Genomic DNA, 72,089 nt, shown 5'->3' on the forward strand with positions numbered 1-72,089 from the left:
AATCAAGAATGTGAGAGCACACTAGAAGAAAGAAAGAAGGCATTTCAAAACTACAATTGCAACAAATCAGGAGAAACACAGAAGACATTTTTCGAAGTTTGAATACAAGCATCTAAGATAAGACAAAAACGGAAATACTGTACGTCAACGATCAACCGAGTCATTTGAAGACGATTTTAAAAATTACAACACACACGATTTTTACAAGACCTTCGCGAACCAAATTAAAGGAATTTCTCCATAGAAACTTTTGCTTTCGGAAACAATATGGTAAACTAGCCTTAACAAATGAAGAAAATTGCCAGGAAGTAGCTACGTAATTTTCACAGCTTTTAAACTGTCCAGAACCTACACAGAGATTCCAGAAAATAAAGCCGGAAATCACACTAGAAAATTCGTCACCACCAACACAAGAAGAAGTTTATTCACACACTAAAAAAACTTAAAAACTGCAAAGCAACAGGGGAGGAGGGAATTGTAGCTGAACATTTGAAAAAAAATTTGGCCCGAATTCACTCAACGAAATTACACAAATAATTCAAAACATTTGGCAAATCGAAAAGCACCCGGATGACTGGAAGATTGCTCTAATCCATCCTTTACATAAAAAAGGTGACAAATCAGATATAAATAATTATAGAGGGTATTTTCTTGTATATGTCACCTACAAAATTTTATCAGCATGACTCTTGCAAAGAACACAAAACCAATTAGAACCCAAATTAGCTGAATATCAAGCAGGATTCACACCAAATAGGTCATGCCCCGAACACATTTTCAACCTCTAAACCATACTGTAAACGCGAGCTCTCCGATGAAAACCCCTCGTATGCATATTTCTAGATTTCAAAAAGGCTTACGATTCGATCTACAGGCCATCAATGTTCCAAATTCTAGAACAGAGGGGACTAGACCCTAAAACTCGAAAACTTACGAAATAAAACACAGACTGGCACGAAATCTAAAGTGAAAATTATGAGGGAAATGCCAGAACCCTTCGACATTCAAACAGGCATGGGACAATGTGATGGACTCTCTCTTATTCTCTTCAACGTCGTTCTATACAAGGTTGTGGAATAATAGGAGAAGGAACTCAAGAAATGTGAGATTTGGAAACCAAGCCGACTGGGTTTTCCAAAAGATAACCTCTGCATGCCATACCTCGATTTTGCAGATGATCTGGAGCTACTAACAGAGGGTGAGGAGGCTGCCGTTAAAAAGCTTGAGATATTTAAATAAAGTGCAGAAAGGGTAGGACTACAGATATCGTTCGAGAAAACTAAATTCTACAACGGTAATTCTACAAGAAAAAGTCCGTGTCAAAACAAACGAAAATTTGGCATTACAATACTTTACACAAGTGAAACATTCACACTCGACAGAAAGCAAAACTTGAAGAAATCAAAAAAGAAGAGAGAATGATAGTAGTACGAAAAATGTATGTTCTAAAACAATAGGTGCTGAGTCAGTATTTTTCCGCGAGGTCATTGGTCCCTAGTTGATTAGTAAGGCTATGTCGATCCTGGAATTAGGTAATTGAACCCTAGTTGAGTCGTAAGGCTATGTAGGTTCTAAACCATTGAACACGTGGTGTGGTAAACACGTGTGTTAACCTAACCTTGGCCACGAACGGTAATCTTAACACACAGATGCTTTTTGTCGTCTCCGCCTTGGAGTAGTGATGGAGCTGTGGCATAATAAGCGCGGGCGATTTAAAAATGCATGTTTATCATTACATAACCGAAAGCGCAGGCCTTCTCCTGAGCTGTGACATTACAGTGTGACAAATGACTACCAGATTCCGCCACAGACATATCAGTGCGATCTCGCGGCGACTTCATGAGTTGCGGTAATCAAAAGACTATCAGATCCCGCTAGAGACATAACAGTGTATTTTTGCCGCGACTTCGTGAGTTACTGTAAACAAATGACTATTAGATACCGCTAGATACATAAACAGGGGGAATAGCTAGTGCGCATGTGCGCATGTACATCAGCTTGAGGTACATTCTGACGGCGAGTTTGCAAGTCACTGTAATACGCATTACTCACGCATTCACAGGTTATTTTATCCGTCTCCCCCTTGGTGTAGTTGATGGATCCGTGACGTAATACGCGCGGGCAGTTTAAACATGCATGCTTATCTTTACATAAACGAAGGCCCAGGACTTATCCTGACAGAGCTGTTACGTCACAGCGTGGGTGATTTGAAATGCGGGCTGCTGGCTAAGGGTGCATGATGTTCTAACCTAACGTGTGTCCATTCGTTGTCCCGTTTCTCTACGGTGTCGGGTTTGTGGTGAGATGAATCTTTTAAGATGGATTTTATAACAGGATGCCCTTCCTGACGTCAACTTCATCAGGAAAGACAATAAGATGAAATGAATGACATGATATATGATAGTAGGAAGGGAGAGGGTAAAAGCTGGTAGTGGCACGTAGCCTTCTCCTGTCGAATAGCATCGAGAGGTCTGCTCAAGGTTTTACGTTTCGATCCGACGGACGAATAACCATCTACAGCGTTATATGCCCTCACTCCATATGAGTACTAGCTATTCCCCCCTGTTTATGTCTCTAGCGGGTTCTAATAGTCATTTGTTTACAGTAACTCACGAAGTAGCGGCGAGCGTGCACTATTATGTCTCTAGCGGGATCTGATATTCTTTTGATTGCAGTAACTCACAAAGTCACCGCAAGAGCCCACTGATATGTTTGTAGCGGAATCTGATAGCTATTTGTCGAGCTGTAATGTCACAGCTCTGTCAGGAGAAGACCTGCGCGTTCGGTTATGTGAAGATAAGCATGCATTTATTTTTTTTCTAGGGGCTTTACGTCGCACCGACACAGATAGGTCTTATGGCGACGATGGGATAGGAAAGGCCTAGGAGTTGGAAGGAAGCGGCCGTGGCCTTAATTAAGGTACAGCCCCAGCATTCGCCTGGTGTGAAAATGGGAAACCACGGAAAACCATTTTCAGGGCTGCCGATAGTGGGATTCGAACCTACTATCTCCCGGATGCAAGCTCACAGCCGAGCGCCTCTACGCGCACGGCCAGCTCGCCCGGTGCATGCATTTTTAAATCGCCCGCGCTTATTATGCCACAGCTCCATCACTACTCCAAGGCGGAGACGACAAAAAGCATCTGTGAGTTAAGATTACCGTTCGTGGCCAAGGTTAGGTTAACACACGTGTTTACCACACCTACAAGTCACCTCACTAGTTCGGCTCCTCCAAGGGGAACTCGTCTGAGGTTAGGTTGGCGTTCCTTGTAGCGAGGTTAGTTTAACACGTCATAACCTCAACTACCAGTCACCTAACCGATTTGACTTCTCCAATCGTCTTAACCTCACCTGCAGGTCACCTAACCGATTAGTGGCTTCTCCATGGGCGCCCGATCGCCTCGGCTCCTCCAAAGGGGTCCGTGAGCTTTAAGATTTGGCTCCTTCAAGGGAGGCCCGTCCGATTAGGCTCCTCCAAAGTGGCTTGTGAGGTTAGCATTGCCCTCGTACGTAAGAATATGATATCATAACCTCACCTAGAGGTCAAAGACACTCCAGGTTGGTCAGTGAGGTTAGCATTACCATCGTGAGTATGCGTATGATGTCATAACCTCACCTCGGGGTCAGAAAGAATCCCAGATCATTCCCTGACCAATTAGGCGCATCCAATGGAGTCTGTGAGGTTAGGCTTGCTCTCGTACGCAAGGTTATGACGTTATTCCGCTTTCAATTCTCTGGAACCTACATAGCCTTACTACCTTACTAGGGCTCAATGACCTAATTCCAGGGGTCAATGACCTCGTGGGAAAATGCTGACTCAGCACCCATTATTTTAGAACATACATTGCTCATACTACTGGTGGCTGTACGGTCTACTCCACTACCGTAGCACGAATATTCTACATACTGTAAATGTATCATGAGGGAAGTAATTGAAAACTGGAAGGATGACATTATATGGTGGCAGGAAAACGAACAATCTCATACTCACTGTTAAACGCAACAGACGAACATGAACCACCATGCTGAGGCCACCTGACACCACAATAATTGCCGACCACGATGTTGTCAATCCCTTCGAGTACCTGGAATCTGTTGTCACTGATAGCGGATACCGTGAGTCTGAGATCCGTAGATGCATTGCGATGGCTAGGAATTCACCAGCAAACCATACTCACCTTTGGAATTACACCTCTATAACTACTAAGACGTAACTCACCCTTGCTAGAACTTTGATCTCTGCTATTGCGACCTAAGTAGCGAAAAGGTGGACGATGAAGATGGATGATTGCGGGAGAATTGACGCTCTGTGCTATAGTACATTACTCCGAATTCCTTGGATGTCAAACCGAACTGATGAATTAATCCTGAAGTACGTTGCTATCAGAGCAAGATTATCGACCCTTATCAGTCAAAGACAACACGGGTATTTTGCCAGGAATCCAGAGTTGTAGGTCAAAATCCCAGAGGATGTATACCACTGCGGTGGATGGATCAGATAAAGAAAATGAGTGGAATGAGCCTACAGCAAGCCCATGCCCGAAACAGGGACTCACGGAACTAGACAGTCACCAGGATTACAACATGACCACTACAACCTTACTTATAGTTGACCTGAAAGAGATTGCTCCATAAATTCCAACGCTACTCAGTCTTAAGGCTCACATTCAAACACTCAAGTACACTAAGAGTGTGGGCTGAATATCAGAAAAGGGAAGTGCGCACACTGGTGTATGACTTACATTCAAAAGTGATCATGAATACTTCAACATTTTAGAGATTATTTTTTTCTGTTCAAGTGAAATGTATGAACACATTTTCAGTGGCACAGAATGCAATGTAACAAACATTAATCTATCAAACGACACTTGGAAATTGTGTGCGAGAACGCTGGTACAGTACAGGTAACTTAATTTAATGATTTGGCCACCTCTGTACGAGCAGACAGTGTTTCAAGTATGAATGCAATGTTTAGAAAACTCTTCCTCTTTGAGACTTTCTTGCGCTTGAAGAGGACAGAGTGCAGTATTTTATATTAGTTTGCTGAAGAAAACAGTACAAGAACGTGTCGGTGGATTTGAACTTAAAAAGAAAAACCAGTACGGTAATACTCAATTCCATCACATGGCGAGGAAAGGCTTCTGAAAGTTTTCCTTATGAATACTGTAATGATATATTGCCATTACATAGCCGCATATTTCTTCCAGAACCATCAAATCTCTGAACATACATTAGGTTCCAGATTTTGTTTCAGAAAACTCATGTATTTATGCAGAGACTATGGGAATTTATGTTTTTCATTACCATACTCGAGATCCATTTGGTAGAATTAGAACTTTTAGTATCGGTGAGGTATAGATTTCTCTTCGCGAAACACTCGATGAAAGTGATGTAGGATATTTGGTTGTATGCATATAAAAGTATTCTTGTCTTCTGCAAGACATAAGGCAAGCGGCTTAAAAGGCAGTTGAATAAAGTTTAAGAAGCATAAATTCTATACGCAATGCTACAGCAGCTAAATCCTCAAAATGAACTCTCTGCGTATAGAAAAAGTAACTCGGATAATAATAGTATTTTATTGGAACTAACGATGTAAATTACACACGTTCTCAGAATAAACAACACCCCTTTGCTGCCTCTATTCTCAGCTATTGTGAGGTATCCCATTGTATTCTACTGCTGGCGAAAAATGAAAAATATATAGGCACAATGTTTTTATATTGTTTCAAAACAACTTCACAATGATATAATAAAAAATGCTTTTTCTTCGTTTAATTCCAAGATAAAAGGCGAGTGGAAAAATGTATTCCATGTTTGACTGTCAGCGGTTTTCTACACAGTATTGTTGTTATTATTTGGAGTGCGGTAACTCTGTTTTCAAATTACTGACATTCCTTTATAAATACGTTATTCAAACCGTAAACTAGCATTTTTGTTGCTGAATATTCTCTAAACGACTATCAGTATAACGATGGAAAATAAATGAATAATTAGCCCAACAATTTTACTCCTCGTTTGGTGGACTGAGTGTCCACACACAGACAATCACTACTGATCTGCTTTTAGGGCAGTCACCCAGGTGGCAGATTCCCTATCTGTTGTTTTCTTAGCCTTTCCTTAAATGATTTCAAAGAAATTGTAAATTTATTGAACATCTCCCTGGGTAAGTTATTCCCTTCCTATAAACGAATATCTTCCCCTAATTGCCCTCTTGAATTCCAACTTTATCTTCATATTGTAATCTTTCCTACTTTTAAAGACACCAATTAAACTTATTCGTCTACTAATGTCATTCCACGCCATCACTCCACTGACAGCTCGGAAAATACCACTCAGTCGAGCAGCTCGTCTTCTTTCTCCCAAGTCTTTGCAGGCCAAAATTTGCAACTTTGTAACGCTACTCTTTTGTGGAAAATCACCCAGAACAAATCGAGCTGCTTTTCTTTGGATTGTTTCCAGTTCTTGAATCAAGTAATCCTGGTGAGGATCCCGTACACTGGAACCATACACTATTTGGGGTCTTAATTTACATCTTTACTGCAAGCCCTAAATACCCTTATAACCATGTGCAGTCCGACTCGTTGGCTGAATGGTCAGCGTACTGGCCTTCGGTTCAGAGGGTCGCGGGGTCGATTCCCGGCCGGGTCGAGGATTTTAACCTTAATTGGTTAATTCCATTGGCTCGGGGGCTGTGCTGTCCCCAACATCCCTGCAACTCACACACCACACATAACACTATCCTCCACCACAATAACACGCAGTTACCTACACATGGCAGAAGCCGCCCACCCTCATCGGAGGGTCTGCCTTACAAGGGCTGCACCCGGCTAGAAATAGCCACACGAAATTAAAAATTAAACCATGTGCAGAGATCTAAGCAAATTTATTTACAATCCCATTTATGTGATTACCCCAATTAAGATCTTTCCTTATATTAACACCTGGGTACTTACAGTGATCCCCATGAGGAACTTTCACCCCATAAATGCAGTAATGAAAACTGAGAGGACATTTCCTCCTTATATTCGTAGAAAAGAGCCTCCGTGGCTCAGACGGCAGCGCGCCGGCCTCTCACCGCTGGATACCGTGGTTCAAATCCCGGTCACTCCATGTGAGATTTGTGCTGGACAAAGCGGAAGCGGGACGGGTTTCTCTCCGAGTATTCCGGTTTTCCCTGTCATCTTTCATTCCAGCAATACTCTCTATTCTCATTTCACAGCATCTGTCAGTCATTAATAAATTACTTTGGGAGTGGTGACCCCATCGTACTAATTGCCTATATCTGCTTCATTTATTACATCCCTGACCGGTCAGTGACTGGAAAACAGGTTGTAGGTTTTCATTCCTAGAAAAGTAGCTGGTTTCAAAGAACTTAAACCAAAAAACCAAACCCCATGGCACTACAGCCCATGAAGGGCCTTGGTCTACCAAGGGACCTCTGCTCAGCCCGAAGGCTTGCAGATTACGAGGTGTCGTGTGGTCAGCACGACGAATCCTCTCGGCCGTTATTCTTGGCTTTCTAGACCGGGGCCGCCATCTCACCGTCAGATAGCTCCCCAATTCTAATCACGTAGGCTGAGTGGACCTCGAACCAGCCCTCAGGTCCAGGTAAAAATCCCTGAACTGGCCGGGAATCGAACTCGGAGTCTCCGGGTAAGAGGCAGGCACATTACCCCTACACCACGGGGCCGGCTTCAAAGAACTTAGTGTTAATTAATAATGTACCGGGCGGTACACCTCCACTCCGCTAATTTAAAATGTGCGCCTGTTGAAACTCCTCTGCTGGAGGAAGTCTGAACTTTATCTACGCTATTAATTCTCTATTTTCTCAGAAGATGTCACCACGTGGAAAATTTTGAGTTTTTGAACTGTGTCATTTGTGATGTGTTTTTGTTTCGCTTGAAGTAAGAAGTGTGAACTTTCTCTTCTAGAGGACACTACTGAAGATCAACAATAGTGCAACCTAGTGCGAAGTCAAAGAACTATTTTGTTGGAGAAATTTTTATTTCAAATGTTTGGTCTTTGCTAAATTTTTTTTTTTTTTCAGTCTTTGGTTAAGTTGGCTGTATACCCCTCTCTTTCCCCTTGTTTTGCATTTAACCAATCCTGAATTTCTTTGAGTTATTTCCGACCAATCCGATGTATCTTCCCCCAACTTGGATATGTTTCTGTACCCGAGCCAATAAAAAGTTTGTGGGAGGGTGTTTTCATTCCCCTAACGCCTAGAACCTTCCGCGAGAGGATATAAACTGCTGATTTTAGGGTCTCCGGGCCACTTCTGTTCCATCTTTCAGTGTATAAAGTACATAGCAGGAGGCGGGAAGCGCCTCTTTCCTCGGCAGCGGTCATCAATAAGGTAATGGCCGATTAATAAATTCTTTCTTTGCTAGCTCAGCAGTTTAACTCTCGGGGCGGGTGCGAAGCGTTCCTCCATGTAACCTTTTCCTAAAATGTAACGATCTTTTCTTCTATTCTCTTTTAGGCTGCATATTGGGATAGAGAGTGCTAACCCTCTCGAGCTCCCACTCACATTGTCTTGAGGTGAACTTATTTTCTCAACCTATTCTTCGTTAATGTAAAACAAATTGTTCTTTTCTTAAGTCACCTCTTTAGCATGGGATTAGCCCTTGTATTAACGGCCTAGTGCCAAGTAGGTCTTAATCAAAGTGTATTAGGAGTGCAAGTTCGCCTCCTCTCAAATTGTTATTTTAGAGGTCATTTAATTAACCTGCTTTTCATTTAATAGACCTCAGTAGATTGGGTATTTTACCCCTGTGTCTATGTCCAGTGAGGACAACTTGAAGGTGGAGTTTGGTGTGGCCTGGGAGAGGCTTAAATTTTGAGAGCGAGTGGCTCTTTTGAAAATTCAGGGTTGTATGCCTCGTGGAGGTTTTTCAGTGTAATTTGGAGCAAGGGCTCCTAGGTATGAATGGGGTTTTCTCCCCCTCTGTTAAAACTTGTGTTTGGGGTAAAACTGAGCTGATTGCCCAAGCATTGTGAAGTCAGGGCGCGAAGCCCAAATTCTGTAAATATTGTAACTAACCCCTTTTGATTTGCTATTTTGTACCTGCCATGCTTGTTATTTCTTTGTTTTTGAAAAGAAAATATAACCTTGTTAAATTTTAAATTAATTTTACATTGCACTATAATTTCGTAGCTTGAAACCCATTCACACCCGCACCTTCTTTCACCTCTACCTACCACGGAAAAACTCCGTAACAAATAATATTGTAGAAAAATCTTAAGATATGTTAGTTTCTGTCAATTGCTTCTATTGTTGAAATGTATGATTGCAACATAAAAACCCTATAATCACGAAATTAGCATATAAAACACACATTCCTTACGAATTAGTTGTGAAAATGTAGAAACATTCATTAAAGTGAAATGAAAATTTTAATTTCAGTAATCCTCTGAGTCATCTGGAAACAGCAATCATACAGCCAAACATGTTCTTGTTACACCTTCTTTGTACAATCCCACAGATTCCACGTATCTTTCCTTCTTTATTTATTCGAATCAGAAGTACAATAGAATAATACTAAGTTACATTTAGAAGAAACAAACTAACAAGTATATACAAGTAAAAGGTCTTCAACAGTTTATGCCATACGGATGTCACATCGATTCGGCCCAAAATTTGGCCACTGCAAGGGCATTTGGATTGGCCAACACGAAGTCTTCCATTGTGCAGTTTGATGGACACTGGGGGCAGCATAGCAGGTGTTCGGTTGTCTGAAGTTCACCACAGTCACAAAAGGCCGTACTAGATTCCACGTATATTAGCCTTAATTGCATCATTTTGGAATCAGTTACACGTGGAATTCCTTTCACGAATATGTATATCTGGTTGCAATAGTTACACAGGGCAGCTGGTGGGAGAACTAAACTATTACTGTTATGCAGAACAAAGTCGACTGGACCAGGACTGCGATACACGGATTATTACTTGAGCAGTCACAGGACTAGAAATTGACGAAGAAGAAGAAGAAGGTATATATGTTATTATAACAGATTAAATCAGTGAATAAATTAATTCTATAATATTGAATAAGAAGAATGATGAAGAGTCCAAAGACGGAATTAATACACCTTAATATTGTAGTACGTATGGAGTCTCCGTGGCTCAGACGGCAGCGCGTCGGCCTCTCACCGCTGGATACCGTGGTTCAAATCCCGATCACTTCATGTGAGATTTGTGCTGGACGAAGCGGAGGCCGGACAGGTTTTTCTCCGGGTACTCCGGTTTTCCCTGTCATCTTTCATTCCAGCAACACTCTCCATTCTCATTTCATAACATCTATCAGTCATTAATAAATCACCTTGGGAGTGGCGACCCCATTGTCCTAATAGCCTATATGTGCTTCATTCATTACATCCCTGACACGGTCAAAGACTGGAAAACCTGTTGTAGGTTTTCGTTTTCCATTGTAGTACGTACAACACGAAGAATACAGTATAAACATGAATTTATCCAGTTTTAATGGTGATGAGGTTGGGCTGTCAGAATGTGAACTGCCAATGAATATTATTGTTACGGAGTTTTCCGTGGTAGTTAGAGGTGAAAGAAGGTGCGGGGGGTGAACAGGTCTCAGGCTACGAAATTAAAGTGAATTTAAAATTTAACAAGGTTATATTTTCTTAGCAAAAACAAGAAATAACAATAATGGCAGGTACAGAGTAGCAAAACCACTAATCGAGAATGTACAATTACAGGATTTGGGGCTCCGAGAGCCAGACACACAATTCTTGAGCAATTAGCCCAACTTTACGATATACAGAATTCAACAAAGGGGCAGAAGACCCCAATCAAGCCCAGGAGCACTTGCTCCCAATTACATCATAAAGCCTCCTCGAGGCGCGCAGAAACAAACTTCAAAAGAGCGATCTGCTCTCAAAGGTTAAGCCTATCAAAGGCCACACCAAACTCCACCTTCAAGTTTTCCTCTAATGACATAAACACAGGGGTAAAGATACCCAACCTACTGAGGCCTATTAAGTGAGAAAATTAATTACCTGGCCTCTAAAATACCAATTTGAGAGGAGGCGAACTTGCGCTCCTAATACACTTTGTTTAAAACCTACTTGGCACTAGGCCGTTAATGCAAGGGCTAATCCCATACTAAAGAGGTGACTTTTAGAAGGAAACAATTTACATTACGTTAAGGAAGAAGCTTAAAAGATAGAATAAATACAAAGATTCTTTACATTTTAGGGAAAGTTACAGGGTGGAAAAGCTTCGGACCCGCCCCGAGAGTTAAACTGCTGAGCTAGCAAGAAAAGAAGTTATTAATCGGCCATTACCTGGTTGTTGAACTGCTGCCCGAAGAAAGAGGCGCTACCCGCCCCCTGCTATGTACTTTACACACTGAAAGATGGTACTGAAGTGGCCCGGAGACCCTAAAATCAGCACTTTATATACTCTCGCAGAAAGTTCGAGGCGTTTCAGGAAGGAAAACACCCGCCCACAAACATTTTATTGGTGGATAAAGAAAACCCCTACACAAGATGAAGAAGAAACACATTATTGGTGGAAAATTAATTAAAGAAATTCGGGATTGGATAAATTCAAAACAAGGGGAAAGAACGGGTTAATATTGCCAACTTAAATAATGACTGAAAGAAATTTAGCAAAGAACAAACTTTTGAAATTAAATTTTCTCCAAAAAAAAAAAAAAACAGTTCTTTCACTTCGCACTAGGGTGCGCCGTTGTAGTTCTTCAGTAGTGTCCTCTAGAAGAGAATGTTCACACTTCTTACTACAAGCAAAACAAAAATACGTCGAAAACAACACAGTTCAGAAACTTCAAAATCGCCAAGTAGTGACATCTTCAGGATAACTTGAAAATTAACACATAAGACAAAGTTCAGACTTCTTCCAGTAGGGGAGTTTCAACTGGCGCAAGGTTTGAATTAGCGGCGTGGAGGTGTACCGCCCGGTACAATTATCTAACCTCCTTATATTCGTAGAAAAAGGTAGCTGGTTTCAAACTGCTGCTCACAGCCTATTTAGACTAAGAGAGATAATTACTATCCTCTCTGTGTTCCATCTTGATCTGCTAGTCTGAAATGTATTTTGCTTTTCCCAATTTATCCACCTTACACATCAGACAACGTCTCTGTACGACGTGCTACAGTCTCTCTGTCCAAGTTGCTGGTGTTCCTCTATGGCCGTTTCACATGAACACGTGAGATTCTTACTGCCTGTCGACATTCAACTTTCACAGAATGATGAGTGCTGATATGTCCATGACGTTGCGCTGTCAAATTGCTCTAGATTCCATACCACACTACAGTGTTAATCATTTCTTCAGTATTGCCCTATGTACACACTTTGTGTAATTAGACGACGTTTCACAACTTCTGAGAGGTATTCCTGGTATTAGTGAATACGGTGGTGATACATATTGTTTGAATGGGAAGCACAATTAGGCACTATCACCTATTTTAATGAACAGAATTGTATTTCAATCATAACTTTGCTATTTTGCATTTCTTACTGTAAACTGGATGAACATAATTTGGCCTGTTGCTGTTTTGATTCCGAATAAAATAATGAAAAAATAATACTTCAAACTTAATTCCCTATTTTCTATAGGTTTTACAAATATAGTGCATATCTGTAGAACTGTCCTTGGAAAATGTTTGAAGCATTTTAGTTCATAAATGACGTAATATTACTTTTTATTCTCTGTAATTAGATCCAAAATCTGTCACAGTTTTCATGGACAATTGTGAATATTTTCTACTTATGCTTGAAATGTTAGTGTAATCCACTGAATAGTTCAATTCTCATAGAAAGGCTATCATAGGTTCCTTTAAGGTAGTAATCTGCGCGCCGTCAGCTTGCATTCCGGAGGTAGTGTGTTGGAACTCCATTGTCGGCAGTCCTGGAGATGGCTTTCCGTGGTTTCCCATTTTTGCACCAGGCAAACGCTGGAGTGGTACCGTAATCAAGGCAATGATTGAGTCCTTCCCACTCCTATCCCTTTCCTGTCCTATAGTCTCCATAAGACCTATCTCTTCCGTTGCGACGTAAAGCAAATTGGAAATTATTATTATTACTCACTATTATTTTTATTATAATAATATGTGCGTTCTTCTCCAATTCGAAGTAGTAGGACTTCTACCCGATCTACAGTTATTCTACAGACTTCACTCAACCGAAGGCAACCAGTATAATACATTAGTTTCACAGTACGGTTATTCCTAAGCTTCACTTTCTTAGTTACCTTTCGTCGGTCAGTCAGAAAAGGTCGTGAGTTATTATAACCCTAACTACATTTTCCATTATATTTGGCGCAGTTGAAATCCACCCGCAGAGCGGAACATTCGAAGTCCAGTTCGTCACAACTTCATTAGTGGTAGGCGGGGCGCTGTACACACAGAGTAACAAAGACAGGTGCGACTATTGTCACCTTCTGTGAGGTGTTTGTGAGTCTCTCCATTGATGCGTGCCAACAATAACAGTCTCAACATTGTGACAGGCTCCAGTCGTTACAGCAAGGCTGGGCGCCCTCACAATGCCAGCCTGTTTCGATCTTGGCAAGTTATAAAACAAGTATAGAAGCCTGCCATACATAGTAGGAGCTATCTTATACTGTACGCGAGGACAATACAAGTTTCCATTGTAATGAGGGGCTAGAGTTAGCATATGAATAAAATGGACAAAAGGAAAGGAGGAGAGGGGGGAAGGACTCTCTCTGTGTGTATCAGAACTAACTCTTTTCTTTGCCCGTCGTAAAGGAGAAAGGAGGTGGAGGCAGGGGAGGATTATTGTTCTCAAATGTATAGCGCTTTGTGAGGCTTCTATTCAGACTCGGAGAGGTCCAGGCATTACAACAGCAGCGCGGATCTTGCGCAATTCTGCAGAAGGACAATGCAGCATCAAGACTGCATGTAAAGGCAGGCAGGCTGGCTGGCAGGGGTGGTGGAGTGAGGAAGGGGTTAGTGAAGGAGCAGGTACAGTGAGGGTGCACACACACCCCAGGGTTTGGCGCGTGCCACTGAGGCACACCGCACCTGTTTAGGCTAACACTGTTGACCTCCTACAAGAGCCCACACACACATTGAGGATCCAGTAAAAGTCTCAGCGACCTAGCGGACAGAAATCAATTCAGTTGATCGTTTCAAGCAGCCATCTCCACACAAGAACTTCCTTCTCTTGTTCTAAATTTATTAATTACAGTATTTAATAGCTTCGCATCTACACGTGTTAACTCTCCTGGCCTTTTTCCGTTTGACTTGCAACTTGGGAGCGTGGATCAGCTAAGGGCACCGTGGTCCCACCCTAAGCTACCAAGTTGAGAGCCAGTGGGGCTCCTTTTTAGTCGCCTCTTGCGACAGGCAGGGGATACCGTGGGTGTTATTCTACCGCCCCCACCCACAGGAGGAGTTGGCCAAAGGATAGGATAGATGAAAGTGAGGAGCCTGACATAAGTAGGTGGAGCAATGTCAGGACTCGGTTAAGGGCCCCGTGGTCATCAACACACGCTCCCAAGTTACGAGCCCTTGGGACCCCGTAGGTGACTACGTTGGTGACTAAAACTACTAACGGAAATGCAAGATGATAAATTTAGAAAGTTTTAAAAGCTTCGTCACCAAAACGCAAAGTGAACAAGGGAAATGAGGGTCCACACTCGTACATCCTTTAGACATTATATGACACCCACTTGGGTGGTTAACTCTGTCCAAAGTCAGTCTAGAAACCTACATGTTACGAAATTAATTGAAATTCAGATAGCCTACATTGAAATAAAGGTGAACGCGGCTCATCCCTGTTACATGCTAGATGAGAACACTGGTATCTTCCAGTCGCCACTAGCAAGTACCTTCTCATGATTAAGTCCAGCCGCCTACCTTAGAACTGCCCCAGCTCGCCTGTAGCCTCGTGTGAGGAGAACCTCACAGCCCACGGCACTCTTCACAATAAGATCCAGATAGAAGGTCCAACATTACCCCCATTTATAGGGGCAAGCTGTGCGATGATTGGTTAGTTTAATTCGAAATCACAGTAGTGGCAACTTAGCAACTGATCAATTAAACTATCGAGTGCCAATCCCCTAACAGTTACAGTACTGTACTAAAGAGTGTTCAATACAAGTCCCTAGTGGCACCCCAAAGCAAAAGTAGTGACATTTGTTAATAAACTTGAAAATCGAGTAGTCTTCAGAAAGTTCAAACTGCCTCCGTGAGACATCACTGCCCTCAGGCATTTAAAATATTGCTTACCACTAGGGAGAGGCCTTACTGGTGGTACAATTATTATATATATATATATATATATATATATATATATATATATATATATATATATATATATAATTCGCTGGGGCCATCAAGGACCACGTTAAGTCTTGTTGCATTTGACACTGAACTTGGCCTTCTTTAGAGCCCAAATTTCCCTCATTCTTTGTGAGTGGGTCTGCTTACGCTCCTCTGTCCAAGGGGCACCGTGTCTTCTCTTCGGTTGCTCGTCTCGGTTTAACCCGTTCGTCAATATTTTCTTGCGGAAGAGATCTCTGTTAAGGGCGTCTTCAGCTGAGATATGTAGCATTTGCAGGTCTTCTTTGGTATTTCTAAACCAGGGAATTGTGGTTTTGGGGTTTGAATAAAAAAAATGAAAGATTTCGTTAGTTAACTTTCTTCCGTCCATTCTTTTCAGATGACCGTAAAATCGTGCCCGTCTTTTTCTGACTGTGTCGGTAATTTTCTCTATTTTGCTGTAGACTTCCTTGTTGGATCTCTTTTGATGGATTCCATTTCTGTACTTTGATCCCAAGATTCCTCTCACAATTTTGCGTTATCTTTTCTCCAGTTCTTCAAGAAGTCCTTTGTTGGCATTTAGAGACAGGGTTTCGGCTGCATATAGAACTACTGGCTTCAGAACTGTTTCATAGTGACGTATCTTGGTGTTTTGGGAAAGGCATGTTTTGTTGTCGATTGTGCGGGATGTTTGATAGGCTATTTCCAGTTTGCGTACTCGCTCCTGAAGTGCTTATTTGTCCAGTCCGTTTTTCATGATGATCTCACCCAGGTATTTGAATTTGTCTACTCGGGTGATGTCCCCGTATTTTGTATGGAGTTTTGGTGGAGCCTCTTTGATGTTAGTCATTACTTCTGTTTTCTCAAACGATATCTGCAAACCAGTTTGTTCGGCAATTTCCTTTAAAATTTCAACTTGAGCTCTAGCGGTTTCTATGTCGTTTGAGAGAACAGCAATATCATCGGCAAATGCTAAGCAGTCTGTTGCGATCCCCTTGGATTTGGTTTCTATTCTCAATGGACTGTAGTTGGTTTCCTGTAATCTCACCCGCCAGATTCTGATGATCTTTTCAAGAACACAGTTGAAGAGTATCGGGGATAGCCCATCACCTTGTAGGACTCCTGTTTTGATGTCAAAGGAACGCGAGAGACATCCGTGGAACTTCACCTTGGATTTTGTATCGGTCAGGGTGGCTCTAATTAATGCCAGCAGTTTCAAATCAACTCCAAATTCATTTAAGATGTTTAGCAGGACTTCCCGGTCAATGGAGTCGTACGCTTTCTTAAAGTACACAAAGAGAAACACATACTGGTTGGACCTTACTGTACAGTATCTGATGATCGTTTTGAGATTTTGGATCTGTTCAGCTGTTGAGCGACCTTTTCTGAACCCTCCTTGGTATTCACCTATTTGATGTTCGACTTGTGCTTCCAAACGCTCCAGGATGGCAAGTGATAGAATTTTGTAAGTCACGGGTAGCAAAGATATTCCTCTGTAGTTGTTGATGTTCTTCATGCTGCCTTTTTTTGTGTAGTGGATGGATCAAAGCTATTTTCCAATCTTCGGGTAGGGTCTCCTTGTTCCAAATTTCTTCTATTTGCTTTTGCAAGATATCAAGTGATTCCTCTGGGGCATATTTCCATAGTTCTGCTACTACTGAGTCTTCACCCGGCGCTTTGTTATTTTTGAGACGGGCAATGTGGCGCTTGATTTCATCTCTGTCGGGTGGTCTGGAATCTGGGTACCTGAGTAAGGGTTCCTTGGTCTCAATGGCGCTTTGCGGTTTAGAGCAATTAAGTAAATTCTTGAAGTAATCTGCCAGAATGCTGCAATTTTCTTCATTTGACGTCGCCAGTCCGTTCGCTCAAAGCATAGAGATGGTGGTTTATAGCCAGTGAGTTTGCGTTTGAAGGCTCTGTAGTACTCTCTGCTTTCATTCTTCCTAAAGTTTCGTTCTATCTTTTCAATGAGAGATTTTTCGTATTTACGTTTCTCAGTTCTGAACACCCTAGCTGCTTGGGCACGCTGGGTTTTTTAGGTTTCCCAATCATTTTCTGATTTCGTAGAGTAGTACTGTTTCCATGCATTGAGTCTTTCTTGGAGGACTGATTCGCAGGTACCATTCCACCAGGCATGCTTTTTGCTTCTCTTGATTTCTGCAACGTCTTTGGAGGCCTCAACAAGGAGACTTTTGGCGTTGTTAAAGTCACAGTCATTTGGTCTAGCCTTCTCCTGGAACTCCTCGACCCTTTGCCGAAGTTTATCGTTGTCGAAGCGTGTGATCCGTTTGGTTGTCCTCCTTGTGTTTGCGGGAATTGGTTTGAATTTGATAAGAGACATATAATGATCTGAGGCCACACTGATGCCTTTCTTTACCTTGACATTCATAATCTCAGGGCTGGTTCTCCTGGAGATTGCAACGTGATCAATTTGGAACTCTCCGAGAGCTTGGACGGGAGAACGCTAAGTCATTTGCTTTCTGGGTAGATGGCGAAAGTGGGTCGACATGACCTGCAGGTTGTGATTTTCGCAAATTATTATTATTATTATTATTATTATTATTATTATTATTATTATTATTATTATTATTATTATTATTATTGTCAAGTCTGAATGCCATGAGCTATATGGAAGAGTCCTGTTGTCGCCGATGAAGTGACACAGAGCCAGTTCATTTGTTAAGCCAGTCATATCTGCTATAACAGAGGACAACAGAACGTTGAGGGTGGTGGTAGTGTGTGACAAGCATTGTTTTCTTGGCTCTGTTTGTAACTTCTTTGTGGTCAGTCGGGTGTGGTCATTGTCGCTTACATTTAGTTACAGCAACGTTAGCCACACTTGCTTCCCCTGTTGGCAATGCCACTTTGTGTTCGTACTTAGATTCTATTTAAATTGTGTTCGTTTCTTCTCGCCGGGCTGGGTGGCTCTACAGTTGAGGCGCTGAGCTTCTGAACCCAACTTGGCAGATTCGATGCTGGCTCAGTCCAGTGATACTTGAAGGTGCTGAAATACGTCACCCTCATGTCGGGCCAAAATCCGGCAGCTCGACGTCTTCGAAAACCATCAAAAGTAGTTAGTGGGGCGTTGAAACATTAGATTATTATTATTATTATTATTATTATTATTATTATTATTATTATTATTATTATTATTAAAATCGAAGCATGCAGTATCATGGCGTAAGATTTTTTGTTGAAAATTGCAAGGGTACTCTGTAGTTTCTCAGTATTATTGTTTTGAATTATCGGTTTTGATTCTACAGAACATGCCATCAAATTTTGTTATCTCCAGTAAAATGGTATCACCTGAATCAGTAACTTGTACACTCAACGGTTCTCGAATGTATTCTCACAGATACGTGAGGGGAACCGCGCAGCCAACTCGCTCTGTTTTACCACATTTAAGCCGAAATTACGTCTACAGAGTACCATGGCCATCCCTAGTCAGGCATCATATTTATACTTCCTTACTTCACGGTATTGGTATTTTACACTTCAACAGTTTCTATACTCTTTGAAACGGAAACGCATTAGAACACGCTTTCTTTCAGCTATACAGAACGTAACAGAAACGACTTCATGGTACAGTTTACGATGTCATAAGCACTGCAATAGAATACCTTCTAAATGAGGAATTTATTGAAAGCTACAAATGTTATCCATTTAATTTTAATATATATAAAATAGTTTAGGCAGCTTATTCACAACAGCGTAACTCGAAACACGAAGAGAAACTGATATTAGGACATCTCAGTGTCCCAGTTCTGTGTAAAATGCTCAGTGAATGGTCGGAAAATATGTAATCATGCACATGGTAAGTGGTTGCCACATTAACGACAGGTACAACTGTTAGTAGAAAAAATCATAATTGTATCTATACCCATAAATGGAAGTAAAATATACAGAACTATAGGGGTTGATATGAAAATATGTATAGATACGAATTATTGAGACACTCTAGAAACTTAAATCCTGGTATAAGAAACCTTATAATCTCAGACTTCTAGCAAAATAGAAAATTTCCAGATCTCCCTGAGGATCTGGAATGGGGGCTCGAAACTGGAGCTCTGAAGGAAAGTTACGTAGGGACGCGAATGTAACCATTTTTTTCACGCACAGAAAAACGTGTTTCCAAAGCGACGACTATTGAATATTTTCTGGAAGTCCAAATTTAATTTTTATACCTTATTTTTTTAATTTGCTTTACGTCGCACCGACACAGATAGGTGTTATGGCGACGATGAGACAGGAGAGGCCTAGGAATGGGAAGGAAGCGGCCATGGCCTTAATTAAGGTACAGCCCCAGAATTTGCCTGGTGTGAAAATGGGAAACCACGGAAAACCATCTTCATGGCTGCCGACAGTGGGGTTCAAACCCACTAGCTCCCGGATGCGAGCTCACAGCTGCGCGCTCCTAACCGCACGGCCAACTCGCCCGGCTTTTTTAATACCGAGCTCCGAGAGAATGTTGAGGGAAATTTTCGAAAACTCAAGAATAAAGAAGAGACAATTGACCAAGAAAGGGAGCTTCATCGAATGGTTCCCGTTGTTCAGCAGTGCGCGATGGGTCTGCTCATTTTGGTGCAGGTCGAGTGAACCTCAGTGTCATGTGCTTCTCCAGAAGTGGAAATCTTGTTTCTAAATGTTTCGTCCTCCTGGTAGTGAATCCAACTCACGTCCTTACAAGCACGCTTTACCGCCGTGTCTAGGCAGCCGCTATTTAAACAAATTTTGAATTAATTTTATAGAAAAGAATGGTTTTACATGTTTACTGAATGTTTTTGGTTCTTTAATTTGAAGAATGCTATGGACCTCAGTCACCAGTTTATTAATGTAAGGGCCATTCAAAAAGAAACGAGCCGGAGGCTATACAATAAAAACCTGTACCGGTACCATTATTTCAAAAGTATTGCCGAGCACTGTTGAGGCACTTTTCCCACTGCGACACAAGGCGGTGAATGGCCGTCTCGTAAAATTGCCGGGGCATCATTGTGTATCAGCTTCGAACGTACTGCTTGACCTCAGTATCCGAGGCATATCGTTTGCCTCTCAGAGACTTCTTTAGCTCACACTGGTTTTTTTTGGATGGCGACGACTCTGCATTCTTTCACTGGAGACTTTGTCGTTTTGACTCGGGTTCTAAGTGACGACACCATGTCTCGTCTTCAGCGACCACTCGTGACAGGAACTCATTCCCATCCTTGGTACAGCGCAGCAGATGTACAAGAAAGAGGGTCATTCGACATGATTCCTGTGCTGGTTGAATAATGTAAGGCACCCATTGGACGGACTTCTAGAGAAATTTTAATCTGTCCTTAATGATGACGTGAAAAGTTCAAACGCTTACTCCGACTTCTACAACAATGATTGCTACTGTAACTCGCTCGTCTTACATGAGGGCATCCGCTTGCTGGACAATGGCATCGGTAACGCGGTGTGGCATTCCAAACCGTGCATCATCGGCCAACGACATGCGTCCTTCCCCAAATCTCTTGTGCAAGGCCTTGACATTTGAAACGGACATGCAGTGTTCTCCGTACATTTGTGTCATTCTTCGATGAATTTTCGTTCCCCTCACTCCTTCTGCTGTCAGGAAACGCTCTACACCCCTTTGCTCTTCTCATGAAGCCACCATTTCACTGTTGTCGGCGCGACTGGGTGCAGTGGACGATCAACGTGTGCGCGTGCTCACTCTGTCGTCACGCGGTGTGAGCCCATGTCCCTCAAGCGGCGAATTTAGGACCTCAGCTCTCACCTTCTTACGCAGGCAACTGCATTACTATCCTTTCAGCGGTTTTCATTTTAGAGCCTCTTTTTGAATGGCCCTCATATTACCGTACAGTAAGTTCTATTGCATTGGAAACATTCATTTATCCTTGAGACTTTTCTTAGAACTCATTGCGATTTGAACACGAGTACTCCTAGTTAAATAATGAATTTCCTACCCCAAATGCATAAAAACAGTAGTAGGTCCACATTAAATGCCACTGTGAAGACGACGTTTATTTTTTCCGTTTGGCCAGAAAAATGGCACAGCAATGCGTCAGGAAGGCATACATTAAGAATCAGTTGAGTGGGTTGCTATGAATAGTAATTATGCTCAAATGAAATGTATCACATGGACCGCATCTTGTGTGTGGCCCAGCATGGCTGGCACCAATTACGCATACATTACCCAGATATTATATTTTATGGAGGCACTTTATTATGCAACTTGACATTTTACAAGTATATGAGGGTGCTAGCTTGGCGGTATTGTAATATGTTACCACGCATATTAAACTTAATTTCCTTATTGTAATCCTAAGGGTCGATTTTGGAACTCGTACACATGTGTACAATTGAATTAGATGCCTATTTATATTATCGGATTGTTTAGAAACGCAAGTTTAACTTCGGAAGAGATAAGGTACATTATCCTGAGATTTTCTCTGCCAACAACAGCAATAAATGGCAAGGTAATTCCTGCGTGCAAAATCCACCGAACTCGGAGCTACCCACACAGTCCAACTTAGTGTCGAACTTACGACCTGTGAAAGCCCTTTCCTTTCATTCATCCAGCGACCTTCCTGATCTGTTTTAAATTCATTTGCTTTGATTTACCTCCTTTATAAAATACCAGTAGTAATAATAATAATAATTTCGTGTGGCTATTTCTAGCCGAGTGCAGCCCTTGTAAGGCAGACCCTCCGATGAGGGTGGGCGGCATCTGCCATGTGTACGTAACTGCGTGTTATTGTGGTGGAGGATAGTGTTATGTGTGGTGTGTGAGTTGCAGGGATGTTGGGGACAGCACAAACACCCAGCCCCCGGGCCATTGGAATTAACCAATGAAGGTTAAAATCCCGACTCGGCCGGGAATCGAACCCGGGACCCTCTGAACCGAAGGCCAGTACGCTGACCATTGAGCCAACGAGTCGGACATACCAATAATAATGATTTCATAACAGAATTGGGTGTGCGGTGTAATTCGTATAACTTTAAGCTTACTTCCAGGGGCTGTTGGGTTCGAACCCTACTATCAACAAATTTCAAGATGGTTCCCATTTTCACTACATGCTAATTCCGTGTCTGTACTTTAACCAAGAATATTTTTAAATTCCTATCCCTTTTCCATCCACAAAACCCCCATAATATTAAAGGTTTTGGCCTCCAAGGCGACTGCTGCCACATCTTGATGGTTTGCAGATATGCTAGTGCCACATTTTCAGCGAAACTATACATTCAGCCGTAGTGCTTGCTTTCGTGACGGAATTCACACCTCTCGTACCATGTAGCTCCTCGGTTGGTCTCTTGGTGAATCTCTTTCCAGCCTTCAGCCCATAATTAAAATCCTTGGATTGACTGGAAAACGAACCCGGAGACTAGAATGATACCATGGGGCTGACCCTGTATCATCCCAGCATCACCGGAAACCAGTGGGTTGTTAACCAAGTTGGAGAAAAGGTTACTTTTTAACGTCCATTCTGTAGGCATCGTACCGTCAGAATTTTGTGCAGCAAAAGTTAAAGTCAACGACACAAAGTTATCCACAATTTCCACTGACTTCGGCCGGGGTTGAAACTGCTATACTGGGAAGAGAAAGATAACGACTAACGAATACGTCACCTGCGTTGGGTTTTTCTTATCGTCCCATGAGCTTATCTTTCCGCACGCGATATAATTTTAAGAAAGCAGACTGGAACAAGTTCACTGCATATCTGGAAGATGCCTTATCTTATATTGGTATTTCTATGACTGACTACGACCTGTTTGTTGATGCGGTGAACAAGAGCTCCAGACAGCCAATTCCCAGAGGTTGTCGATGAATTATGTTCCTGGTCTCAATCAACATTCCACAGTTCTGTTGGCTGAATATATTGATCTCTTCGAGATCAATCCCTTTGGCGAACAGACTGTGCAGAAATGTCTAGAGCTGACAACAATGTTAGCGGAAGATAAACGAAATCGTTGGATATCTATGAAGAGCTGGACATGTCCAAAAGTAGTCAGAAAGCCAGGCAACTCTTAAAGAGGCTTAATAATGACTTCACAGAAGCCCTTGTACACGTCAATTTCCCCCCCAGATGCCATTGCTCATCAGCTTTAGCTCAGTGTAAAAATATGGTGATAGAGTTACAAATGGAACGCCAGATAGACAAGAAGTTAAAGACCTCACTAATATCACCCTCGAGGAACTAGCGAAATCCATAAAGAAATCCAAAAAATGCAAGGCTAGATGATATGAGAGTGGAACAAATAAAACGCTTTGTTTCCAGAGCAAGGAAGTGGGTTATTGATTTCCTAAACAATTACCTGCAGAGTAAATAGATACCTAAGGTGTGGAAGAAGTCTCGAGTGATAGCTCTTTTGAAACCAGGTAAGGATCCATTAGTTCATAAGAATTACAGGCAAATATCATTAATTTGTCACCTATATAAGATTTGAGAGGATCCCACTTGAGCGCCTCAAATCTAAAATAGATCAATATCTTATTCTAGAATAGGTGGGCTTTAGATCCGGAAGGAACTGCACATCACAGGTGCTCAATTTAACTCAGCATATAGAGGATGGGTTTGAAAGACGTAAAATCACGGGAGTGGTGTTCGTGGACCTTACAGCAGCGTACGACACAGTGCATCATAGAACTTTGTTCACCAAGCTCTGTAACTTCACCAGAGACTATAGTTTCACGAAGATTGTTGAAACTCTCCTGCAGAACCGCCGGTTCTTTGTTGAGTTTCAAGGAAAGTACAGTAGTTGGAGGGATCAACGGAGTGGACTTCCTCAGAGCAGTTTCCTTTACATGAATTATCAGCCCAGGCCTTCCTATACAGGAAGCTTCATTTATGCCGATGACCTGGTTTTAGCGGTCATGTGCGACGACTTTCAATCCACTGAAGTGCAGCTCTCAAATGCACTTAAGGAACTTTCATTGTACTATCAGAAGAACCGGCTACTGCAAAACCCGGTTAAGATCCAGGTGTGTACATTTCATCTTCGAAATCGAGAAGCTACTAGGCAGCTGTGCGTGACGGGGGAGGGTAAGCAACCGGAGCACTGTTTTACACCAAGGTACCTGGGTGTCACCTTATATCGGACCATAACATACCAGAAGCACTGCAGAAAGTCTCAGCCCGAAATAACATCCTCCGAAAAATTGGCTCAAGCAAATGGGGAGCCCATCGTACTGTGTTAAGAACCTCAGCTCTTGCTTTAAGTTTCCCTGTGGCTGAGCCATGCATGCCCTGTCTGGTTCAGCTAATCCCATACGAAGCGGGTGGATACAGCCCGTAATGAAACATGCGGAATAGTTACTGGGTGTCTCTGAAACCTACTCCTACTGACAAACTTTACTGCTTGGCTGGTATTGCTCCTCCAGACATTCGGCGAGAAGTGTTTGCAAGGCAGAGAGCTCGAAGGTGGATCACACAAATACCCACCCGTTATTTGGACATCGACCTCCACCCAGAAGGCTGAAGTCCAGGAAAAGTTTCCTCATTGTCTCCAAGGCTCTGGATAAATCAACAAGAACAGCACGTTGTGATATGTGGCGAGCAAAAATGGAGCATCTTTCTGACTGGATGGTGTCTTCTGGATCTCCACCGCCTGGTCATCATTTGGAATGGACAACCTGGAAGCACTGAATCGTTTGAGGAGTGGAGTAGGTAAATCCAAGGATAACCTAACAAAATGGGTTTATTTGAAAGATCAGTTAGACTTCTGCGATTGTGGGGAGCAACAAATTACCCAAATCCTGTGTGACTGTCAGTCCTGCCCTGTTAGTTGTACACTTCAAGACTTGACTCAAGCAACTGAAGAGAGAATTGCTGTTGCCCATTTCTGAGCAGACTTTGTGTGAAACATGTTCGTGACATAAGATGTACTTTGTTTTGTTTGTATATAATACCTTACTTATATTTTAGGTTTTTAATACCCTGAGACGAAATTTAAAAAAATAGCTTTTGTATAAAGTTCATTGTTATTGTTGTTGCTTGAACCATTTGCCCATAGACTGGTTTGATACAGCCCTCCATTCAACCCTATCGTGTGCTAAACTTTTCATTTCTACGTAACTTCTACATCCTAGATCTACTCTAATCTGTTTGTCAGCTTCATGCTTTGGTCTACCCTTACCAATCATGTACACTACACTTCCCTCAAAAATGAACTGAACAACCTCTGTGGGTCTTAAGCCGTGTCCTGTCATTCCACCTCTTCTTGTCAAATTTTGCAAAGTTGTTCTCTTCTCAACTATTGTATTCACTATCTCATCATGCGTAATTCGATTTACCAGCTTACCTTTAGCATTATTTTATTACACCACATTTCAGAAGTTTCTATTCTCTTTCTGAGCTAGTTATTTTCTATGTTTCACTCCCATACAATTCTACACGCCAGACTAAAGTCTTCAAGAACATCTTCCACATTAGATGCCAATGTGAAGACGACGTTTATTTTTTCCGCTTAGCCGGGAAAGTGGCATAGCAATGCGTCAGGATGGCATACATTAAGAATCAGTTAAGTGGGTTGATATGAATAGTAATTAGTGCTCAAATGAAATCTATCATTTGGACCTCATGTTGTGTGTGGCCCAGCATGGCTGGCACCAATTACGCTTACATTACCCAGATATTGTATTTTATGGAGGCACTTTATATTATGCAACTATGCAACTGTAAGGAGGAATATTATACGTATATTTTGAAGGCAATGCTAATAGTGATGGTGTTGTGCACTGGTACAAGATTGACCAATCGGATGAGTCTTCCGTTATTATGGGTTGGGATTTGTATGTTTTCTTATTTTAAGGTCGGTGACCATGGAGATATGATTTTTTGGCTTGCTCTTATGCACTTTCAAGGATGTTCCTGTTAAATGGAATGATATTACTGATTTTTGTTACAAATTATTTGGACACAATATGTCACCACGGTTTGCTGTTGATGCTCATCGGACTGACGCTAATGTTTTGCTTTGGTATTCAAGCTAAGAATTGGAAAGACCGCTATTTATGTATGGTTATGAATGTTAAAAGTGAAGACTTGACTTTGACTTGGAGTTATAAGAGACACATACTGTAGTACTTAACTTGAAACATTAAAGCAGCAACAATCAATGTTCGAAGTGAGCAAATTTATTTTCTTAGGAAAGACATTCCTTTCTTGTGCTAGTCTGCATTTATGTTCTCCTTACTTCTGCCATCGTTAGTTGTTCAACTAACCAAGTTACAATATTCATCTACTTCCTTTGGTATGTATTCACGTTTCGGACCAAAATCTATACTGTTTTATCAATGTTTTTGAAATTTTTACAATGAAATACTTGCATTTACGGAAGATATTTACACTATAAAAATTTCACACTTAAGGTACCGTTTCCTAAATAATTGACAAAAACTCCAAAATTTTGCATAAATTTCCAAAAATCATAGCTTTCTGGAAAATAGTTCAATTTTAATTATTTTTGCGCATAATTCATCCTAGTAACGCATATAATGTGATGAACTAAACAGAATATAAGAATTTACTGATATCACATTTTTTATAATATATTTTTCATGGCGGTCAAAATTTTAGAATATTTAAATTTGCTTTTTCATTTGATACCTTTTTATTATAGTCTTATTTATGTTTATGTTTAGTTCAAAACATTCTAATTTTAATAAGCTTCAATTGGACATATCAATGTATTCTATAACTTAAAATTTGAAGATGCTATGATTTTTTGAAATATGAAAACTCTGGAGGAATTCACTGTGTGGAAAATTGAACTTGAATCTTGGAAGTTTATTTCGGGATTGAAATTACTTACTTTGGCTAATTAAAACCCTCCTGATGCATAAGTGCCGGCCCCGTCGTGTAGGGATAGTGTGTCTACCTCTTACCCGGAGGATCCAGGTTCGATTCCCGGCCAGATCCAGGATTTTTACCTGGACCTGTGGGCTGGTTCGAGGTCCACTCAGCCTACGTGATTAGAATTGAGGAGCTACCTGACGGTGAGATAGCGGTCCCGGTCTAGAAAGCCAAGAATAACGGCAGAGAGGATTCCCCATGCTAACCACATGACACCTCGATATCCGCACGCCTTCGGGCTGAGCAGCGGTCGCTTGGTAGACCAAGGCCCTTCAAGGGCTGTAGTGCCAGTGGGTTTGGTTTGGTTTGGTTTGGTTTGGTTTGGTTTGATTTGGTGCATACGTAGGTCCCTCTTATTGTAGTATTTTGCCCTCTTTGAGTCGTTTTCTTCCTCAGATACTTTCAGTGTTAATTTCAGCCAGAATCTTGACATGTTCAGTATATACTGCAGGTGCGGGCGGTGGAGGTGAATTCAAAATATACGAAAATTTTCTTGTTTCACTTCGTCCACAACCATTGAAGCGTATCCCATACACAATTCTTCTATTAATTTCAGGAATGTGACCAATTCTCCTTGATGTACACTGAAGTTCAGACTGAAAATCATTACTACTACACACCAAACTAACAAAAAAAAAGCCCAATTTGTTTACAGAAGTTTTTCAGAGATATTGATCCATATTTCATACAGACAGGACATACCAGCAAAGATACCAATTTTTCTACACATTCCACACTAAATATAATGTTAGAACTACCTTGAGAATCACCACAATTACTGTCATAATGCGAAGTGGAAAGTTTTTGACTCAGAAGCACTACTGACATTGGGAAGTTTATTTTTATTGTTCTCATTTTGGACTACTGTCTCAATAATATTTTGTTTATTCATTGTATTCTTATTTCCATAGCAACGGCGCTTTCTTTTATAGCCACTATGTCTATTACTACCCATTATTCACTTTGCAGAAGTTAGTTACTCGATATAAACACAAATAACACAGCACATGGCATTCATAGTTGGATTGCACAGCATTTATGCAAGATTCAACATTCCTTCTCCAGAGATATATCATATGACAACCAATACTATCTTTTGGTTCACAAAGGTACTACATGGGGAAACACCAGTGAAATGTAGAGAAATGTAATTATGTAGAAAAATCTGCTTGAGTATGGAAAGCTAGTGAATGTTAGCACCTGACCACGCCCCCAGAGCAGAGAAATCATGAACGCAGTGGTCCATTTAAATGCAATTTACGGCCTTTCTGTATGTCTCAGGTCAATGATACTTACATATTCGGAAACTAGAAATTTCAGGCTTTCATGTGACATCAAAAGCCAAATATTGATTATTTTGACCTAAATCGCAGTTTCAAACGTGAATACATACCTTGAGACTCCATAACATGCGACGTAAAGCCACTAGCAAAAAAAAGATTACATATCCGAATCAAATAGTTCCTGCATCACCCGACTTCATTCGACTCCACTCGATTACTTTTGTTTTAGATTGATTTATTTTCGTCTTGTACTCCTTCTCCAAAACTGTGCCCATACCAGGCAGCAATTTCTACCGATCTTCTACAAACTCAGATAAACTTGTGACTTCCCCTCTCGGAGAACCATCATCAAATGAGAAATGCAACCAAGCAAGCAAAGGGCGCCAATCTTTAAGTTGAGGACTTAAAGATAAAATTTATAATCAAGCTTGGACAGACTCTTATCACAGGGGTAGGGTGACAGTGCACTAATCATTAAGTAGGAGAATTAGAAATCAAAAGGCTAATTAAGGCAGAGTGATTACAATGAACTAGAAAAATACTATTTATTATATTTAAGATGAATGACGACGGTTTAACGAGAACTGAATTTAACATAGAAAATGAATTTAACAAAAAATTGAATGACTCTACTTCGCGAAAACTTGCAATATCTTTAACTCGCTTGCTCACCATGTCGTCTTGTTCTGCTGGTCCTTGGAAAGCTTCCCTCCTTGTAGCTGGAACATCACCGGTCGTCTTTGATATCTCTTCATCTGCAGCTCAGTACCATTCCTGCCTTACAAATTGCACCCACCACTAATTGGAAGATGACTTCAAAACTAACACTCCCTATTATGCTTTATCCCATAGATTGGAGATAAGCCCTATGTCACAGTTAGAAGAACCACCTTGGGTTATATGGAGAGGATACTCAATTAAGAATCCTTCCAACTTTACTGATAATGTTCTCTGAAGTTTCATTTCTATCTAGATTAAAACTATCTATTGACTTAGACTGGTTCAAACCGGTCTTGTAGCCGTGCTGTACGTACTTCCTCATGAGAGTGGCTATACACCCCTCATTCAGAATTTCTAAGTATCGAGACGCAGAATCAAGTAGAAAATCAAGTAGAAGCCTCGTAGAAGATCGTAGAATAATGTAGAGAGACTCGCAGAAGCGAATAAGACGTTGTAGAGAGACCCTCTAGGAGCTCCAACACGTCCTTTTATAACCTTCTCTCGCGCTAATTACAGGCCGCTACCACGTGGTCCAATCAGATGACACTTCTCTCCCCACTCCAGAAATTAGAGTTGACGGGCCATATCCATGATATCAACTGTTCTTCTATTCGTCCTATCACTCAGTATCCATGGCAACATGACGCTCCTTTGAAAATATAGGCGTTGATCAGTTCGAATAATTCTGGTCGAAATACGGTAGCTTACGTTAGGACGCGTGAACACGTGCTCGCTTTTCTCAGAACTTGATGTGTAAATTTGTCCTCCCTTCCTCCTCGGTGATGTGGCAAGATAACTGAAATCTACTGCAAGTTAATTTTAACCAACTGTCGCAAGAATCTAAGTGAATATTAGGATATTCAGCCCTCGTTTATAAGTCGTAGTTACAAAGTAATGAAATGATAGTGAGCAAATGATTAAACATGAATTATAATACAATTACATACCAAATAAATATCATGACGTTAAATTCCTGAATTAATTACACATAATAAAATTAACATAATTACACTGTAACGTCTGGAACGTTACATACGCCCCCATGAGTTCTTAACAAATATTACATGAGTTGAGAACTCACACACTTACTCCCACATTGACTTGAAATACCTCTATTACCTGCCCATAACGAGCGACATTATTTTCATACACTTAATTATATCTCACTCTTTCCATATCTCTCTTAGACTTCTTACCATTGCGACTGTCTGTTATTTCAGTTCATCTTGAGGTTTAGATACAAAATTATGCCCAACACAAGCAACTTTTCACTTTTGTAAAAAAAAAAACAAGATTACCCTAGAGAATATAACATAATATATACAATTCAGATTACAAACTCTGCCGAGTGTCTATCTGTCCTTTTACTCCCATCTTTCCGACATTCTTTGCTAGATAGCAGTAACACGTTCTCTTCCACTATTTTACATTTAAAAAAATGGAAAACATATGATACAAACAATTTACACTTTTATCACTCTTTCGAATGTTTCAGCCTTATCTTGAAGCATGATGTAAGACACTTCACACAAATACACACGTGATTTAAGCTCACGGTAAAATTATTGCAAGTTAGAAATGCACATACGGGAAAATTAATTATTTGCCGTCGTCAGCTTTAATTAGCCTTATGTAACATCTCAGAAAACAAATATATAAAATTTCATGGCCTCACATACGGAAAACAGATGATCTATCGTTAATGAACGAGCGTAAATCTACCGCTACACACAAAACATCTCCCTTGTTTACAAACACAACTAGGAAATACCACCACAATTGAGACGTAAACACATACCGCTCGTAGTCTGACATAACAAGTAGCAACTTCCCCGAGTTACTGACCTATATCTCACAATCCGGTTCAGCCACCTCACACGACAGGTATCTCCTTAAACTACTAATGTTGTACGAACCATTCATTACGCTCTCGCCATCCGCTAACTTGTAAGCACAGGGTCCTAGTTTTCTATGTACTTTATACGGGCCTTGATATAAAAGAAAAAATTTCTTCGTTACCTTATCCTCACTATTTGACAACATAGGAACTCTCACCAAAACCATATCCCCTACCTCAAAGTTATCCAGTACCTTACGTTTCTGTTGCCTTTTACGTTTATCTCCAGATTTAATCAGGTTCTCCCGTGCCAGTCGGACGTAAAATTCAGCATTACGAGGTGGTTCCTCAGGCAAACCTAACACTCTCACTAGTTCATTCTGAGGCTTACAACCAAAATGAACTTGTGACGGCGTCAATCTCGTGCTTTCATGTTGAACTGCATTGATCCATGTCTCTATGCGGGATAAATGAGCCACCCAGGCTGTATGCTTATCGAACACTAAGCATCTAAACATGCGAGATAACTCTTCCATAACGCGCTCACACATATTACCCTGAGGGTATCTAATAGATGAATGAACCTGTGTAATACCTAGCTCTCTAATTATGGACTTCCATTTTCTCGAAATAAATTGCGGTCCACTGTCTGATAATATTCTAAGAGGAGTACCTAATTCAGGTATATACTTCTCTTTGATTATACGACTACAAGATTTTCCAGTGGCTTTTCTCATACCGTATAATCTGACCAATTTCGAGAAGGCATCAATAATGACTAAAATATATTGGAAGCCGAACTGTCCCTTAACCACGGGATTGACTACTTTATTACTTGAATCTCCATTATTCTGCTCGGGTTCATACAACAAATCGTCTCTAACATCGAGGTCATATGGTAACACTTTCATGGCAAGACACTTCGCTACCTTCTTACTAGGCTGGAATTCTGACCTAACATTACAGCCTCTCGTTAGTTTAAAGGTTCCCTTTGTGTATTGACGTTGGACTCATTAGTACATTGCTCTGGCCTCCGTTGGGAATTTCCTGTCCTATATTCAGATGCTCCTCTCCTGCTGTTCTGCTGAGGTCTGAACTGATTGCGAGCTTCGTAATTCTGTGTACTACCGTTATGTCTCATTCCGTTGTGATGACTAAAGTTCTGAATATTCTCCGTTCTACTTCTAAGGTTACCTAACGCATCAAAACTGCCTAGTAGATTCTCCATCTCCTGAATAGTTCCAACTTTTTGCATACAGGCCGCTTCTCTCACCCTGTCCGGAAAATGTCTTAAAAGTAGTCTTACTACATCAGACCCTTCGGTTATACCATCTAAGTTCTGACAAATCATGACATGTGCCAGGAAGTACTCGGTCATAGTAACTCCCTCATGCTGTTTGTACCTCCCAAATACCACCCTTTCTCTCTCCCTAGCTTGTATCGCTTCATTCCAGAATTTCTCTCTAAATTTATTTCTGAATTCTTTCAGGTTCGTCATCGTCTGCCTATATACCATGAACCAAGACCGAGTTTCTCCTACAAAAGCATGGTCAATATTTTCCATAACGTCTTCCCAGTCCATAGACCCTTCCTCTAGACGCTTTTCAAACCGTTTCTCTATCATCTTAAGGAAATCTAGCGGGTTCGTTTGTTTCCCATTAAATTTAGGTAGTTCAATTTCCCTAATGTAGCTATTTCCTAGACATTGCCTTCCCGTGAAAACCTGTTTATCCTTTACCACCTGTTTTAACTGATTTTCTGCTTTCTCCATCCGGCATTCTACATCTTTGTCTCTCCTATCAATTTCTCTCTCCAAATTAACCTGCTTCTCTTTCAATGTCCTAATTTCAATCTTATTCTCTTCAGCTATCGCAAACCTTTCTTCACTTGCCCGGGTCTCATCTTCTATTCTAAGCTTTACCGTGTCAATCTCTTGTTGGACGTGGTATTTAAATATCCGTATTTCCCCTCTTTGAGTCTCAACTCTCTTATCAATACTAGTGACCTGCCTCATTACTTCCTCCCTAGTAGAGTTGTTTTCCTTCCCCATTAATTCCAGGAATTCACTTCTCTGTTCCGCAAACTTTTCTTCTACCTTTTTCCCTTGCCGTACATATTCACTTTCCTGGTCCTCTAATCGCTTATTAAAATGTTCATTTTTTACCACCAGATCGCGTAACTGCTTACTGTGTTCGTCCATTCTCCGATTCGCTTCCTCCATATTTTCCCTCATCTCCCTACTTAATTCAGCTTTAGTTTGCTCTAACTGTTCTTTAAGTTCATATTTAATATTCTCAATTTTAGTGTTAGTTTGTTCTAATTCACTTTTAATTCCAGTTTTACTGTCCTCTATCTTACTTAACATTAACTGCATCATTCCCATTAACTGATCATTATTATTACTTTCATTGTTAGTGTTTACTTCCGCTTCGCCCCCCATCCTACTATCATCTGACTCCATACTGACTTCTTTCTGCTTGCCTTCACTCTCCATACTACTTACACTTCTATCTTCAATTTCCTCTACTAGACTACACAACTCTTCCTCTGAACTCAATACGTTATTGCCTTTTATCGCCCGTCCACTGCGCAACATCCTCTCCTCTTTCGTCTGATCAGCCATGATCCTTCCCACAATCAAACACTCTTAATGAAACGTGGATATCCAAATTTTGCCCATAATACGAATTCTGATATTGTTACTGTTATTAACTGCTCCGTACTTAATGATTTTCTCGCCACACGTTGGAGCGGCATTTATGTGACTTCCCCTCTCGGAGAACCATCATCAAATGAGAAATGCAACCAAGCAAGCAAAGGGCGCCAATCTTTAAGTTGAGGACTTAAAGATAAAATTTATAATCAAGCTTGGACAGACTCTTATCACAGGGGTAGGGTGACAGTGCACTAATCATTAAGTAGGAGAATTAGAAATCAAAAGGCTAATTAAGGCAGATTGATTACAATGAACTAGAAAAATACTATTTATTATATTTAAGATGAATGACGACGGTTTAACGAGAACTGAATTTAACATAGAAAATGAATTTAACAAAAAATTGAATGACTCTACTTCGCGAAAACTTGCAATATCTTTAACTCGCTTGCTCACCATGTCGTCTTGTTCTGCTGGTCCTTGGAAAGCTTCCCTCCTTGTAGCTGGAACATCACCGGTCGTCTTTGATATCTCTTCATCTGCAGCTCAGTACCATTCCTGCCTTACAAATTGCACCCACCACTAATTGGAAGATGACTTCAAAACTAACACTCCCTATTATGCTTTATCCCATAGATTGGAGATAAGCCCTATGTCACAGTTAGAAGAACCACCTTGGGTTATATGGAGAGGATACTCAATTAAGAATCCTTCCAACTTTACTGATAATGTTCTCTGAAGTTTCATTTCTATCTAGATTAAAACTATCTATTGACTTAGACTGGTTCAAACCGGTCTTGTAGCCGTGCTGTACGTACTTCCTCATGAGAGTGGCTATACACCCCTCATTCAGAATTTCTAAGTATCGAGACGCAGAATCAAGTAGAAAATCAAGTAGAAGCCTCGTAGAAGATCGTAGAATAATGTAGAGAGACTCGCAGAAGCGAATAAGACGTTGTAGAGAGACCCTCTAGGAGCTCCAACACGTCCTTTTATAACCTTCTCTCGCGCTAATTACAGGCCGCTACCACGTGGTCCAATCAGATGACACTTCTCTCCCCACTCCAGAAATTAGAGTTGACGGGCCATATCCATGATATCAACTGTTCTTCTATTCGTCCTATCACTCAGTATCCATGGCAACATGACGCTCCTTTGAAAATATAGGCGTTGATCAGTTCGAATAATTCTGGTCGAAATACGGTAGCTTACGTTAGGACGCGTGAACACGTGCTCGCTTTTCTCAGAACTTGATGTGTAAATTTGTCCTCCCTTCCTCCTCGGTGATGTGGCAAGATAACTGAAATCTACTGCAAGTTAATTTTAACCAACTGTCGCAAGAATCTAAGTGAATATTAGGATATTCAGCCCTCGTTTATAAGTCGTAGTTACAAAGTAATGAAATGATAGTGAGCAAATGATTAAACATGAATTATAATACAATTACATACCAAATAAATATCATGACGTTAAATTCCTGAATTAATTACACATAATAAAATTAACATAATTACACTGTAACGTCTGGAACGTTACAAACTGACAATATCACCTGCAAATCTCAGAGTTTTGGTTTCCTCTCCTTGGATTGTGGTTTCCTTTCGAAATTCCTCTTTGATTTCCTTTACTGCCTGTTCCATATAAACAATGAAAAGGAAAGGGGACAAACTGGAACCTTATCCGATTCCTTTATGGATTACTCCTTCTTTCTCAAACCCATCGATTCTTATCACTACAGTGTGTACAAATTGTAGATAATCCTTTGTCGGCATCTAATCTTGATCACCTTCAGAAATATAAAATACCTTGGTCCATTTAATATTATCGAATGCCTTTTCTAGATCTACTAATGCCATATACGTGGGATGGTCCTTCTTAATTTGATCCTCTAAGATCAGACGTGAAGTCAGGATTGTTTCACTTGTTCCTACATTTCTTCTGAAGGCAAGCTGATCTTCCCCCAATTCAGTTTTAGCTTGTCTTTCCACTCTTCTTTAAAAAATAAGTGTTAAAATGTTTGCAAGCGTGAGATACTAAACTTAGTGCGGTAGTTTTCATACTTGTCGGCACCTTCTTTCTTGGAAATAGATATAACAACATTCTGTCTAAAATCGGATGGTGCTTCATCATACATCTTACACACTAAATGAAATTACCCCGCCATACTGGTTTCTCCTAAAGCACTCAGTAATTCTGAGGATATGTCGTAAATTCCAGGTGCATTGTTCCTATTAAGTCTCTCAAATCTCTCTCAAATTCTTATCTCAGAATTTGATCTCACATTTCATCAGGATAAACAACCTCTTCTTGTTCCAGAATCTTATTGTCGTATACTTTTCTTCCCTTGATACATTTGTTGAATATGTTCCTGGCATATTTCTACATTGCCTTCTTTCCCTAGAAATAGCCTTCCGTATTCCTTTATCCAAATGTTTCCATGATTTTCTTATATGCAACATCCTTGAACTTCTCTTTCAGCCTTTCCTCCTTAACTGATCTGTATTTTCTATCTACTACATTCTTTAATCGCCTGTACTCTTTTCTGTCCTTCTCATTTACAGCGTTTTTGTAGCCGTTCGTCAACTAGATCTAGTATCTCCTAAGTTTTCCACTGATTCTTACTTGATCTTATCTTTCATCCTAAAGTCTATTCAGCAGCCCCCTTTGTCCCATTCTTCACGATTCTTCATTCGTGATCTATTACTTTTCCTTCACTATTTTAATTCAATCCTTATGTAACATCTTCCTTGATACAATCTCTCACTCTCTATTTCTTCAACTTTATAGATCTCATCTCCTTGCATTCCTCCTCATCTTCAGTTTCATCAATTTCATACGGCATGTCATGACCACCAAGTTGTGGTCACAGTCCACGTCTGCTCGTGGAAATGTCTTGGTTTCTGCTTTATTATTCAAGATCCTATCCAAAATTAACCAAGTGGATATTCCCACATTAATATTTGTGGCAGTAGGACACCACTTACATCCCCAGTGGAAAGCATTGGCATTAACCTGGATTAAACGATTATTTTATTCTCTTCACTCTCTAAATCGCTTAAAATACATTTTCCCAGAGAAACTAAAAAAAGTGGTCGAAGCACTTGTTTTGCCTCATTTTGGTCACTGCGATGTTGTGTAATATGATCCTACAAAATCGACTACAACAAGAACAGAAGGAACGTATACACTACATATGCAATCTGCTTCGATCATGTATCGCCATCATTTACACGCCATGTCTAAAGCGTGCGACGTACTTAACCATTCCCTAAGCATCCTTCAAAAAATAGTTACTAAACACTTCACAACCTACTTACCTGGAAAATTCCTTCAATTAATCTCTCCTCACACCATGATAGAAATACCCGAGTGCGTAACACCAACCTTCCTGCATTGTCGATCCACAGAACTACCACGTTCGCTATTTTCTTCACATCCCTTCGCATCCCGTGAATGGAACAAAATTCATGAGAATGTCAGGGCTATAAAATGTGGAAATGCATTCAGAGCAGCTCTTTGGTGGTTCTTGTGTAATTGAATAACTAATTATTAACCGTACTAATCAAAGTATTTCTCTGTTACATCCTCCTAATGCAACTCTTCTGACTCTTGTTAAATTCATATTCAATCATAACTCAAATAGTTTTATTTATTTTTGTAACTTTTTGTTTAGCCATTAGTTACTCAGTAATTACCTATTTTATATTATTAATTACTATTTTGTTATCCATAATGATTTTAAACTCATGTGCATATATAAATGTTATTGTAATCATTTCAGTTGACATGTACAATAATTTTGATGTAAGTACACAAGAACCTCGTTTATCCGGATTAAGTGAGACCGGAACTGATCCGGATTATCGAAAATCCGGATAATCCGAGAAAACTAAAACACAAATACAGTACATGTTATATAGCCTGTTAACATAAATTGTAAAACTTTTCCTACATTTACGACTCTGTTTTATGCACTAAAATGATGTGCGAGATTTTTTCCTGTTTTAGATTTGTATAGCGTTTGCGCGCAGCACGATCACGAAGACGTTTTACTAACAACAGTTCTGCCGGTGTGGTTTCAGTCAAGCACTCTAAAGAGACCATAAGTTTGTCCTGCTTCATTGTAGCCTCTCCATGAGTCACTGTTTCTTCTGATGGAGCGCCGGTTTCACCAACACTGAATTAATAGTGCTTTGCATTCAGAAGAGCATGGGCTCTAATCCCACCTCAGTCGTTCTGGGAATGGTTTTCCACGGTTTCCCATTCTCAATTCCGGGCGAACACCGCGACGGCACCTTTGATAGACCGTAACCGAATTACTTCGAATTCCTGTACTTAACTATCCTTGGTGGAAAAAGACATCCAAGAAGAGTCGACGCCGTAGAAGAAATACTGTACCCGTAAAAATAATTTTTTATTATTTTCGACCCGGATAAATCGGAGATCCGGATTAATGAGGGTCGGATAAGAGAGGTTCTTTTTTGTATGTACACACAGTATATAGTCGTGAGTAACTTGTTGTAAATATAGCATAAAACTGGTGGGAAGCAAGAGAGGGCCATCTGGCTTTAATCTTGCCAGAATCAATCAATCAATCAATCAATCAATCAATCAATCAATCAATCAATCAATCAATCAATCAATCAATCAATCAATCAATCAATCAATCAATCAATCAATCAATCAATCAATCAATCAATCAATCAAGCAATCAATCAATCAATCAATCAATCAATCACAGCTGGCTTGCATTTAGGGATGTCGCCCTGGTGTAAGATTCCCTATCAGTTGTATACCTAGTCTTTTCTTAAATAATTTCAAAGAAGTTCGAAATTTATCGAATATCTCCCTTGGTAATTATTCCAATCCCTAACTCCTCTTCATATGCTAGAATATTTGCCCCAATTGGCCTCTTGAATTCCAATTTCTACATTAGATGATCTCTCCTGCTTTTTCAAACACCACTCAATCTGATTCGTCTACTAAAGCCATTCTACGGCATCTCTCCGCTGACAGCTTGGAACATACCGCTTAGTCGAGCAGCTAATCTCTTAATTCCCAAGACTTTTCGGGCCCAAGTTTTCAACATTTTCGTAACGTTATTGTTCATGCTTGAAGAAACGCTGCCATCAGCCGAAATATTCTACATATGTACTTCAGCTGTGATGCCGTATTACTCAATATTACTCGGAAGTTCACAATTGGGAGATCAGAAATTAAAACTCTAACACTGAGAGGAGTTAACAGCCATCCTCGGTGTCTAGGGTTAGCGTGACTTCCTCTTACCCAGAGGCCCTGGTTTTGAATTCCGTCAAGGTCAATTAATTTTTACCTGGGTCTGAGGGCATGTTCAAAATCAATTTAGCCGACGTGAAAACGAGCATAGAGCTCCGGTCTAGAAACCCAAAAGAAAGAGTTGTTCAGTAAATTACCGACACAGGGCTGATCTATTTGAGCACCTTAAAAAAACCACCGGACTAAGAAAAGATTGAATCCGCCAATTTGACCTCAGCAGGCCAACTCTTCTGAGTCTGCGTAGGCTACTTGCGTACCTACTCCATTCTAGGTCGAACTAAAGTTACACAGTCTGTCTCAGGCCGCATGTTGCTATACGTTGATGAAGGTATCATTTATGGGATTCAGATGACATTATTACTGAGTCTACGTCCAGTGGGATTTGAAGGTGCTCAAATTTTTCGCCTGGTGTCCATAGATTTACTCGCAGATTAAAGAACTCCTACAGTATACAATTCCGGCACATCGGAGTCTCCGAAAAAAGTGGTTAGTGGCCAATAAAGCCGACCCAAGATGATTGGGAGAATAGCTAGGAAGAAGAAGAAGAAAATTTGAATTTGTGTATCCTTTTAAATGTGTCTATATATTAATGTGTAACATTCCGTTTATACTACATAACTTTGTAATACTCAATTTATTACACTATTTACTTCAACGCTGTTTAAAAATCTGTACGCTTTTGTCTCATTCTTCGCTTAGTATTCGAAAGTTTAAAAAAGTAAGCGAATAGCAAGCGAGACGTCGGTGTAATTTTCCAGGTAATTACACTTACACAAACTATAACCAAAATTACAGAAATATAGCAAATTTGTCAGACAGTACTTACAGACATACTCTACATTCCTTGGCACGATCAGTTAGGGTGACTTCTGGACACACTCACTGCAGCTCTTCGTCTCTCTCTATCTCGTGCCAGTCATCCTACCAGCCGCCTGGTCTTCTATAAGTTGGTCACAACAACGTCTTCTGGGTATTTCCAAAGGTGTGCTCTTCTCCAAATACGGCTTCCGTACATTCTTGACTGCTCTGTCACCAAACATCCACTGTGTCCTTCCATTAATGATTGGCCTGACATCTTGTATGGAAGTCCTCGTTCCTTTGTTGTCTTTTCACCCCATCGAAGAACTCGGGACCATGAATCCATCACAGTAAATTCGAAGGTTGCTAGGCGATATCGATCGAGCTTCGACCATGTCTCCGAGTTAAAGAGTAGGATGGATCGGACAACGGTCACGCAGAGTTGTATAGTTTTGTGATATTAGATAAGAGGAGCGGTTGGAACAGTGATCTGTGTGAGGAGAATGGTGTTTCGGTGGCTTTGAGGTGGCCCCGTAGTCCTCCTTGACAAAGTTTGTCTTGACAATATGTACACATACGGAATATTATAGGGGTAATGACTACGATGTCTTTATCTCCTAACCAAAGGTAACAACTACAACAAGAAGGAGTAACCATATTATTCCCAAATCCTTGACTAGCGTACTGTAATTTCCGCCTCCACAACTATATGATAATACACCCTTGCTTTAAAAAGTGTTAAATCCAATGCACTGCACGAGGACCTCCAGCCTCGTGTTGTATGAGGACAAGCCCCCAACTTAACGGCTGAAGTAAATAAATAAACAGGTCTGCCGTATGTTATTCCTTGAAAGCAGAGTAACGCTAAGATGGACCAAAATCCAACTCTAAAAAAGTAGGAATATCACCCTTACGGAGGTGTTTTTGCTGGAATTACATTTCTTCTGCTGGCGTGCCTCACAATGAACACCGATGTAATACCAACAACATAATGGAGCGTGAAGTATTTCCGTTAACTCTCACCAGCTTGAAGAAGGCGCCACAGTAGGTCTCTCAGGAATGGTGGAATGGTTCACAATTTTCGAAATCAGACCCCGTATCTCGGGGGCTGGATGAGCGAGGGTGGAGTGGCTACCAAGCAGATGTATTGGTTCGGTAAATGATCGCTTCCCTGGCTACACACAAAAGGCGCTGCAGAGTTTCACCTGTTTTGTATTTGGGTCGAGTGCGGAGTATTGTTGAGCGATCAATGGAACCTGCTCCCAGCCGCTACACTCAGGGTAATTGTGCGTCCCGAAAGCAGGCGCCGTCACGGTTTTTAATCGTATTCAGAAATATTCAGTTACAATTCTTCACCAAGGAAATAAGGTGACACTTCACGAGGCCCTTTCTTAAGATCCATTACCAGACAAGAGCTTTGGTACTATAAATTAAGGCAAAGTTCTAGAATTTTCTCCGGACTCCAACTCTGGACCTGCCAAGAACTAGAAACGATAGCTTCCTTATTCTCTGACAAGCGAATTAATAAACAATTTGTTACCTCAACATAACATGATATTATTATTATTATTATTATTATTATTATTATTATTATTATTATTATTATTATTTATGCGCGAATAGACTCTAATTGATCACGCATGCTTTTACGATTCACCTTTCTAATCTTCCATAGGCTCTCTTCCATGGGCTCTGTTGCTTTCTTCAGTCTACTTGGTTCCTGGTCTCTTTCGAACTTGCCGGGCTGAGTGGCTCAGACGGTTAAGGCGCTGGTCTTCTAACCCTATCTTGGCAAGTTCGATCCTGGCCCAGTCCGGTGGTATTTGAAGGTGCTCAAATACGACAGCCCCGTGTCGGTAGATTTACTGGCACGTAAAAGAACTCCTGCGGGACTAAATCCCGGCACCTCGGCGTCTCCGAAGACCGTAAAAGTAGTTAGTGGGACTTAAATCAAATAACATTATTATTATTCTTTCGAACTTCATTCTCTACCTGTACTACCCATCTGTCTTCCTTTTGACTAACAGATTCCTTTCTAATGTATCTATCTGAGCTCTCTCCAGGTCCTCTTTGACTCTTGGTATTATTATTATTATTATTATTATTATTATTATTATTATTATTATTATTATTATTATTATTATTGATTTTAAGTCCCACGAACAAGTGTTATGGGTTTCGAAGACGCCGAGTTTTTGCCGGAATTTTGTCCCTCACGAGTTCTCAAAACAAGTAAAGCAGTTTAATTATCAGGGTTGTGAAATAAACATAGCTGAGAAACCCAACTTAGAAAGGAAATTGTTTTAGGTAATACAGCTTCATGGGGAGTAAATCCCTAGATAAATGTTATGATAATCGAGGTTTAAGACAAGGATGTAATTTGTCATCTGCACTTTTTAATGAGCACCCTACATAAAAGATCTTGTGAGAAAATGGAAACGTATGTCTGATCCCGAAATATTCCTTAATCACATGCTACCTGTTAACGTATTACTCTCTGTAAGTGATCAGATAATTGTACAAGACTCTGAAGTCAAGTTACAGAGGTCGGTGTATTTATTACATCAGCGAAGTAAAGATTATAGTTTTAAAATTTCCACTCAGAAAACAGATGTTCTTGCATTAAAATATAGGTACATGATACGCTCAAACATTGTGATATAAGGCACGATCTTAAAGCAAGTACAGCAGTTTAATTATGAAGATTATGAAATAAACGTAGGTGAAGAACCCGACTTAAAGGAAGAAACTGAATAGAGCCCAGGCAATGTGTAGCTCAATAAGACAAAATTTTAAGAACGCTCTGTACGAAACTCAGGAAACTGACCGTGCTGGAAGTGGAACCTGGATGACAACAGAGAATTTCAAACCTTCCCCTTGAACTATCTTCCACGGAGTCTGCCATTACCTTGAGCTGGTGGACCTCCGGGAGATGGATGAGGCAGCCCTTACCCTGCCTCCACTACGAACACACTCTAAATCCCTTGACTGGAGCGATGTAGCATGAATGTAGCATTGAAGCAACAGAAGTGAAGTTTCAGAGAGTTGGTTCCGAAGTGAGAATATTAGACAGGATCTATAAATATCAGAAATCCAGATAAGCAAAAATGAAATGAATACGTAAAGAGAATGGAAACCAACTGGCTCCCAAATATGCTCTTCATTATCAACTCAGAGCAAAGAGAAACGTGGACAACCCCGTAGGCTATACGATGGCTAAACACGATGCGGAACAGATTGAATGAAGTAATCCAAGGAAAATATTATTATTATTATTATTATTATTATTATTATTATTATTATTATTATTATTATTATTATTATTATTATTATTATTGTACCGGTGGTACACCCGCTCCTAACCGCACGGCCAACTCGCCCGGTAGAAGAAGTTTGAACGTTTTTCGACAGAGGTCCTAACTGTCACCCAAGGTGCTCCCTCTGATGAGAGGATGGACAATTAAATGTCAAGAGAAATTTAGTAGTCATTAGTTGGTAAAACTGAATTGTTTGTAAATAGTTTTTGGTGTTCTAAAGTTATCAACACTTCTATATCTTTCCGCCAACTTAATATTGTAGCCAATAGTGAATTTTGTAGTTATTTAGTTCACCAATGAAAAAATTTTTATATTTATTTGATTGTCCAATGGACATTGGAGGTGTGTAAGGGATTCGGCCTAGAGAAATCTGGAACCTTCCTCTCCGCTATAAAAGCTGGGACATTTCGGGCTATGTTGTCTTTGGATCGCTCCAGTCAAGGGGTTTAGAGTGTGTTCGTAGCGGAGGCAGGGTAAGGGCTGCCTCGTCCATCTCCGGGAGGTCCACCAGCTCAAGGTAATGGCAGACTCAGTGTAATGATGTAATAGTCTCTGGAAGATAATCGAAGGGGAAGGTTTCAAATTCTTTCGTAATGTAACTTCTATTTCTCAATGTAAAATTCTCAAACTTAGTGTCACTTAGGGAATAACGAGTGGGAACCGTCTTCTATTCCCCTTTAAAATCTATCTCGTAACTTAAAATATTTTCCTTTCATCTAGTCACCTCCGTAGTATAGGCTTAGCCTCTGTAACGTCGAGTCATAAGCCCACATATGGTTTTAATTTTCATGTGAATTTCAAGGAGTGCCAGAGTTCACCTCCTAACATTTTTATTTTCGGCCAGTAACTTTAACCTTTTGTTTTTTAACTAAGGCCAGGTAGAATGAGTACTTATTGCCCCTGTTCATGTTCACTATTTTTCATTCTATTTCCCTATGTAATTTCGACTGTTGAGCAAATAAGATAGTGTCTACTATTGGTTTTTGTTAAATGTAGGTTTTGCCTTTAATAGGCTTGGAAGTTGTAAATGTTGGAGAATTGTCTCCCAGAGAGTAACTGTGTGGAGTAAAGACGCTCTTTTTCTACTATTGTAAGTTCTGGAACTCAGTCTCTTCGAGGAGTTATTGAATGGAGCAGTGATTGCTCTTGTTACATTGCAAACTGGGAGCATTAAACTCAGTCTGTAAAATTGTTGTCGTTTGGTTATCCTAGACTTTTCTGATATTGTTACTCAAGCCCTCAAGCTAAATTTTTGTATCTGATTTTTTTTATTGTCTAACCATGTTTAAAATTTTAAAAAAAAACAAAAAATAAGAAAGAAATATAATCGCAAAGTGTAAAGTTTTTAATTATGATTTAATCTTTTCTCTATCCACCCATTCATGCCCACACCTTCTTACACTTCTGTCCACCACGGTATCCCCGGAATTATTATTATTATTATTATTATTATTATTATTAGTTCAATAGATAATTGGTTAGCGTCTTGGCCTCAGAAACCTGAGTTCAATTCCAGACGGTGTCATGGGATTTAAATCTTGAACGATTAATTCCTAGGGCTCAGGAATTGGGTGACTGATCCGTCCCCATCATTCTCGATTCTCCTCACACACCACACACAACACTTCCCTCCACCACACTAACACGCAGTTCCCTATTCATGGCAGGAACCGCCCACCCTCCTCGGGAGTCTGCCTTACAGGGGTTACAGTAGATTAGCATAAGCCACACGATATTATTAGTTTATATTGATCATACTTTGACGATTGGCAGCCTGTAGCGAGAGGAAGTTGAATAAAATTCCATCCCCCCACTACTTCATATTCTCAAGCGTGGGTGCTCTCTAAGCGAGTCAGTAACTGCGTATTTCAATTATTCGGAAAGGTATGCGTTCGATTCCCTGTTAGCAAGCTATGAACTTAAGAAAATATTTATAAAAAGCAGAAATAAGTACCACATTAATTCTCGGATCTAAAGGCAGCTCGACCTGGAAATAAGAGTAGACGATTCCCTAGTTGTACTTCCCCCTTAAAATAATAATCATGGCAATTACCACCTTCCAACAGAACTGTCCGTTCTATCCCTCGTAGTGACAAAGATACAGATTTACTTTTTTAACTTATTTGAATTAAGTTATTTCCATGTAAGTTAACTTCAGCCTCCCACATTCGATAACTGTCGTGACATCTTGAGTCGAAGAGTAGAAGGTCAGGATCACAACAAAAATACGATATCCACCAGTGATAGGTATTTGGTAACTGCCCTTTCCTTTTAAGGAGGACCCTGTGTGGCTCAGCAAGTTCCCCTAGGAAGTATCGGAGTTATTTTTCCAGTTGCTGGATTCCCTCCATAGTAAAGCCGAAGGTGACTGGAATTTGCATGAGCTACAGTACGTAAATTAGGAGCTGCCTGGCCGAGGCGGTAAAGGCGTGCTCGGTTCGCCCGGAAGGGCGTGGGTTCGAATCGCCGTCAGGAAGTCGTAAAATTTAAAAAACGAGATTTCCACTTCCGGAGGTGCATATGGCCCTGAGGTTCACTCAGCCTACACCAAAAATGAGTACCAGGTTAATTCTTGGGGTGCAAAGGCGGCCGGGCGTAGAGCACTCTACACCATCACGTGCCTAGGTTAACAATGGTGGAAGCCTTTACCTTCCACTCCTCCAAGGGCCTTCATAGTCTGTACGGAGGTGGCTTTGGTTTGCTTTACAGTACATAAGTAGCTTCTTCTTTACCTGAAGGAGTGAACACGCTTCCCTTTCACTGATCACATTTTCCTTTCCATTTGTGAACTGTCAGAAATTCGCACAAATTACTGGTATTATTAAAAAGGTGGTCCGCCTCTGTGGTGTAGTGGTTAGCGTGATTAGCTGCCACCCCCGGAGGTCCGGGTTCGATTCCCGACTCTGCCACGAAAATTTGAAAAGTGGTACGAGGGCTGGAACGGGGTTCACTCAGCCTCGGGAGGTCAACTGAGTAGAGGTGGGTTCGATTCCCACCTCAGCCAACCTCGAAGTGGTTTTCCGTGGTTTCCCACTTCTCCTCCAGGCGAATGCCGGGATGGTACCTAACTTAAGGCCACGGCCGCTTCCTTCCCTCTTCCTTGTCTATCCCTTCCAATCTTCCCATCCCTTCACAAGGCCCCTGTTCAGCATAGCAGGTGAGGCCGCCTGGGCGAGGTACTGGTCATTCTCCCCAGTTGTATCCCCTGACCAAGAGTCTGAAGCTCCAGGACACTGCCCTTGAGGCGGTAGAGGTGGGATCCCTCGCTGAGTCCGAGGGAAAAGCCGAACCTGGAGGGTAAACAGATGATGATGATGATTAAAAAGGTGGTTAAATGCTGTTAACATATCGGTCAGCTTCAGTAAGAAAAACTTCGTCGTAAAATTTAAAATGTGTTTATGTATCTATTTATGTAAAATGCGTACATTTATTTTGTGCAGTATTCTAAGTGTAGGGGTCACACTGTATTTGTTTAAAACTTCAATTGAGCCAAGAATATTTCCTTGATTGTTATTAAAAATGAGACTGTTACGTTTTCTATGGAATGATTCCCAGTTTTTGATGAATCCGCTAATGGGAGGCGATTATTATCTCCAGTGAACAGGAGCCAATTTACGTTCTTATAAAAAATATAAACAGCCCTCTTGGAGGCAATGTGTATCACCACTTAATCTCACTACCGCCATCTCCTTCACAGAGGGTCACATCGTCCTTATCTCCCACGGGACATAACCTTATATGTAAAGGATCACTGGAAGCTAACTGTAATTATTGACTTTTTAAGAGACAAATCACAGGTAAATACGGAAATAAGTTAGAAATTCAAGGCATTTAGGTGTAGAAATGTTGTACTCATGCACCATGAATATCGGGATCGAAAGGTCTTCATGTACTGAAATTGAATTATTTAGCTTTTGAATAGCCTATTTTTAATCAATATCAAGATGTTTGTTCCACTAAGAGCAAATGACTGATTCTGTGAGGTCCGAGGACAATTCAGTCTTAAGACATATTTATATAAGTTATGAGTCAGTGGAATTAGTATAGCTGAGTATTTTCTTGTATAATTACACTGAGAAGTGTTCCATACATTTAAAAAGAAATATGAGTAGTCGCTAAGTTTTTGTCACTCATTAGGTGCTAAAAGTACCTATAAGTCAGTTTCCATAAGAACATTGCTTTGCAAGTGTAAATACTTCATAAACTCACACATTTTAAAATATATTACAGTTATCACATTAAAAGTATACGGCACACTAGATAGAAAAGAGAGCGTTTGCTTTATGACAATAGTAGTGGATACAGGGCTTCGATGTTAACATCACACGAAGTACCAATACACTTCCTGTTATTTATAGTTTCACTCTATTTCTTGTAGAAATTAAATGCCTTATCAATTACCTAGAACACAGTGAAGAATAATGTGCGTGGTCTTGTGAACAGAATCACGAGATTTAAGTGGGCGACATCTTGCATACAGCCCCCGAGTTTACTGCATATTATTTTGCATTTTACAGTGCAATGAAGAGAACGCTTCATGTTTATAGAGAAATCCTGCACCTTCTACTGTACAGCCATTGACTGGTTGCAACGGCAGTGGGAGAAATGTAGAAACTATCAGAATAGGTATTATTTCATTGCATCAAGCACTGTATAATCCAACTGTGTTGAATTGCCTGTTACCAGTCTACTTGTGATGCTTTCCAAGTGATTAGTAACATCTGATGAAGATAAAACTTCTCTCGAAATTAAACCCATTACAAGTATTTAACATCTTTCAGAAATGCGTAATTGTCCAGTTTATAGGAGATTTGTCACAAATATAACGTGGTGATGTTATAAACGAACATATTAAAGTCGTGGTCTTTTTTAAAATGTTCAGATCTTAATCCATTCCCTTCTACAAGCATCGCAAAATTCCGGTACAAAAACTAAATATCAGGCTAATATCAGATCTTATTCCATTCCCTTCTACAAGCATCGCAAAATTCCGGTACAAAAACTAAATATCAGGCTAATATTTCAATAATGCAATCAGATGCATTGTCATTTAAGAAAAGATAATGATCGTATAGTATGTTATGTACCCCGTGTTTCATATTTGATCAGACTTAATTTTAATTATTATCAAAATATAATTCATCTGACATTTAGATAAATAATCTGTGAATATTGAAACCGTACAGTGTCCTGTACAGCTCCATGGGAATGATCTGGGCTTTTCTACTCCATTAAAATTACTCCTAAAGGTCGCGTCAGTGGTAGCAGTATGGGCGAAGGGGATCGAGCGGCGTCCTGCCAGAATGGAACCCGCGAAAAGAGCACTTGCCAGACAATGGAAAGACAAAGGAACAGCCAAGCCCTCGCGGAAATACGCTCTCAACGTGCAGAGAGAGATAGAAAGGGGACGCGATGCTGGAGTAGTCAGATACGCCCCGAGGTGGGGCCTAGCTTCCCAGAGTTCCAAACGAACATAAGGAACTTCCGGTTTTTTATGCACATGTCACGGGTGCCAACGTCGCGTAAAACGGGGCGATATTTTAATCCAGACATAGGAAAATTATGTGAGACACACCATTGAATAGAGCGGAATTTTCTGCGTTCTCCAGACTAAAAATATGTAATAACTTATGCAGGGGAAGAAATGAGGTCACCAGCTGTCAAGATGTAACATATCGCTAACACATGTGGACATAGCGGCGTCACCCACGCCAAGAATCGCGCTTAGGAGATAGCTCCACCCCCCAGAGGACGCTATGAATTAATCAAAGGCGGGAAGCAAATTACATAAAAACTGCTGATCGGAGATCCGGCACGCCTGGCTCAAATGAAAGAGGAGACAGAGGGCTACAAGATGCACTATTCAAATATCGTCAATTCTTGGTACGAAAGGAGCTCTTGTTCTTAATGAACCGTGAACGTTGACGCCTCCGAGCTTCCGGCGGGTAAGATAATATAAGCCGGGCAGGCCATTGTAGAGACAGTTGCTCTTTTACGGGTCGGTGAGGAGGACACTATATCCCGCGGTGCCCCAGTTTAAGTCAGCAACCCTTGTACAAAAGCCTTTGTGTAGTGAACGGGAGGCCAAACGAGCCTAGGTGAATCGTTTCTGTGCTGCGTGTCAAACTAGTAAAAACCGCGAGCATAATTTTCGAACAAGTATTAGAATTCGGCTGAGAAACTGCCGGTTTAATGAGTCAGTGAAATTCATAATTAGGTGTCACCCAAAGTGTTACTTCGAATCAGGGGCTCGAGTCTCGTGAGCTACCCGATTCTTACTGTGAACGCGGGTGTAAGCTCTGAAATAGAGGACGTGTGACGAGTGTAAAAGTGTTACCCAATTGGATTACTGTAAGATTTCAGCTGTGACGAGTTCCCCAGGATGTCGGACTTGAATGGACCAGGGATGAAGGACTGCACGCCCGCCACCTGCCGAGTGGTCATGGAGTACTAAGAACTTCACCATGGGTCTCCCGTGGCGGAAGAGACAACGGCCACCAAACAGATGAGTGATGTCCAAATTTAATTTCTAAGCATGACATAACCCGGGGATAGGATTAGCGTTCTTTTGTAAATATCAAATGTTGTAAGTTAATGCATGTCCTATATGGAATTTTTATTGATTTTTATAATGTTGAAGTAAAATTCAAGGGGCTAAATTCCCGGACGACTCATATTTCTTTCTTAATGATTAGCTTATCGTGAGGGTTATATTTTTAGTAAAATGTAGAATGTCCTAGCAAATATGGGAACAAGGTTAGGAGAATATTCGAGTTTCCCGTAGGGGCGGTTGGAAAAATAGTGTTGGCAAGCAGGGAAACATGTCGAAATATTGGTAGTCACTGTCCCACGAGGTTGTCAAATATGCCAGGGAAACTCATGGGTCAGTCAGATAATGCATGCCTAGCTTACAGATATAATCCGTGCATGTACATCAAGAATGAAGAAAATCCCGACCGGGAGAGGTACATACTGTGTGATCTAGATAGGTGTGAGGGACCATGTGCAAGTCTCCCGTGATTTTGATTAATTGGCCATAATGGTTTGGAGAGTTTTCTTTTAATCTATAGCCGGGGTGAGGCCCATCCCTAATCTTTGGTCAGAAGGTTTAAATATAAGTGTATTGATGTGGTATGAACGAGGAGCCATGAGAGCCCTAGGCCCAAGGGAATAAGATACGCGATATGAGACATAGTGGGACGGCTGAATGCCCGAGTAATTTACGATGAAATGAGTTAGAAATGATTGTGCCCATAGCCGGCGCTCAGCGATAATAATGAGAGAGAATAAAAGAGTATTTCATGGGAATTCCACAATAATATGAATAAACAAATAAAATGGGCCGTGGATGTGTCCCTGAGACGAGAAGGTGACGTTTGAGGGAGAGAAGAATCTGAATGGCCGTGCGAAGTGAATGACCGGCCTCCTTTATTTTTTTGTGAAGGTCTAGCTCTCGCCATCGGGACAAAGGGGTCCCGTCTCGCATTGTGTTAGGGCTTGGAGCCTGGTCTGCTCACGTTCTTTTGCTTGGGTTATATGGCTTAGCTAAGAATACTTGTATAATGATAATCTCACGGTAACTTCTTTTAAAAGGTATTTAATAAATGAATAGGGATTCCCCCAGATATCCGGCGAGATGAGATTGTCGCTATTCTCGGTATCTACAGAAACCCACAGTACCTCTCGGTCGGGAGTCTGCCAGTTCGACGCCGGATTATGGTGGCGCCCATGAGCGAGCTGATTCACGCTTGCGCTTTGGGCCGGAGACAGTGATAACCATGTTGTTTCTTTCTAGGAATGGTTCTCCTGAGTGCATGAAGTGTATATATCCATATGTTTTGTGTATGTTTCGTAATGATGTGCACATATTTTTGAGTTCAAACAGAACCTATGTGCACGTTGTTTGGTTTTGGTAATAGATGAGGAGTCCGGGGTTTAGCAAAAGGGTATTTGTGTTTGTTTGTGCATTATGCAAATGTGTCTTTAATATGATATTATGTAGCGTAGGCCCCGGTTATGTTCGTGCTTAGAACAGCTAGTAATATTTGTGTATCGGGACATCAGTTCATCTCACGGTGTGATCGACAGAATAATGTACAAATGTCATGAACGGTATGAATTAATGAGAAAAAAATGAACGATAGCAAGTCGCAAAACCTCAATCATACCGTTATGCAGACGACGCCCATGGGCGATTCGTATTTTAAAATGATTATTATTTTCTTTTCCTCCCATATGTGGAGAGTCATTGTATAGAGCTGTATCAACCTTTTTAAATTGTCATATTTGAATAAATTTGCATTCGTACCCCTATTAAATGGTTCTTGTCATTTGTAGCAGTGTTAAGCAGTATCCAATAGGCATTTGAACCCAGAGATCCTACTTTCATATTATAGACATAAGGCTCCATCTTAAGTATTGTTGTTTTTGTTTTCTTTCGAACGTACCGCTTCCCCAAGTGCTCAGGCTGCCGGGCCGGCACAGAAAGTAGGAAGGGGAGCGGTTCGAAGCTCGTTAAGCAATTCGACCCGCTCTTCAATCCAATCTCATCCGTGGGTGTTTACCCCGTTACGTGGAGGCATTCTTGCGTGGGTCATCCGTTCGAAGCCCGGTAGGGTGTATACTTGGCGCCCTTCGTGGATGGGCATTGTTTATAGTTTATGCTGGAGCATTTTGAGTAAGAGATAGGCCGCCCACAGGGAGGATAGTGTGTTATGATGGAGTCAAATTGCCAGGTTCGTGCCACAATCTGATTACATTTGGTATCGAACGGGTTGGCAATTATTTGAAATGGAGTACCCGCCACGTAACCGAACGGATGGAGACGTTAAGCACATGTCCGAAGTGCTAAGATTCATAATTATAAATTGGATACTGCAAGGTTTGTTCAGATTGTGTGATACTCAGCAGGACTGTCATTGTCGTCGTACGGGTGTGCGTAAGTCACAGCTCGTGATGATAACTCACACAAGATCAGCCATGAAAGGGAGCGACGTGAATAATAAATAGGATAGGAAAATGACAAGAACAGGAAAGTCATGTGTCCAGTTTAAGTGGGAATCCGCATGAGTGTCGCTCATAAATTCAAAATGGATACCCGGGACAGACTATGAAGTTGTCAGTTCGTTGGGAGACAATGTTATGGTTCTCTCAGTGTGAGGTTAAAACGGCCGGCAAAATTCTTCAAATTTCGCCAGTTACGGGTATCGGCCAAAGATTGTGCGCTGAGGTAACGGAATTTGGCAAATATAAATATTTTTCCGAGAGGGCTTTAGACACCGCGGATAGAGCAGGGTACCTCAACCCCAGCTCTAATTTTTGCGCAGTAACGGATGCGATGTTGCCAGTTTGAGACGGGTAATTGTCTGCTAACGTCATCTTACCAGTCTCAAGGTGATAACATCCATTAGTGACTGGGGTATGCCATGTTTCCGGCATACGTAAAATCGAGCCCACGGTAGGCCGCGCGCGTAACCGGAAAACTTATTCCAGGATAAAAGGGCTAACGTAGAATCAGTATTATTAGTGTTATTATTATTGTCAAATGATATGACGAAATTTCCTATACAATGAAGTATGACATTAATATGGTAGGGGGCGTGACACAAGCCGTTTGTAGGCCCAGTTTGGATTGATTGTTGGAATTTCGAGTAAAGTTAGGTCACGCTGAAATTTGTATTAAATATTTGAATGTATCTATGCTTTCTGTCGATCACCGGTGGTCAATTTTCTGCCCACGGGAGATCCGCTTTCTCCAAAATTGAAGTTAATATGGACATGGAGGCCATGAGGGAAATGATGTGCCAGTTATTGGCAGAACGCAAGGAAGACAGGGAACTTTTAAAGGAACGGTTAGAGGTAATGACGGAACGATTAAATCAGCAGGCGGCAGACGTTAAAGAACAGTTAAAGGAACATTTCGAAGAACAATTAGGCAAGCAGGCAGTGGACTTTAAGGCACAGTTCGAGGAGCAGGGAGAAATTTTAAAGGAACATTTCGAAGAACAATTAGGCAAACAGGCCGCAGGCTTTAAGGCGCAGTTTGACACGCAAGCAGAGCTTTGCCAGGCTCAGGCGGCTACGAATAAGGCTTCGTTAGACGAGCTCGCAGAGGATATGAGACTAGGTCGTGAACGTAGCGACGAGAACGCCGCGAGGCTGGAGGCAAAGATGACCGAGGCGTTAGAGGGGAAGTTAGAAGACGTCATCCAACAATTAAAGCAAGTAGAGATTAGGGTGACGAATAGGATCGACGTGACGGACACTAGGGTGAGCGCGTGCGAGGAAGAGATGGAGAAGGTGAGCACCCGCGTAGAGGAGGTTGCAAGAGACATGCAGGAGGCCAAGGCGGAAGTCCGAGAATTAAGGACACAGACGACGGAGGCCCTCGACAAGGTGGCAAAAGAGGTCAGTGACCGTCTGACCCAAGTGCAGGATATTGCGACCGCCAAGATCAAGGAAGTCCAGTCTCAGGCCCATGGAGAAGTTATGGAGCTTCGGAAGGAGGTGACCGAAGAGATGGAAGCGGAACAAGAAGAAGTCCGAGGGAAAATCCAAGGCCTGAACCGACAGGTGGAAGAGTGGGGCAACAAGACCCACAAGGCTGCCGTCCAAGTAGAAGTCCACACGGAACTTATTAAGGAGATCCGGGAGGAGGTCGAGTTGTTAAAGTTCCAAGAGGCGAGAGGTGAGATCGTGATGCGATCGATCCTCAAGAAGCAGGATAGCGTTGACAGAGTGAGTCCGCCCAGTAGTATTGGTCACGAGGCCAACGTTGACATTTCGCAGGGAAATGAAAATGCACAAGTGCATAATGCACCTCGGGGACAATCGACCCCGCAAGAGAGTGGAGCAATTCCGGTGTATAATCTCCTCCGGATGACGAATGACGAGCCGAAGAAATTCGGGTCTAACACTCATCTTACCCCGAAAGGTTTCCTTGCTGAGGTAGACCAATACTTCATTGATCATCGAGTTCCAGCGGACCGAAAACTCAGAGTAGTCGAACGGTACCTAACGGATCAGCCTTTGGTCTGGTACCGGGCGTTCAAATATTGTTTCGATGGGTATGAGGAGTTCCGGCGGCGCTTCCTCGAGAAGTATTGGGGGATCGAGACGCAGCAGAATTTGAGGCTGGAATTGTATTCGCGAAGGTATTCTGGTGCAGGGCAGACCCGTTTCTGCGAGTACTTCGTGGGCCAGTTGTTGAAGTTTAAAGAACTGGATAGTCCTCCCACAGAGCTAGAGTTGATTTCCGCCATCGGTAAACAGCTTCCACCGGAAGTGCAGAAGGTACTCATAGCGGCGAATGTCCGAAATGCGGTCGATGCTGAACAAATATTGAGGCAGCTCGATCAAACGAGTGGAATGCAGGCGCGACATCGCCATAGCGAGGCGGTCCATGTTGTCGACCTAGCTCAAGATGAAAGCCCACCTAAAAGGAAGAACCAGGGGACTAGTACAAATGAAGTTCGGGAGATGTATCCCTCGAGAATCAGGAGTGATTGGGGTCCCCAGGCATGGAATGGACCGAAACGGGAATACCAGGATGGCTGGAACGCCCGCGAACCAGGACCCCGTGAGAGGATGAATCAGGGACCAAGGCTTAGGTATCGCCAGTATGGACAGCGGAGGAGGCCGTACCAGAATTGGGGACCGAGCGGACAACGGTCGACAGGGCAACGACCAGGAAGAAGGGAAGAGTACATACGAGATCGCAGGAATGAATCGCGACAGTATGTGGAACAACTGCGAAACACGCCGCCCGGTATTGACAAGTGGCAGAGACCCATACAGGGTATGGCCGCCGCGGGAATGTGCGAAGGGGCAGAAAGCCTGCAACTGCAAGCCCACAAGAAGGAAGGACGGGGAAGAGAGTTGAACCCCCATGCTCCGGAGTATGCCAGTAGCTCCGGAGCGCAAAAAAAAAATTTTGCCTAACTAGTGAGGAGATAGCCTGCGGTTCGGGGAGCAACCATTCTTTCGATTCACAGAGGACGTCAGTTACCATAGCTGCGTGGGTGATCCAACCCGAGGATTTGATCGAAGACGCACACCGACAGAATAAGAGGATTATCAGGGAATTACCAGTGGTGTACATCAGAACTAATGGATTGCGCGTGCGTTCTCTTGTAGACACGGGAGCCAGCGTAAGCGTCGTATCTAGAACGCTCATACGGGAAATCCAATCGAAGGAGCAGATCCCATTATTACCTGTCTCTAACATGAAGGTACGAGGAATCATCCCAGATCGCACAACAGTGTGCAAAGCTCAGGTTTATTTAGATTTGCAGATCGGAGAGGCCATTACTTCACACCCATTTATCATTCTCGAGAAGATGGAATACAACATTATATTAGGCGCCGACTAATGGAGGGACTATAAGGCAGTGATCGACATGCACCGAAATGAGATCAGGCTAGAGATCAACATGCATTCCGAAGGGGTGAAACTAAACGAAATTGGAGACTGCGTAGTCGATGAGAGGATTTGGACTACTCAAGTGACCTACGACGAGGAAGTCCGTCCTGATCAGATATTGGATGGGAAACATCAGGAAGAGGAGATACTAATCGGACTCGAGAGAATGGTTGCAAACTTGGAACAGGAAGAGGAAGAACCGACATTTGAGGAGGCAGTGCTATCAAAAATTAATAAAGCAATGATAGGTGAAGAGGGAAGAGCTAGACTGAAAGAAATCTTGGAACGCCACCGCGATGCATTTGGGTCACAACCGGGAAAAATTTCGAATTTCAAATACAATTTTGTCGTCACAAGTTGGGAACCTTTTCGACGGAATCCGTACCCGATTCCCGAGAAACATTATGCCAAGGTACGACCTATCATCAAGGATATGGAAGAAAACCAGTTAATTTCCAAATCTCCGACGCCATTTTTAAACCCTTTAGTCATCGTGGAGAAGACGAACGGTTCGCTGAGGGTGTGCCTCGACGCCCGTGCAATTAACGAGCGCTTGGTACCAGAGTACGATAGGGCACCAAACATTAAGGATATCTTGAAGAAATTTAGTCACAAAAATTATTTTTCGGGGGTCGACTTGAGATCGTCCTACCACCACATTGAGTTGTCAGGGGAATCCAAGGTACTGACGGGATTCATGTTTGACGGACAGACGTACGTCTACAACCGTTTGCCGTTCGGCGTCAAGAACGCAGGATCGGCCTTGATAAGGGCACTTGATAGGAATTTGAGCGAGCAAGTGAAGAACTTTACGGTGCGTTATGTAGACGACATTTTGATTGCGAGCGAGACTCTGGAGGAGCACTTGGAACACTTGAACCTGTTATTAGCAGAATTGAATAAAAACAACTTCAAAATTAATTTGGATAAGTCAAACTTTTGCCAGAAAAGCATTTTGTTCCTGGGACACGTCATAGATTCGGAGGGTGTCACTCCGAACCCCGTTAAGATCCAAGCTATCCAAAATTTCCCCAAACCAACACGAGTCAAACACATCAGGCAGTTTTTGGGAATCTGCGGGTTTTTCGCCGATCACTGCCCTAGTTACACTGAGGCGGTAGCTCCTCTTCAGGACCTCCTGAAGAAGAATAATAGATGGAAATGGGATTCAAACTGTGACGAAGCTTTCCAAAGGACAAAGGAATTACTTGCCAACAGCATCAAGCTTGGGTACCCCGACTTTTCGAGCAAATTCGTAGTCCAAACCGATGCATCCATGATAGGTGTAGGGGCGGTATTGTACCAGGAGACGCCGGATCAGGAAAAACGCAGAAACTACATCGCGTTCATGAGTCGTAGACTTCGGGCTCATGAATGCCAATATACCGTCACGGAATTAGAGATGTTGGCAATTGTTACAGCCCTCAGTCACTGGAGGAAGTATATATACGGATTCCCGGTCGTGCTGCGGACAGACCATAAAGCTTTGACCTTCGCTTTGAAGTCGACGATGGCATCCGAGAGAGTAAACCGCTGGACGTTATTCATCCAACAATTCGACTTAGAGATCGAACATTGTGCAGGAAAGGACAATGTGATTGCCGACGCATTAAGCCGAAACCCCGAACCGGAAGCCCAAGTCCTTCATCACATAGAGTTGAGCGGGGGTGACCGTGAGACGTTGGGCAGGCTGCAACGCATCGGAGAAGAGCAAGAGAATTGGCCCGCGACCCGACGATTGATCGATTTCTTCAGGAAGAGGATACCAGCAGGAACGCCTGAATACCAGGAGAGTGAGAGGCAGGCACCAAAATATAACTATTTCAACGGGATCCTTCACCAGTTCATCGATGAAGATCATACGAAGTACCGTATTGTTGTTCCGCCCGTGCTGCAAGTGGAACTGATTTGGCTCGCACATCATTCCATCGGTCATGCGGGAATCGATAAAGTTACCTCGACACTTCAGGAGACCTTTGTCTGGCCGAGAATGAGGCGGATGATTAGGACCGTGTTGACAACATGTGATACTTGTCAACGAATCAAACCAAATACCTATCTCCTGCGGCAACCACCTAAGCCGTTGTTGCCAGAAAAGCCACGAGAGCTATTTGCGATAGACTTTTACGGGCCCTTACCCAAGGCAATTAGAGGGTTACAATTCATATTGGTCTGCGTAGATGTTTTTTCGAAGTATGTGATGCTGTGCCCAGTACAGAAGGCAAACTCCAGGTCGGTACTGACACAGATCCGAAATAAGATCATTCCATCTATGGGGAAGCCAGATAAGATATTGAGTGACCATGGGTCCCAGTTCACGTCCGCCATGTTCAAACGCGAGATCGAGCAACTCCAAATCCAGCATATCTTCAGTTCTATTAGGCATCCTGAGTCCAATTCATCAGAAAGGATCATGCGCGAAATAGCGAAATTTTGCAGAGTTTATTGCGCCAGACAGCATTGGCGATGGGTTGATGTTCTTCCAATCATCATGGAATGCATCAACGGGACGATTCATGAATCTACGGGGCAGATCCCGATAGCGGTACATTTTGATCAGAAACCGGAGAGACCGTGGCACCGCGTGCTACAGTGCCCAGAAGATCCCAGGCCTTCGGCTGAACTTCGTGTGAGGATAGCTTTGGACCATCTCAAAGCCCAGGCAGAGAAGAGGCTCAGACGTCATCGAAACCGGAGATTTCATCGGCCACTTCGTGTGGGAGAACTAGTTTTAGTCAAACGACCAGCCATGTCCGACCCTCCGAGGAAGTACTACCACAAGTTTGCAGAACTTTACATCGGGCCGTATAGGATAATCCAGAACCTAGAGAATAATGCCTACAAAGTACAGTCAATGGATGGGAGAACAGAGGCCACTTACAATGCTGCAAACCTCAAACTGTACCACGCCCCAGGACAACACCCTGAAGAAGGTCCGGAGGAAGAAGAACCAGGAGAAGCCGAGGATGACGAGGACAACCCGGATCCAATGGAAGAAATGGAAGCCGATGAAGAAGATGATGCCGTGAATCGCATTGTTTTGGAAGAAGGGAGCGAGTCCGAGGCATCAGCCTGTGAAGATTGTCCAGAATGTTTTGAGAGGACCGGTCTTAGGAACGCTTTAATTAATCTATGCTACCAGATACAACTGGAGAACACAGAGTTGACCGAGAAGGTCCACCAGTTACGCGACCATCACCAATGACTACTTTCCGAGACAGTTAAAAGGGAAAGAAAAATCCCGAGTTCGTGATTTTTCTTTGATGAAGTAGGAGGAGAATGAAACCGTACAGTGTCCTGTACAGCTCCATGGGAATGATCTGGGCTTTTCTACTCCATTAAAATTACTCCTAAAGGTCGCGTCAGTGGTAGCAGTATGGGCGAAGGGGATCGAGCGGCGTCCTGCCAGAATGGAACCCGCGAAAAGAGCACTTGCCAGACAATGGAAAGACAAAGGAACAGCCAAGCCCTCGCGGAAATACGCTCTCAACGTGCAGAGAGAGATAGAAAGGGGACGCGATGCTGGAGTAGTCAGATACGCCCCGAGGTGGGGCCTAGCTTCCCAGAGTTCCAAACGAACATAAGGAACTTCCGGTTTTTTATGCACATGTCACGGGTGCCAACGTCGCGTAAAACGGGGCGATATTTTAATCCAGACATAGGAAAATTATGTGAGACACACCATTGAATAGAGCGGAATTTTCTGCGTTCTCCAGACTAAAAATATGTAATAACTTATGCAGGGGAAGAAATGAGGTCACCAGCTGTCAAGATGTAACATATCGCTAACACATGTGGACATAGCGGCGTCACCCACGCCAAGAATCGCGCTTAGGAGATAGCTCCACCCCCCAGAGGACGCTATGAATTAATCAAAGGCGGGAAGCAAATTACATAAAAACTGCTGATCGGAGATCCGGCACGCCTGGCTCAAATGAAAGAGGAGACAGAGGGCTACAAGATGCACTATTCAAATATCGTCAATTCTTGGTACGAAAGGAGCTCTTGTTCTTAATGAACCGTGAACGTTGACGCCTCCGAGCTTCCGGCGGGTAAGATAATATAAGCCGGGCAGGCCATTGTAGAGACAGTTGCTCTTTTACGGGTCGGTGAGGAGGACACTATATCCCGCGGTGCCCCAGTTTAAGTCAGAAACCCTTGTACAAAAGCCTTTGTGTAGTGAACGGGAGGCCAAACGAGCCTAGGTGAATCGTTTCTGTGCTGCGTGTCAAACTAGTAAAAACCGCGAGCATAATTTTCGAACAAGTATTAGAATTCGGCTGAGAAACTGCCGGTTTAATGAGTCAGTGAAATTCATAATTAGGTGTCACCCAAAGTGTTACTTCGAATCAGGGGCTCGAGTCTCGTGAGCTACCCGATTCTTACTGTGAACGCGGGTGTAAGCTCTGAAATAGAGGACGTGTGACGAGTGTAAAAGTGTTACCCAATTGGATTACTGTAAGATTTCAGCTGTGACGAGTTCCCCAGGATGTCGGACTTGAATGGACCAGGGATGAAGGACTGCACGCCCGCCACCTGCCGAGTGGTCATGGAGTACTAAGAACTTCACCATGGGTCTCCCGTGGCGGAAGAGACAACGGCCACCAAACAGATGAGTGATGTCCAAATTTAATTTCTAAGCATGACATAACCCGGGGATAGGATTAGCGTTCTTTTGTAAATATCAAATGTTGTAAGTTAATGCATGTCCTATATGGAATTTTTATTGATTTTTATAATGTTGAAGTAAAATTCAAGGGGCTAAATTCCCGGACGACTCATATTTCTTTCTTAATGATTAGCTTATCGTGAGGGTTATATTTTTAGTAAAATGTAGAATGTCCTAGCAAATATGGGAACAAGGTTAGGAGAATATTCGAGTTTCCCGTAGGGGCGGTTGGAAAAATAGTGTTGGCAAGCAGGGAAACATGTCGAAATATTGGTAGTCACTGTCCCACGAGGTTGTCAAATATGCCAGGGAAACTCATGGGTCAGTCAGATAATGCATGCCTAGCTTACAGATATAATCCGTGCATGTACATCAAGAATGAAGAAAATCCCGACCGGGAGAGGTACATACTGTGTGATCTAGATAGGTGTGAGGGACCATGTGCAAGTCTCCCGTGATTTTGATTAATTGGCCATAATGGTTTGGAGAGTTTTCTTTTAATCTATAGCCGGGGTGAGGCCCATCCCTAATCTTTGGTCAGAAGGTTTAAATATAAGTGTATTGATGTGGTATGAACGAGGAGCCATGAGAGCCCTAGGCCCAAGGGAATAAGATACGCGATATGAGACATAGTGGGACGGCTGAATGCCCGAGTAATTTACGATGAAATGAGTTAGAAATGATTGTGCCCATAGCCGGCGCTCAGCGATAATAATGAGAGAGAATAAAAGAGTATTTCATGGGAATTCCACAATAATATGAATAAACAAATAAAATGGGCCGTGGATGTGTCCCTGAGACGAGAAGGTGACGTTTGAGGGAGAGAAGAATCTGAATGGCCGTGCGAAGTGAATGACCGGCCTCCTTTATTTTTTTGTGAAGGTCTAGCTCTCGCCATCGGGACAAAGGGGTCCCGTCTCGCATTGTGTTAGGGCTTGGAGCCTGGTCTGCTCACGTTCTTTTGCTTGGGTTATATGGCTTAGCTAAGAATACTTGTATAATGATAATCTCACGGTAACTTCTTTTAAAAGGTATTTAATAAATGAATAGGGATTCCCCCAGATATCCGGCGAGATGAGATTGTCGCTATTCTCGGTATCTACAGAAACCCACAGTACCTCTCGGTCGGGAGTCTGCCAGTTCGACGCCGGATTATGGTGGCGCCCATGAGCGAGCTGATTCACGCTTGCGCTTTGGGCCGGAGACAGTGATAACCATGTTGTTTCTTTCTAGGAATGGTTCTCCTGAGTGCATGAAGTGTATATATCCATATGTTTTGTGTATGTTTCGTAATGATGTGCACATATTTTTGAGTTCAAACAGAACCTATGTGCACGTTGTTTGGTTTTGGTAATAGATGAGGAGTCCGGGGTTTAGCAAAAGGGTATTTGTGTTTGTTTGTGCATTATGCAAATGTGTCTTTAATATGATATTATGTAGCGTAGGCCCCGGTTATGTTCGTGCTTAGAACAGCTAGTAATATTTGTGTATCGGGACATCAGTTCATCTCACGGTGTGATCGACAGAATAATGTACAAATGTCATGAACGGTATGAATTAATGAGAAAAAAATGAACGATAGCAAGTCGCAAAACCTCAATCATACCGTTATGCAGACGACGCCCATGGGCGATTCGTATTTTAAAATGATTATTATTTTCTTTTCCTCCCATATGTGGAGAGTCATTGTATAGAGCTGTATCAACCTTTTTAAATTGTCATATTTGAATAAATTTGCATTCGTACCCCTATTAAATGGTTCTTGTCATTTGTAGCAGTGTTAAGCAGTATCCAATAGGCATTTGAACCCAGAGATCCTACTTTCATATTATAGACATAAGGCTCCATCTTAAGTATTGTTGTTTTTGTTTTCTTTCGAACGTACCGCTTCCCCAAGTGCTCAGGCTGCCGGGCCGGCACAGAAAGTAGGAAGGGGAGCGGTTCGAAGCTCGTTAAGCAATTCGACCCGCTCTTCAATCCAATCTCATCCGTGGGTGTTTACCCCGTTACGTGGAGGCATTCTTGCGTGGGTCATCCGTTCGAAGCCCGGTAGGGTGTAATATCAACAACAAATATTACGTATACAGGTTCAATTGTTTCTCAGAAAAGTATGCCTGCGAGGAACTTATACAATACCATGCGCTCCTTTTCTTTTTAGTGACTGTACGTAAATAGCGTTAAAAACCATGATCTCCATAAAAACTCCGCATCGGCTCTTGGACTTTAAAACTTCCATACGACTTCCACTGGTATTTCCCTTATAATTTCACTTTATCGAAAATACATGGTAGGTAAGGGTTATTCTGCCGGAAGGCTCGTCCGAACCTCCGCAGAGGTGTTCCTGAGCCGGAGTTTACGTGCGGTAGGGTGGCCAGTTCCTTTCCGCTCCTCCATTCCCTTACCCCACCCCCACCCCCAACAGCGCGTGGCAACCCATCCAACTCCTGACCACACCCAATGTTGCTTAACTTCGGAGATCTCACGGGATCCGGTGTTTCAACACGGCTACGGCCGTTCGAAAATACATATAGAACAGAAAGTTTATAAATAACATTCTACTGTAAATAAATTTTGTTTGAACAACTCAAAGCTAAGAACCTACCTTCCCTTAAGCCAAAGTTAAATAGCAGGTTTTATGAAAATAAACCGCCATTATTTGTCTTAATCGGAGTAGAAACCAATCAGCAGTCTGTTATTCAAGAAGTATAGAAGAAAGACGATTTTATGTATATGTAGGGAGAAGACCAGCAACTTAATACTTTCTCCATGACAGAGGTTGTCAAAATGTATTGAATAGGGGTTCAAAAACTACCCTACCCTTATCTGTGAATATAACCTAATCGTAAAACAGTAACAACTACAGTGGAGACTCGAAAATCCAATATTCCAAATAGTGTCTACCACTTAGTCCTGTTTCCTGATACGGGGATGGGGATGAGGTGAGATGAACTTATTCTCGGCCAGATGCCCTTCCACGCCAACCTCATTTGAGGAGCTAATGAAGATGTAATGAATGATAGTGAATGATATTGGCTGTGGTCTATGAATAGGAGCTATCGCGGCATTTGCCTGGGAGCGAAAATGGAAAACCACTTAAAACCAATCTCAGGACACCTGCGGTGGGCTTCGAACCGACTCGGCTTCCGAATGTAGATCTTGGCTCTATAGTTGTAGCGCGTTAACACAGGCGGCCACTCAACTTGGTCTAATGTTCCATATAATTGGAGCCATAACAATTATTGGCGATCTTTCACTAAATGGGCTACCTGGCCGAGGCGGTAAAGGCGTGTTCGGTTCACCCGGAAGGACGTGGGTTCTATTCTCCGTCAGGAGGTCTAAAAATTCAAGAAACGACATTTCCACTTCCGGAGGTGCACATGGCCCTGAGGTTCACTCATCCTGCACCAAAAATTAGTACCAGGTTAATTCATTGAGGGAAAGGCGGCCGGGCGTAGAGCTAACCACTCTACCACACCAAGTGCCGAGGTTACAGATCGTGGAAGCTTTTACCTTCCACCCATCCAAGGTACGGTACGGAGATGACTTAGCTTTGATCTATCCCTAAATTCATTTCCCGCATTGCTTAGAATTAAGTTATGTTCTTAAACTATAGACTGACAGTTCATTAGCCAAGTGTCCTTGTCGTCAATAATGATCTAGATTCGGAGAACTAAAGAAGACAATGAGTTAAGTTTAAAGTACTTTTAATTCGTCGTAACAGCTCCTAGGAAATCAGTTGAATTTTGTAAGACAGTTGTACAATATCTATTTTGAACTTGTAATCGAAGAGTTTAATTGAAAATAGTGGTACTAAAACTAAAGGAAAGATCGTTTCTATACAAACAAACTATGCGCCTAGACAGAGGAGAAACCATTAAAGATAGGGTCTGTATGACCGCTGGAGACTGGCGGTGAAATAAATACCTAACTCTGTAGAAGAGTTCTGGTCTCATCAGCAATGTTCTGGAGATTCTGTGTTGCGTCGCGAATCCATAAGGAAAGAGAATACAGTAGAAAAGAGTGATGTTTGATTTGTTAGGTTTTACCATCGAACAGAAGAACTACTCCAATTACAGGAAATTACTTCTAGAAAAGGCGAAGTCTTTCAGAACAGAACTAAATGAAGGTGCACCAGATTTTACAGCTAGCATTGGTTGGCTTGATCGAAGGAAGAGAAATGGAATATAACAACCTGAGGTGATGAACTCTCTGATGACTCTGTCGGTGACCAACTATTTTGGCAAGAGGTGAAAAATATAAATGAAGAGCAAAGGTTTCACATATGATCTACTGCTTATTTTTTGAAACATTGTCTCCTTTCCATTAGTCCAATATTTAGATAATCGGCCCCATCCTACGCGAAGTATCGAGACTCTTCTGTAATAGAATAACACGTTACCTTAACTCTTATCTTAAAGCGTAATTAAACGTGTAGCTTACTGATCAGCTCAATTGATGATAATTTGTAATTACAAACATTCGACATATTCATTGCTTCATTTTTTCTAGGTTACGTTAGGGGGGTTAAGCAAATGTAAAAATACGTGTAGAGGATAGTTTCTGTCAAAACAATCGTTTATAAAATTGAGTTGAAAATAATGAACATCATCAGGAACTGAATACAAATTCTCAAACATTTACCGCCATTTATAATTTTCCTAAATACAAATGGTCAGGGCTTTGGAGTCGTATTTCCCTATTAAAAAACACCAACCAAACCCCATGGCACTTAACGCCCTTGAAAGGGCTTTGGCCTGCCCAGCGACCGCTGCTCAGCCCGAAGGCCTGCAGATTACGAGGGGCTTTGTGGTCAGTACGATGTATTCTCTCGGCCGTTATTCTGGGCTTTCGAGACCGGGGCCGCCATCTCACCGTCAGATAGCTCCTCAATTCTAATCACGTAGGCTGAGTGGACCTCGAACCAGCCCTCAGGTCGAGAGAAAAAATCCCTGACCTGGCCGGGAGTCGAACCGGGGCCTCCGGGCGAGAAGCGGGCACGCTACCCCTACAGCACGGGGCCGGCGTATTTCCCTATAGCCCTATTTATAAACGAAAAGGTGATGTCTTTCAGAACAGAACTAAATGAAGGTGAGCCAGATTTTACAGCAAGTATTGTGGAGCTGCCCGTCTGTCTGCCTACCTGTCTATCTGTCTGAACCGCTTGGCAGAATTTCATGGGATTTTGCACAGAATTTCTCATAGGAAATGTTCTTGTCACATATTTTGGCCACTAAAACAAAAATAATGGGCAAATGGTTAGTCCTATCACAAAATAAATCATAACACATGTTTTCTACAAAATCAGCTACATGCATTTTCATTGAAACATTGTTCTCGAGGAAAATACACTTTAGTAGTCGTTCCAGAGACTTTAACACCAGTCAACTGTAACATTATACCAACGAGCTTCATTGTACTCACCGTTGCCTACGTTACGAGATACAACGCCGGTAGATGCCGCGCAGCGACCGGGTAACATTGGAGTTGAGAGCTCTGCCACCAGAATCGCGTTTTAGCATCCTCCATATGAGCGCACTATATGAATTTATTCTAAAGATGAGAGAATGGACTGGTTCTTTTTATGCATACTTACAAATTCCAGGTTACTCAGTCATATCTACAACTCACAGGAACATCACAAACAAGCATTCACTCATTAAGACGTCGGTACTTTTCTGATAAGAGGCTTATTGTGAAGCTGCAAAACTCTTTCACTTCTGCTCGTCCAATAAAAGGCTTATTTCCATGAGTGGTGTCCATGAATTTTTGCAGAAGAAGGATCGGAAATTTAGAATGTTTAGAGTCATTGCATTAGTCACACTTAATTGACTGATTTTTAAAAGAAAATGGCAGTTTGTGAGCAAGTTCTTCCGAGGCAGATAGTGGACAGCATGAGATGTAAATTGTACAAATTGCTCCAGTAACGCCACAAATAAAGATATACGGAACCTCAGCCCTCCGCGATCTTGAAAACGTATGAAGCTGAGGACCGTGCTTTCACTTCCAAAAAGAGAAATAGGTCGTAAGCAACTTTCAAAGCTAGTATTTTACAGAAAAGGTATAGCATCAATACTATCTTGATGGACGTCATTTTGAAGTAACAGACACCTCCTTGCTCATGCCAGATTAGTCAGTTTTATTATTTTTAATTCATTCTGAAGATTATGAAATTTTCTCAGTAACTTTTTAATAATGGCGTCTCACTTAGTGATCTCTATCGAAGAGACGTCCTAACTACTGGCTTTAAAATTTGTAAAAATTGTATTCCTATACTTCTAACAATTTTCTTCGTCTGTAGGAATAGGACCAAAGTTGCATACAATTTCTTCAGAGACACATTTTATTTTGAAGAAATAAATTGGATGATTTCAACGGCCATTATATTAGTAGACTTATAAATGCCATGGGTGTAGTGGAGTAATTAACAGTATTGATCTGTGTCCAGGTCCGCCTCTGTGGTGTAGTGGTTAGCGTGATTAGCTGCCACCCCCGGAGGCCCGGGTTCGATTCCCGGCTCTGCCACGAAATTTGAAAAGTGGTACGAGGGCTGGAACGGGGTCCACTCAGCCTAGGGAGGTCAAGTGAGTAGAGGTGGGTTCGATTCCCACCTCAGCCATCCTCGAAGTGGTTTTCTGTGGTTTCCCACTTCTCTTCCAGGCGAATGCCGGGATGGTACCTAACTTAAGGCCACGGCCGCTTCCTTCCCTCTTCCTTGCCTATCCCTTCCAATCTTCCCATCCCTCCACAAGGCCCCTGTTCAGCATAGCAGGTGAGGCCGCCTGGGCGAGGTTGTGGTCATACTCCCCAGTTGTATCCCCCGACCAAGAGTGTGTAGCTGCAGGACACTGCCCTTGAGGCGGTAGAGGTGGGATCCCTCGGTAAGTCCGAGGTAAAAACCGAACCTGGAGGGTAAACAGATGATGATGATGATGATGATGATGATGATCTGTGTCCAGTCAGTCTTCCTTACAGCCGATGTCCGTGGTGTAGGCATTCCTTTCAGGAGATAATGGGTTCTATACCAGCCGAGGACGATAGCATTTGAAGATGAAATGAAATGGCGTATGGCTTTTAGTGCCAGGAGTGTCCGAGGACATGTTCGGCTCGCCAGGTGCAGGTCTTTTGATTTGACTCCCGTAGACGACCTGCGCGTCGTGATGAGGATGAAATGATGATGAAGAAGACACATACACCCAGTCCCCGTGCCAGCTAAATTAACCAATGATGGTTAAAATTTACGACCCTGCCGGGAATCGAACCCGGGACCCCTTTTTACCAAAGGCCAGCACGCTAACCATTTAGCCATGCAGCCAGACATTTGAAAATGTTTAAATATGACTATTCCGGGGCGTTAAATAACAGGTTAAATCGCTGAGGTAATTTTGTAGAATGTACAATTATCACGTTACCCCCATACGACTGGCTTTGCTTCTTCTTTCTGACCTTTTCCCAGTTACCTGATGTCAGCACTCTGCATGGATTAAGCCCTGTTTTGCGGCTGGATGCGTTTTCTGTCGCCAGCTCTGTGTGGAAGGATGCATCCGCTATTGCGTATTTGTGTGGTGCTTTGTAGTGTGATGTGTTGTATATAGATTATATGTACTGAGACGAACGCATCCAATCGCCGAAACATAAATTTTAATTTTACACATTTAAAATCCCCAATCCAGCCAGGAATTAAACCCGGGACCCTCTGAAACCGAAGATTAGTACGTTGATCATTCAGCCAAGGAGCCGGACAAAACAACAAATATTTTCAAGCAGAGAAAATTGAAATGGAATTGTTACATTTAGTGAACACGACATCCAAATTATTTCATCAAATAATAAACAATTAAACCAACACACAGGAATATAAAACTATATTACGGTTCATACAGAATATTGTATATATTATTATGTTTTGCATGCTGCTGCTGGTGCGGTTTGTTCTGGATGCATATGTGGTTCCCACATACCAACAACTCGATCCCTCTTGAATTGCGAAAGCACTGGAGTCATATTAGAACGGAATAACTTGTCCACCACTGAACGAGGAAGCAGACAAGCGATCGTGCATTTGTTCACATCGAACTACCGTCGCTTAGAATGCCTGTATTCCTAACGTGAGATTCAGGATTATTTTACATGCTGACATAAATGATAGAAATCTACCGACTGTAGCCAGGATCGAATTCACGATCCCAGAAACAATAGCTAGCACGCTAGCTGCTCGGCTACTGGCATACTAAAATGACAAAGTACTTCTGTGTAATGCCAATGCTTGTTGAAATGAAGTAGTTATAATGATGGGTCCATGCTATTTTATTACACTCCTGTAAAGTTCCAAATTTTACTAGTAGCATGTGATAATATAATAAATGCACTGCCTCTCCTATATCGTAGCGGGTACACTGCCGGATTAATAGTGTGGTGATTATTGTTATAGGATGAAATACAGCGGGATAATCATCTCTTCTTAATACTGAATGGAGGAGAAAATGCAAATTAACAATTTCCTTCCAAGAGTCGAGGTATGCGCACAATAAAAATAGGGCCACGAAGAATGTGTAAATGACAGGCCCCTTACGCAATAGAAACCTAACACCGAGGGTGTGGGAAGCGACCAAGTGTTGATCAATCGAAGTCAGATAGGGACTATAAAGGTTAGAGTACTTATAAGTGGAAATCATGTCCGACTCTTTGGCTGAATGGTCAGCGTACTGGCCTTCGGTTCAGAGGGTCCCGGGTTCGATTCCCAGCTGGGTCGGGTATTTTAACATTACTTGGTTAATTCCAATGGGCCAGGGGCTAGGTGTTTGTGCTGTCCCCAACATCCCTGCAACTCACACACCACACGTGACACTATCCTCCATTACAATAACACGCAATTACCTACTCATGGCAGATGCCGCCCACCCTCATCGAAGGGTCTAGAAATAGCCACACGAAATTATTATTATTAGTGGAAATCATGTGAAGCTCGGATATTGTTGGTTTGCTAGAGTTATTGACTATTGTCTCTCTCTTTCATTAACAATAATTCACTTTCGTACAGACCCTTGTTGCTACGTTATAAGGCTAGGCTGCCTACGTGTCAGTTTCGAGGTTCCGTTTTACCCTGCCAGATGGCAGAGAAGGGGATTCTTCCTGGACGTCTATGGCTGATTCTTAATGGATATTGTCGAGTGAACACCAAATGTGTCACCAGAGAGTTTTTACTGTAAGGTAAATCCGGGACAGATGCCGCCCCGGTAGAGATGCCGCATACACTGTAGCTAAAGGTTCCCATCGTTACAGCTAGATGGCAATATGTGTGGTTTTTCAGTTTCTAAGGAAGAACTACTGTCTGCGAGTGTGACGAAATTTGCTCGTATAATAGGCCAATTATAGCCGATATCATGAGGCGAGTACATGTTTCCTCCTGACAAAGTTTTTGCGTGTGTTAATTTATTGTATATTAAGTTGGCTTCAAATGCTTAAATCAGACGTTTTTAGTACAGTAGACGTCAGAAACATAACTGTAGTTGAGAGTAAGCTAATTTTGGGCCATGATAGCCTTGAGGTATGAAAACAGGAGGGTGCGGCGTCTCTCCCTGATAGTTGGCCTTCGGGCTGAGCAGCGGTCGCTGTGCAGGCCAGAGCCATTTCAAGGGTGTTAAGTGCCGTGGGGTTTTCTATAACACAGTGAAGAATCCATTGCACATGCACATTTATAGTAAATCGAAATTAAAGTATGATTTTAATGTTGTAAATTATCAGATAGATTTTTTCCATTGAATGATTATATTATGTGGATATAATTGTCTTGTAGTACGTTCTAGTGTTCGGTTATATTAAAGTTGAAGAAATTGGCTTAAATTTGATTTTGTCATTAATTATTTTACTCGCGGCATCCCTCCCGAGCAAAGTCGGCATCCATACCGGGATCCAGGGAGAGACGCCGCAGATGCAACAATTCCTTTGTTCACTCTTTTCTCCCATTTACTTTCAATTGCCAATATTTTGTTCATCCCTGATCAAATATACATGTTTTCAAATTATGCTCGATGAATTTGCAACAATTTTTAAAGTAAATATACCGAGATATAACAAAAGACATAAAGAGTGCGGCAACTCTCCCGGAATTACCCTACATGCCGACATCGTATGATATGGAATGTCGACTTGACTTATTTACCGCCCTTCAGAAATCCAGCTACCTCTGCCGCGTTTGAACCTACGATCTTGGGATCCGCAGGTCGACACTCTACCACTGATCTACACAGAGGGGGTCTTCCGCTAAACACTCCAAAGTCATTTCGTAATCTTGACACCGATTGGTAGATTCTAAGTATATTTTTGGATGAGATATATCGAGTGGTGGTGGTCATTTTGTGTGCATTCAGCCTCAGCGCTGTAGTCTGTCTATCTTATCTAACAACGGTTTCCAGATTCTGGCATGGTATCTTCGTTTCTTCACTTCTGCGGCGATTGATAGGTGCTCGTAGAGTGCGTATAATTCGGTGTTCGATCGGCTCCTCCACTGTGTGTTTTTCTGGTCTGCTCCATATATACTTAACAGGATTTCGACGAACACTATCAATTTCACAGGAGAAAAATTCTGACGGAACTTCTGCCACCTTGGTGATCCTGCATGTCGCCAATCCGCGGACTGACGTTTGAGTTCCGATTCGTACGACCTGGCCCAAAATTCAACGATGGCGATTATTCGTGACGGGAAGTGGTCGCCGTCCTGTTGCCAGCATGCTAGGTGGTCGCACAGCATGTTGCATATCGCACCCACCGTTGAATCTCCTCCTGTGCATGCGGTAATCACCGCGATGCGATTTTGCGCACTTGCAGCTCTGTCCGCAATATCCTGTTTCTCGATTCTACTTGCCCTCTCTAACTCCAGTCTGTCTTCTACCACGAATTGCTGGATGACAGCATGTGCCACGTTGGTCAGCACACCGACAGGTCGTTCCGAGCGTTGCTGATCACCGGTTGCCACACGTCCTTGCTGAAACTTTCCACCCACCATGCTACGGTACGGTATGGGAAGGCATTATTCCCAAGGACTTCCACCAACTCACTGTGACATTCTCTCATATTTCTACCTCGGAGAACGGCTATTTTGGTGTTTGCGCGCTGCACAACCCGGGTTACTTCTACCTTGCACGACGGTCGCCACTCAACAGAATGCACAGCGCTCTCTGTGCTATTACACGTGTACCGGGAGGTAAACCTCAACGCTACACATTCAAAATAAGGGCCTTAATGAACTCCTCTATAGGTCAAACAGTGAAACTGATAACACAACAAGTTTGAACTTTAATCAGAAGATGTCTCCACTGAAATATTAAGTTATTGTTTTGTTGTGAAGTTTCCTAAACTGACTGAATTTCTCCTTGTTTTGTTTGCTCTACATCAAGAAGTTTGAACATTTTTCTACAGATGGCACTTCTAAAAACCATGATCATGCACTCTGGTGCAAAGTGAAAGAATTTATAATTTTAAGAAGTTTTGAATTTCTAGGTTGCCCCTAACTGATCTATGTTCACTTATTTTTTGGGGTTGGCAATACTTCCTTTTCTTTCCGCCAGTTTTGAATCTAGCCAATCACTAATTCCTGTAATTAATTTTTAACTTATCACAGGCTTCTTGTTCGATTCTGAGTGTAACTTTGAGATTAACCAATTAAATTGAGAGGGTGTGGCTGGTTTAGTCTTGAATGATCTCGAACCTTCCCTAAGGGTTTATAAACTACGGTTTTTCACGTTTTCTTGGCAATTGATCGTCGTCTTACTGAGTGTGTGTGTGTGTTACGCAGGAGGCGGGCGGCCTCTTTCGTCGTCAGCAAAAGCATCTATAAGGTAATGCCCACATAACTTCATTCTTTCTTGCTACCTCCGTAGTTTAACTCGAGGGAAAGGTCCAAATCTTTACTATGTAACCTTTTTTTCTAAAATGTAAATTTTCTTTTGGCTAATGTAAATTCTTCATAAAGTCTTTAACTGTAAATCGGGGATAGAGAG

This window comes from Anabrus simplex, chromosome 5 (assembly GCF_040414725.1).
Source record: "Anabrus simplex isolate iqAnaSimp1 chromosome 5, ASM4041472v1, whole genome shotgun sequence".
NCBI classification, from domain to species: Eukaryota; Metazoa; Arthropoda; class Insecta; order Orthoptera; family Tettigoniidae; genus Anabrus; species Anabrus simplex.